Raw genomic sequence first — 71,703 nt, forward strand, 5'->3', positions numbered from 1 at the left:
AATTTATGCCCGGGCTTTAAATCGCTATTGAACATTACGGAGGCCAAGTGGTGCAAGCAATAACATGAATAATCCATTGGCAGTTCCTGTTGGACCGAGAGAGATCTCAATCACCATTATGCTCAGGGGGGAGTGAAACCAGGCAGTGCAGCATTAGCCTTCCACCCAAAAAAAAACTGGATATGCTTTGCAAATTGAAGTTGAAAACATCCATCTTACTAAAGGCTGTACTTGAAGGTGTTCAATAATATCATTGAGCATTTCTCTGCAAATGTATAATCACTTCACAGGAGTCTCAACCCCTTAAAGACAGTAGGAAAAAGTTGTACCACAAGCTTCTATCGCGGAAGTTTTTGATGAAAATATGAGCCAGCTTAATAGACTTTCTTATAGCCTTACTTGAATTGCCAATATGCAAATCTTTTAGTATTACTCCTGGGTTTCTACTGGCTTCACATTTTAAATCAAGCTTCAGATGTAATTTGTAATACTCGTGATGGGGAATTTCCATGGAAATGTTTTCCACACACACTGCACACTTTTCTTGACACAGAAAAATGTATACAACAGCATCTTAGAACAGAGGCCATTTTAAATTCACCATGCAGATCGAATGCCTATTCCAGGCACGTCTGTCAATCTGACTGTGAAATGAAGAGCCAAAGGCCATTGACCAAGACACATGACACACAGCTCCTTCTGGGCCAACCAACAATACTTCCTGACGTGTTCACACTTGCACATAATGGGTTCTTTTTAGCATGATGCTGCCTTCTAGGACATGGCTGATGCTTGGTCTTTGGAAAGAGTTGGCAACAAGTACAGTTTATGCAAAGTGGTCATGGTGGTTGGGGCAAAAGATTGAAGAATACAAAAAAATGTAAATGCAAAAGAGAACAGAGCTTGGCAAATTGAACCTGAATTAATTTCAATCAAATAACTTAATTACACCAGAATTAATTTGGCTTTTTACAAAAACTCTACTATTGCAATACTTAAGGATTCTTACATCCATATTCATTCCAACCCTCACCTTTGGGCATGAGCTTTGTGTAGTGACCAAATGAATGAGATCATGGATACAAGCATCCAAAATGAGCTTCCTTCTTAGGGTGGATGCCTTAGAGATAGGGCGGGGAGCTCACACATCCATAAATCTTGGAGTACAGCCATTGCTCATTTGCGTTGAAAGGGGCCAGATGATGTGATTTGGGCATTTGATCAGGATGCCTCTTGGAAGCCTCCCTTTAGAGGTTTTCCTGGCACGTCTAACTGGTAAGAGGCCCCCGGGTGCACCCAGATGATACTGGAAGGATTATATATCCCGTCTGGCCTGGGAACATCTCTGGGTTCCTCAGGAGGCGCTGGAAAGCATTGATGGGGATTTGGGGATGTTTGGAAAGCCCTCCTCAGCATGGAGATACACAGATCAAAACGGTCGAGTGGATACAAATATTTATTTCCCATTCATTTGATATACACTTGAATGTATATGCTGGTTTTTCAGTAAAACATTAAAATCACAGGTATGATACTGTATTACTACAATCCGAAATTTCCCAACCTAAAAGTGCACATTTTTGCAGATATTACGTGGCTTGATTGAAAACAAACGGCTCTTTATGACATTGTTATGTGATAGGAAAACATGCATAGCATGTATTGGTAAAGTTACTGAAATCACTAACGCTAACACAATGTACAGTAAACAATCCTTTGACAAACATCAATATGGGAGTATTTGAAATGATAGCCTCATGTTAAAGTCACAGATGTCCAACAATAATAAATAAAACTTCTAAATGTTTTGTTCAATGCAAAAAGGAAGAAATGTACCTAACCATGATGCCAACACTTTCCCATGATATACTACTAGGGATGCAAACATAAATACAAAACCTGTAAACCTGTCAAAATTATATTAAACAGCTCGAATAACATATTCTTGATAAGAATACATATTTAAGTACCCAGTTGTCTTTCTTTCCCCCACAAAGACCTCAGACAATTGTACAAAGTGATTAAAGTGTAAGTGCATTTTCCAACATGGTGAGAAGGTATTTGTGACTTGATGGTGTTCACTGGATAGTTATGTACCGACATCAGCTTCACTTAAAGGCAGTGTAGGTAAAGTCTACTTATAGGTAAGTAGACTTAAAAAAAAAGAAGTCCCGTCCCCTTCGTTTCAGACCTCTGTCCAAAGCCGCAAAGAGCGCTCGAAATCAGCGGAGTGCGCACAATCAGGAAGTAAGTAAAATAATCGGACAGGCAAGCCGTCCAGTTATTTTCCTCCGGCCCGACTTTTTGGATTGGACAGGGTTTTTACAGTCCTGCCATGGCCACAGATTACATTTAAAAAAAAAATGTATGTCAGAGGATTTCAAGTAATATGACAGAAAGTGTTTCTGAATAGAATCACCTTCTCAACCTTCAAGAATAAAACAATTTAACCTGTTACACAGATTACCGTTCTCCGTTTCCTGAGTCTTCTTCCAGTCATCCAGCTAATTTTCTTTACAGGAGTCTTATAATACCAGACGATTGGAGATCTCTGCCCGCCAAAGTCAGAATTTCTCAATGTAAAGTTGTTGCTAGAACAGTGGCAAAAACGGCCTCCAATGAATCATCTATCTATCTAAACAGTCCTGTGCGTTTGTTTCTGCGAAGATCCAGGATATACAAACAAGACTTCCACATTTCACTGCCCCCAATATGGAAAGTCACCCTAAAGACTTTGGATTGGTTCTGCTATGCAGGTTTAACCCCCCCACAACCACAAAAAAAAAACCCGGGAGGTTGTCTTCAGACTCTAGTTGAATGAAGTGTTTGGAGACCGACTTGTGAGGCTTCCACAGGGAGGTCTTACATCCGAGTCTCTCCTCTCAGAGAGAAATTACACACTAGCCAGTGCAGTCCTCATCATCTTCCCTTTGTGACATCTTGTTGAACCGACATGATGCTCTGTTTTAACTTCTTCGTGAACAGGTGACTGGCTCTTCCACAGTAGGTGTTTGTGGTGGTCTTCAGCGATGCTTCCAGCGGCTGAAGCAGTGAGATCTCCATGTTCTCACCAAATGGGTGCTGTGATGAAGAGAAAGAGTGCAGGAATTATATTTCCAGAAGAAAGATCTGATTTTATTACAGCTTTGGACATCAATGGTTACGCTCTTCTCCTGTTCCTGACGTTAGTCAAGAAAGATTCAAAACTCACCTCAAGACTTATTTTACCCCTGTTGCCTGCTGTGACTGCCATGATAGGACAATAAGAACTGCATTCAAAATCACAAGACTTAAGTGCCACATTTATCACTGTCACTTCAAGACAATAACATTCTGCATTTGATTCATAAATGTCAATTCAGTGTGTGTTTGAATGATGAATATCTGTTCCTGCTGCTAATAGTATACAGGAATGGGCTCAGTAAGGCGTAACAGCATAGGTGAAAGCTACAGCTGCAGCATTCCAAATATGCTTCATTATTAAACGATCCAAGTGAACAGGAAAGATAAAACTTCCGCCCCTTCAGCCAGTTAATATAAGCAGCCATGGCTTTTGTCACGTACCGTATGTAAATAGGGATGCAGGTTTTTCTTTTTATGTTAAGGTACACCGCTCTTTTACTGCTCTAGCAAATAAGAGGAATTCACCATTTTACAGCATCTCATTTGACTCTGGTTTGGCCAAGCATTAGGTAACTCAAAGCACACTTTCTTTATTATCTTTCATATACTGCAACAGGCAATAAAGCACCATTAACAGCCTCCTATCGATTTTTATGTGGATGCTGCTGGTGCATTGTCCACACAGCCATCATGATGTCTCAAACTAACCTCAGCACTAAAAATGTTTACAACTCTTCTGTGGGCTTGGCTGCGTAATGGTAGCGCCCTTTATTGCAAGCTCCTCTGCTGGCTGGGAGAGCCGGCTGACTAAGGAGCTCTTGGTGGGGTGGAAATGAGAGCTTCCACTAGAATTGCCTGCTCTGGGCTTTAGGCTGCCGTCCTCAAAGGACCGAGTGGGAACAAAGTGGGAGGGGGCCTAAGGAGCTGGAGGAACAGGAATCACTGATAAAAGCTTCAACAAAATATAGCATATAACAACAAAGGATGGTATGCTCTTCAGTTGCACCAGGCTCTTTTCTAATAAGTTAATTGTACTACAATGCCCTGTGTCTTATGGGCTATATATCTCTTCACAGGACACGAATTATGATTACTAATGACAGACCACAGCACTCCTCGGCCTTCTAAAATCAGGTGGAGTCTGGTCTGAGCTGTCTTGGATGCTGCATGCATGCTTGTGCTGTCGGAGAGACTGATGGAAGCGCGAAGGCCGAGTGCCCCATAATGAAGCCTGCTCGTTTACTTAATGGCTGAGAACATTGCTCGCACTGATAGTGGCCAGGCTGGGCCCTGTGGCGGTAATGGATGGAGACCAGCTAATGAGGCTTCCCTTACTCTGGCGATTGCTGCCTGCATGTTGACCGGGGTGCTGAAATCAACAAGAGCAGATCGAAGGCGAGCCGCCAGCCCAGCAGAGCGCACACGGCTGACTTGCTCGGCCATCAGTGACGGATGTGCAGTGGACTTTTAAACTATGAAAACTGAGAGTCATAAATAATGCATGGTGAATTTGACAGACGTCATACTTATTAAGTCCTAGTTCTGTCTTCATTTTCAGCAATGCACTGGCTTTATAGGGCCTCAAATTAACTTAGGAATGCTAGCATTTGGATAATGTTTAGAGTTTGCAGAAGGCGTAAACAGGCAGCCAGACATCGCCACCTGTTCCGAGTGAAATCAGGCTTATGTACAAACCCAAGTGAAGGATATTAAAAGATGAGGGTGGTGATTCATGTCAACAAATCCAATGAAAAGACCAAAAATAACAATTGCTCCTACTAACAATCATTGGCTGTGTCCCAAATCTCAAAGCGTTTATCCCTGTGTGCCATAGACCTCCTTTGTTGTCCAAAAACTTTTAAGAGTAAGTCACTGAGCAACACAGTCAAACAGTCACTGGCTGACATGCTTTTCACTTCTTCCTTTAGCCCTTTAGTTGACCAAATCTAAAGCAACCATTTGAGTAGCAGTGGTCAAAGCAGGGTGAGGCTGACGTGCCTGGTTTGGGAGAGCAAAGACAGGATGAGGAAAACAGGCTATTGATTAAGCACTGGTGGATGGAAGCATCTATGAGAGAAATGCAATGGCCTGCAGTGCCTATTGATAATTTAATGACACGAAAATGCCTCTCCAAATAGTCTGGTCTACCTAGAAAATTGCCCTGGGAAGAAATGGAGGCACCAGAATGAAAGTGCATAAAAATGGCTGTTCCTCACTTAAATAAACAACGTTGGTGATTGTTAACAAATAAGAAGCCTTGAGTTTTTTTTATTTGGCTGTAGGAGGCTCAAGGAAACATTTCTAGTTTGATCTCTACCTTTTGGATGGCCTCATAGACAGCTCGAAATGCAGGCTGCTTGTCATCATGGTAAACTCCCCTGTTACCATGGAGAATGAAGACACCTTCTAGATCAGCCTGTTGACAGTTGCTGCCATAGATACAATGGTCTGGACGGTAGTTCCACTGGCAGGGGAACACATAGAGGCTTTCTGTAACACAGCAAGATACACAATTGGGTTCATTAAGATTGTTAATAACAGAGTTTATTCAATAACAAACCCTTCTTTTGTCAGGGTTTCTGCAAGTTTCAACTAGTTTCATTTATGACTTTTAATATTCTTTTTAAGACCACTTAGAATTAAATTTGATACCCATTTGTATTTGCAGTCACACTGACAGGCGTATTAAGGAAAATCAATCCTAGAGTTACTTGATATACATGAATTTGACATGTTGAAACAATGAACAGAAAACAGCACTATACATCATATTTATATAGGCTTACCACAATTACATGCATGTTTTTACTTTTTTTTTTAATGTGCTAAATATACAACAATGCGGTGAAACAGAGAGAATGCAAGAGAAAAAGAAAAGAGACTAAATGTAGCACAAAATTGCAACAGGCGTTTCATAATTGAACATCATTCTATTAACGTGGATAGGTGAGGACCATAAATGGTGGCCAACCAATATTGTGTTGAACTATAATCATGTGAAATTGCAGGAGCCCCACTCTAGTTGAATTTGCACTCTCCAGTTTTAGACCTTTAACACAATTACATGTTTTACTTTTAAAAAGGGCCAGTGGAAACCCTGTAAGTGAAGCCTTGTTTGTGTCCTGAACTAATGCAACATTCATGACTAAAAATACTGCTCTGTGTGATCGCACAAACCTGGGTTATGGTGAAATATGATATTGAGAAGGTCCTGGTCACCCCAGGTGATATTGAGTTTATACTTCTGCAGAAGGGGCATAAGAATTTCCTCCCACTTCAGTGTAATGGTTGTCATGTCATTCTAGAAAAAAATACATCAAGAGACCATTAATATCACTCTGCATCAGGAAATCATAAACCTGCAATCTGCAAAATCAGTCTCTTTGTCCACACGTCACATCAACTTCAAGAAATGGTTTTGTATTTCACTTGAAGGTGCTCATTGTGATGGTTTAGAAAGGTATTACAAGAGTGACCTCAACTGGTCAATCGTGGTGGTACAGCTACCGCTGAAGCCTCCTTTAATAGTCTCAACTCATTTTCAGTATCTGAAGTTCACACATACATAGATATTTCATCCCAAATTAAATGTGTTGTTGTGTTTGTATCAACACTGAGCCTTTTCACAAAAATATTCCTGTGAACTTTGACACAATACAACTAACATGTTCACACCTGCTTAGCCATCCCTTCATGGGGGAACACTTGTCCACAGTCTGCATTTTTATGTCACAACGGCCATCACGATCAGTGGGCCAGTATTCACCCATATACAAGACTGGCATTTACATTTTACTCTTTGGCATACCGTGACTTCTTCTGGCGAACCAGCAGTTCTCGACAGTAAGTATTTTTTACCCTCTCTATATCCAATTTTGACACCAATGTTTTTGCACTGCGCCTAACAATCAGTATGAACATGAAAACAATGTGGAGAGCATCTGTATGAGCCGACACACGACACAGGGTGATGAGAATGATGGTGCAGTGATTTACGGATACAATGTTTATGCCCTAAAATAATAAGTGAACTGTTCATCTTAAATGTTCTAATTCAAGAATCAGGACACTTAATGAAACATTACTTAAACCTTTTTTGAATCGGCTCTTTGGATTGATAGAATAAGATTTCACAAACTTTTTCAGATGAATGAAATATAAAAATCACAAACTTTTTCAGATGAATGAAATATAAAAATAAAGGATGTGATGTGTAAATAATAACATAATTTACCAGAGCAAGTTTTCTGTTTTTTGGGGTCTTACCTATGGTAATAACGTTAAAAACCGATCCAATACCGATACCCGGTATCAGAATCGGTCCGATACTGGCTAAAATGATATCGGATATCAAAAACATTTTTTTTTCAAATAAATCCGATCCGATGTATCACCTAAACATGTAAAACTTTGAGCGACATCGAAAGAAATGTGTCACGTGAGCAGCCGATGTCACCTGTTAAGAGTGTCAATCAAAAGTGCTGCCAAAAGTTCAATTCTATGTTTGAAAAAAATTATCCAGTGGTATTGTGCCATCCCTAGTTAGCATGCTGCAAAAAAAAACACCAAAAAAACACAAGAAACAAAAAAATGTATACCTGCAAATTACCTTAAAAGATTTCTCCCTGAGTCGCGTCATGTTCATGAGCATGACCCCTGAGTTGATGCCCGTCTTGCCATAGTAAGGGTGGCGGGCAAAGCGGTTATACCAGCCGATGCGTGGCTCCTCGTGCTCTGGAGCCATGGCAGCTATGTGGCTTGAATTAAACTGAGAAAGAAGGGCCCAGATGTCCTCTACTGGCTGTAGAAAAATGATATCTGTGTCCACATAGAGCAAAGAATCCACCTCCTTCAGAATCAGCTGGAACACAGACCACAAAAACACTCATGAGCAAATTTTTTTTTTTTTTTGCAAATGAGCAATTGTTTCAAGACAAGCACATGAAGGATGAATCTAGACCTACTGGCAGGAAGAGCCTCTGAGAGGCACAAGGTTTGAAGAGCTTCTTCCACTCATTCGCATTCTCCTTGGGAAAAGATATGGGGTAGATCGTGAAGTTAAACTTGGTCTGAACTATCCTGGGCCAGGAGTGCAGCTATAAGAAAAGAAAGTACAAAGACAAATTATACCTCAACAATATCCACATGCAGATTTTCACTCAAGTTGTTCTTTCAAAATTTATGCATCTCCGCCTTTGGTCCAAAAAATGACGACAACTGTGTAAAAAGAGGCTTTACTATAAAAACATTCATCCGTGCACAATTTGCATAATGATTACAACTAAACCTTCTTAATGTTATTCTGTATATGCCAGTTGACATTGACACAAGTCATTGTGACACAGATTTAGTCATAACTAGTAGTCATAACTGGCCTATTACTAAAAACTATATAAAACCAACAAACTAATACACAGACATACATAAGTATGTGTGTACTGGTGGTGTTGTACTTACAGCATTTCTGAAGCGATTGTGCAGATCATCCTCAGTAAAGATGTAAAAGTGCAGAGGCTTTTTGCTGAGGAGAACAGCAGACTTCAACATGATGAGAGTCTCCTCCAGCCGGGGGCCACAGGCCACCACAGCCAGGTGACTTCTCGCATCACTTTGTTTCTTGACCGCAAAGCTTGACCTCTCTCTAAGAGCCAAGACAAAGTAACATGAATCAGTAATCAGCTTTTATTCATACAACAGCATTGACACTGACGTTATTACGAGAGAATAAAGCAATGAAGATATCAGCAGGGTCAGCTGACTGCTGCTTAGCCCTGCAGGGTTAGAACTGTCATTGGTTTAATTAAAAGGTACAACAGGACTACGGTATATCTTGTGCTTTGTGCTGACTCCAAGAGCTCCCACTACTTTCCAGTTTAGAAATCAAGAATGTAACTTGTTACACATTTCAAAGACCACTCAATCATATCTCTGTACACATGTGATAGTGTGTCAGGCCTACATACATACACAATTATAATTGACACAATTGTGGTCATTTTGTACAAGGCTCTAGTTATCCAGCCACATTTGACTGATGATGTAAGCATAGGTGAAACTGTAGCAAGACTAGCACGTTTGGTGGTGGTGTGTGCGTATTTGAATGTCAATCTATGATAAGTAAAATACATTTTTCAGACCTTAGTTACTTGTGATCATGATAAGGCTTTACTCAAACAACTCAGGGTTTTGGTTGTCAGCATGTTTGGTTTCTGAGAACTGCTTGGATTTATGATTTCAAGCTCAAGAGTGGTTTCAAGGTACAAGGTGAGTGCAACAACAGACCAAGGATTTACTTTGAACTGTGGACATAGCAAGAAGGTAAACGTTGTAGGTTAAAGTCTACAGATTATAAAGAACATCGGTGTCTATTTGTAGAGATGTACAAAATTAGTCATACCTAAGAGGTGATTCCAATAAGCAGTTCACTCCACAAACATCAGCAGGCAGTCTCCAATATGGGTTCCAGTAAGAGACTGACAGTGAATTACACCTGACAGAATAAAAACATGATCTTTTGGATCCTCAACGTTAAATTAATCTCTTCGACATCAGACATGTTTTGGGATTCGATCTTCCCTGAAAATCTCCCGATGGTTAACGTTAGTTGTTAAACAGGTGGCAATCCCAAATGCTAATGAGGTACAGGGTTAGTTAGCAAGCAGCAAGCTTAGTGGTTAATCAATGATCTAGCTTGTTAACAGTTAGGGGATGGATGTATACAAGATAGCATTCGACATGTTTAAAACAACGTTATAGACCCTGGATGTAAAACAGTGTAATTAAAAGTGTATGACTACATTTTCAATTTAAACAGCTAAAATTAAATTATAAGCCCAGGTAACTAACGTTTAACAGGTTTTATGATTTAACGTTTCAATGGCAACATTATGTATTATTTTGGTCCAACCTAACAGTCATGCTATTACATGCTTTACAGCACCTACAGTACACATGAAGGTAAAGCTAACCGCTAGCTAAAGTCATTAATGTACTCAGTAATGAATATAGATTAGCTAGCTAGCCAAGCTACCTGTCAAGCCCCTCTTCGCGGTCCCGAAGGCCTGCCAGTCCTGGCCTTTTCCTGAGAAGGTGTCCGGTGTCATGACCGTGCCTGCCGGGCATCCCCCATTCTTTCAGACTCCAGTCGTCTCTGTCCTCCAAGGTAGAGGCTAGTTGATTGAACACATACAACAGTGAAAAGAAGGTGAAGACCGTGCACAGGAAAAATACCTGAAGATAGCATCGCATTTTGCGTTTCGAGTTTTATGCGCTAACGGAACATTTTTCTTGATTTTAGCTACCATCTGACGTGCTAACGTCGCAAGCTAGCTAACTAATCCAGCTCATAAATCAAGTCAGAAGCTAAACCGAAGATCACAGTCGGTGTTTACAGTTTCCGCCCCACCCACAGCTGTTACACGTGTGTTTCGTTTATCAACTATCTGTCAGTAATGTTACAGTGTAGACAGCCAGGTATCTACCAACGACCCTAAGGTCGGTGTACATAAAAGTTAATAATAGTTGTAATGTCATACAGGATAAGAACACGGGTCAAACATTAAGGTAAATGATTGAGAAAGTGACTCGTAACCCAAATCCCACCTTCTTGGCATGTGGTATAGTCAGCTATACGTGAACACTGAATAACGTTACAGCAACCAGATCCTTGCTGGGAAAATGAGTATCAGCCAGCTATACTTAAAGCATCACAAGTAAAAGTATCACTAAAGTGCAATTACTGATATGTAAACAGCAGTGTAATGATGTAGCTGTAGGGCTGTTTAATCTATACAAGGCGTATTTAATAAGTGATCACACATTTTGTTTGTAAAATCTTAATATGCAAGGAAAAGAAAGTACAATATCTCTCTCTGAAATGCTGTGAGGTAGAAGTATTTAAGAGGTGGAAATACTCATTGTTGTACTGTAAGGGATTAAAGGTAAAAACACAACTACAACAAGTGTAAGGGATATGGCAGAAGGTAACAATAAGGCCCACATAGAGTACGATTAAGTAGGTCACAAAGTGAAACAATGTTAACAAATTCAAAAACACAATTCATTGACTGTGGAGATGCTGAAGCAAATCATGGCATAAAGTAATTTTTCAAAGAAATCCACGTCTTACAAACACTTCCTGTTTATAATGAAACATTTAAAATAGAAACATATGCCAAGTATCTACAACTTATTTTATTTAACAATATTTTACAATATAAACCATTCTATAGATTAAATCATGCTTAACTCTACCAAGTGAATGAGAAGCATAATTAGAATAATTATTCAATATTTTTACTCAAATGTTAGACAGTAAAAAAAAAAGAATGAAAAAAAAAATGCATCCAATGGCATAAAATGAGAGCTGGATAAGGCCAGTAACCAAGTGTTATGATTTACTGAAAATGACAAAAGTGGAAATTATCCTAAAAAAACAAAACAACATGTTATCAGGAACATAGGATGTCATTAAGTGCAAATAATGATAACAAAATTCAAGGATGAACTACAATTCTGAGATGACTTCTTCATTTTCTTTCATAGTGCATTGTATATTCTGTGCAGCGATGACCAACGCATTGTGATGCTGACGTTAACACTGAGGTGTTTAAACACGTGTGGTACAGTTCCACACAGGATTTAATGCTACGGTTCCTTTTTTCAGTTCGGATAAGAGTTTGCTGCAAAAGTTCTTTGAGTTGAGCATACAGCATAAGTCCTGACTCCTGAATTCTTTATCATCACGGGAAGGCAGTGAAAAATCCAGCCCCAAAGGAAGTGAGTGCTATCATATTGGCAGTTTATAGTATTATTAATGCAAGATGAAGTTTAATCTCTGGTTGAGGCTGTTGAGAGTGCAGAAGAACGGGTTGTGCTGACCAAGAGTGTAAAAGTTAGTGAGTCTCTCCATTCACGGGCGAGCCTTCCACGTGGGGCGAAGAGCATCTGGAGACTCCTCGTTCAGTGTTATCAGAGCTCGAGCCACTTTGGCTGTGTTGGTCTGCTGAGGCGGCACTTGTTGAAGTGGACGTGGGTTTGGCTTTCTCCTTAAAGTCTGTGATTATTACAGTCAAATCTCCAACTGTGACCTCTAGATGCTGGGCACTGCTCCTGTCTATGTTTTTTAACCTGGGCCTGGTGGGGAGACAAACAAACAGAAACAAATATTTGAAAACTATTTGGAGAACACGAAATATTCCAGCAACAAGCTCAAAGACCACTGAGTATGGTGAGCTATTCTGCCAATTCCTTTGAAAACACGATTGAATACCTCATCTTTTTATGGTTTTTCTTTTTCAGTGTTGGTTCTTTATCACTCTTGTCTTTCTCTGATTTTTCTTTTTTCTCCTTTTTGGGGAGTGTGGGTGGTGCAAACTGCTGATTTGCTTGCTGTGCAACCAGCTGGGAAACAGGCCGTGGTTTTCTGAAAGAGAAACAAACAAAACAGTTATTATTATTGACAGGTCTGATTGGTTTAAGAAATTGACACAAACAAATTAAACTTCATTTTATTGTTTTTTTTTTTATAATGCATGCATGTCATGTGACAATCATTATGGCAAGCCCAACATGTAACTTCACAGCCCTAAAGTAGTTGCAGGAATGAGTCAAAGTCAGTGGGCTACTTTGAATGGGCTTTTGGTTAGATGCCTGAAATAAGGCCAGTGGTTAACCTTTTGTCGGTAAATACTCCTTTCCTGAAATACAAGCTCATACATGTCTTTTAAAAGGTAGTTTCTAACCATCGGCTTAATGAGATGTGTATTCTACGACTCATGCGACTGGTATAGTTTGTTTACTTCAGCTTCAAAAATCATAAAATGGGGTGACGATTTGTGAAGATTCTCTTGCTGAACAAAAAGTGTAAGTATCTTAACCTTCACCTTACAACTATGATGCTTTCTTCCTGGTTGGCTGAAAAAAATTACCACCATGGTAAGGCAGTCAATGACATGAAACCAATATTTGTTTTTTATCTGGCAAGACTTGTGGCATGAATTACACATATGATGTCTGTCAATTTAAAAGTGTATGTGTGTGCGTGTGTGTGTATATATATATATATATATATATATATATATATATGAATATGAATATATATATGAATGTTTTTGTGTTAGGTTTTGTTTATTAGAGAGGTGCGGACTGACCTCTATGGTCATTTTGGAGGCTGTGGATTGTCATGCTGTATTTTGTATTGTGTTAAACTGAGCTGTGTTTCTAATCTCATCTACTGTCAGTGATATAAGTGGGACACCAAACAAATGAACTGCACAACAAACGGGGTGAAATACTAAATCTAAAAGTCCCTGTGACAACCGTCAATTATGATAAGACACCCAAAATAAACACAGTTAAAGTTATCAAATTTGATAAATCCCAAGAAAGCAATTCTGAGGACATAACCTCAGTCGTACTGTAGCTATGAACCTGACATACATCCACACAAAGATATCCATGAAGTTAAAAATCAACAATCATTTAAAAACATCTGAACGTTAAAACCTTCAAGGAGATTAATTGCTGGGCTGTTGTAACAGATGGGTGAACCTATTAAACCTACAGCTGTGTGTTTTTAAATATTTAAATAGTTCTGCAATGTTTCGATCGTTAAAGAAAAAAAATCAGCTACAGTTACTCTTACCGTGTTGACGTCCCCTTCCTGACATCACACATCATGCACTTGAACGCCTCAGCGGTGTTCCTGAACGTGCAGACGCTACAGTCCCAGTACCCATCGTCGGCGGAGGGCTTCGATTGCCGCTTTGGCCTTCAGACAAAAACAAAACAACACTGTGATAACGCCACATGTTCAATGGGCGCAATTTTTCAAAGAAACCCCGTCAGGGAAAGATTTCCGGAACAGGAAACACACGACTCCAAAGTTCTTTTCTGCCCCAGAAGTCAGTCATTGAGGAAAGGGAGCGTTCACACGGGCAGTTACCCCATATTACACCGACAGCCAGCCGCCATGAACACTTCAGCAAAACAGCTCCATCCATTGACCGAGCGCTCTGTTCTCAAACGGCCCGATAAAGTCTACAGTCGAAGATACCGGCGACAGTTTTACCTTGTGGGGCTCTTCTTGTCTCCCATTTTGCGAAACTTCGACTCAGTGGAGTTCAAAATGATCTATGTTACAGGTGAAAAAACGCATTTAGCTGCTACTCAGCTGTCGTGGAAACTCCTGCCGAAGGACGGTCACGTGACACGGGTTCATCCAATTACATTTAATGTAATCACAACAGACAGAGGCCGCAATAAATGTGACACAGCACTGATGAAAAGCTCTTTGAAAATGTGTTTGTAAATGTATCGTAGCCTGAGAAGAAGCTGTTACTGACGAATGGAGAAGTAACATGATGTACATGTACTCTTTAGCAGTCCTAACTTCAACACAACCTACACGAACACAAAGTGACGATAAGTGAATTGCTCCAAAATAATTGCAAACAATTTGAAGAAGTGATTAAGTTACAATAACTACTTAAACATAAAAACATATAATTGAAGTAATGGTATTGGTATATATTTACTTCATACCTCTGCTCTTCTACATGTAATAGGAACATGTTTTACTTTTGATTCATTCTACTTCATTATTTGACATCCATATAGTTATACATCTCTGATAAATAGCATACGTAGACAACCTGATGACTTTAGATACTATTATACATTGTAACTGCATTATAATGCATTGGTCAAAATTCGCTCCACATTGACACACTGCAACATTTAAAATTCTGCTATTAAACATTGAAAATCACACGTTTTCTGTGTAATTATTACATTTGATACCTCAATTTCAAATATTTTTTGTACAAGTGTGGCATACAGGGCCATCAGTGAGTTGATATACCTACATTATTATTATTTACAGGTTTAATATGATTTGCATTTAGTACAGCTCATGTTCAGAGTGCGGTGAAAAAAGTCTGTGTGTTTTTCTGATAAGGAAAAGTTGATTTATTGTTTGAAAACTGTAGTTATTTAGTAGTTATGCAGTGTCTAACTCTGACCAGCAGAGGGCGGGTTCGCTACACTGTGTGTCAAGGGACAAGGGAAGTCTCGCGTGAATACGTCAGAGAACGAGAACACACACTTGAGTAAGAAGTTATTGCGTCTGTGTGTGGCGAACGGTGATGATAAATATATATATTTTTTGTAGTGATGGTGAGATAAAGCCTCATGAGGCACTGAACCACTTGAGCCAATTGGTTCGAGAAAGGGTTCATTTCTCGAAGCTTCATGTGCACACGAAACCACCTACTGGCCAAGTGTATAATCACAGGCAGCTGTATCTGAACCACATACTGTAATGTGTGATGCATTGAATTTGTGTGTTATGTCTGGAATGACTATGAATAACAAAAACTGTATGACCAAATCATTTCTGTACATAAATGATCACATATGTGTATAATATATATATATATATATATATATATATATATATATATTATGTATTATGTGTGTGTAAATTTCCCCCAAATGGTAATATCATCACTCTCCTAAATCTCTCTCTCTCTCTAACTAAAATGTTATGTAGTAGTTTATATTTGTAGTAGTTAGTAGTTTGTATTGTTTATTAACGTTACGTCTTCAGCCAAAGTAACGTACTGGAAACGGCTAGCTAGCCAGCAGTTAGTACCGGTTGCTTAGTTACCTCGAGCGAACGGGAGGCTGGGGAGTAAAACTATAGCCCGGACTGCTCGTGTATCGTTCGTAGATGAATAAATAAATACACAAGTTAAAATAGAGCTAATAAAAGACTACAAATTAAATGTGTAGTGGAGGGCAACTTCACTCTGTTTCACGCTACACATACGCCTATTCTACTTTTACTTCCACTACTGACCATCATGAGTCATTTTGTAAATTATCACCTGTCGCCTCCAGGGGGAGGCAGTGCATTGCTTTCCGGAAGTGTGTTGTTCAGCGAAGAAGAGCAAACAGGAAACTGCAGGTTCTCTTCATGTATCTGCGCCCTAGTAGGGCTGTAGTCAGGATTTCCTTGGTTTTCCTTGCACAGGCACACGAATAGAAAAGCCTGGACTGATGGTTAACATAGATATAAGTATAGTTGTCCTTTAGTGATACGAGGAAATTGTAAAACGCACTTTGTGACCAGGAGTATTAAAGCAGTTATTTGGTGAGTGCGTTTCTTACGACTTCCTCTCGCGCTGTGATGCTAATTAGCTAGGTTTGCTAAAAAACAAATAGTCTCTATCGAATCAGCTAAACCAGGCTATACCTCTTTCCCATTTCCAGGTTCATCAGACTCCACTGAAACATTTTGCGCAGACCAAACAGGGAACCAACATTCATTTTCCAACAGTAAGTGAAAACAGTATTTTGCATGTTTTACAAGCACAACAGTGTAATAAATGTGTAGATACTTCAAACTCTGAGGAGACTGTTATGGCTGTCTACACATCTATGTGAACCTGCACAACCTTGCAATACGATTCCCCGTGTACATTTTCCAATGTTTAAGATCACAATGTTTGGGAGCTTGGACTCATTATCATCTTGCTCTGCAGGCTCCCGTTATTACTGTGGCTAGGCAGCTCATCTCAGGAGACCTGTTTCCATTGTAGGCTTTTAGTCTGGAAAAACGTCCATTGAAAATAACTTGATCTGGCCAGCTGGAAGCTCAACCAGACCTTCGCTGATTACATGTGTAATCGGTGTGTAAAACCTGCTGAATGTGCATTTGAGTAACTATTTTCATTATGCATATAGATAATAAAACATGATTCTGAAGAAGAAATAGTAAGTCAAAGTTACATAGCTGAAATTTGAACTTATAGTCTGACCAATACATGAGCACACTCCTATTTTCCTTTGCAGTGGCATATCGACGTGATCAACAATCAATCAGAGAGGCATATGAAGAGCGCTTCACAGCAGTGAATTCAAGAGAGGTAAGGGAAGATGTTGTTTTGCGTGGCAAAATCCACTGCTCAAAAAAAGAAATGTCCTTTTAGGCAGCACAAGTGATTGTGAATCAATTTCACCCGTTTTGGTGCATAGTAAAGTGAAAATGTGCAAAAAAGGAATTGTCTCTCTCCTACTCCGTCTCGTTTGTCTCTCCTTCTCCTGCCTTCCTCATTCTTCTCTAGTTTTGTGTTCTGCTATAGTTCTTGTCACTTCTTGTAGCATGAGGCGTTACCTGCAGCCCAATCAGATTGCACAGATATTCCAGCTCCTCCATGATGGCACATGTTTGCGTTGTCTCCCAGCACTCAAGAGCAAGGAGGAGATACTAGGATACTAAAGATACTCGGCCCTGTACTGCTCACTGTACTGAGCAGTACAGGGCCGTAGAAGGGCATCAACCCTGTAGCAGTAGGACCAGTATATGCTTCTTTGTGCATGGAGGAACAGGAGAAGCACTTCCAGAGCCCTACTTCTCTTCACAGATGAGAGAAGGTTCACACTTAGCACATGTGACAGGCTTGAAAGAGTCTGGAGACACCATGGTGAATATTATGCTGCCTGTATCATCATCCACCATGACCGGTTCGGCGATGGGTACTGTTGGTCTCTTAAGGCAGCCAGACCTCCATGTCATAGCCAATGGTACCCTGACTGCTGTTAGGTACCTGGATGAATCCTGAGACCCCAGATCTTACGCTGGTGCAGTGGGCCCATGGTTCCTCCTGGTGCAGGACAATGCCCGGCCTCATGTGGCCAGAGTGTGTAGGCGATCCTGGTTGACAAAGACATTGATGCCATTGACCGGCCCTCCAGTCCCCTGACCTAAATCCAATTGAGCACCTGTGGGACGTTATGTATCAGTGTATCTGACGCAGCCAAGTATCACCTGTCCAGGAGCACACTGATGCCCTGACCCTGGTCTGGACGGAAATCCCCCAGGACACCATCTGCCAACTCAGGGCATGCACAGATGTTGTCTGAAGTGCATACAGGCGAGTGGGGTCCATACACACTACTGAGTCACGTGATGAAATTCATGCAAGTTGGATCAGCCATCATTTACATTTTTTTACTTTGATTTTTGATGTGATTTTGAATCCAGCCCTAAATGGTTGATGAGTTTGGTTTCTACTGACTGTTGTTACATCATTTTGTTCTCAACAAATGATACAATTTACATCAGTAAATATTGAATAATTCTTTCATCAAGATCAGATGCGTGATTTGAGTGTTCCCGTAATATTTTATGAGCAGTGTATATTAGTAGTGCTAGCCTCCCAGGCAATCGGTGGGACGAACTTGGTCTTTGATATCATGCTACGGTTTTAAGTTGAAGTCTTGTAACTAGCCTTTTATGACCGTGGTAGGTCTTTATGGTGATTTTGAGTAGTCATTCCCTTTTTCTTCTTTTTATAAGTCACACTTTAGGCGGATATTGATGTTGCATCCATTTCTTCTCATTCCATTTCACACTTTTTTTCATCTCAGTTTGTATCATAATGCTGTGCATGATGTTTTTCATTCAGCCCTTGGATTGCATAGACATATCTAAGGACATCTTATTGGAGTTTGGCCGTATGAAATGATCACGGTCTTACAGAGAAATCTCTCTCCACATCACATTGATTCATATCATTATTTTCATAATAATTTTGGACAATGCCGATTTATATATGGGGATAATTGACACTGTGCCTAAAAAAATCATGTGTAAAGAGAAGCTATATTATATGTTAAATATTATATTGTGTCATTTCAGGTGACGGTCCATCGAGTGGTCAATATTGTTGAAAAGAAGAGCTCTGTGCCTCGGCCACTTGTGGATTTTGAAAGAGGATTTAATGGTGACCAGTGGTATGATGGTCCTCGAAATTATCTGGATGCAAGAGACTCTCATGACGAAGACAATTTCCCATCCAGTGATCAGCGATACTTTCATGACAGTGGCAATTATCGCCGAAATACCCTACAAAATGTAAGACAAGTCTGATATGCATAATTTTGAGTGTTGTTTAAGATGATTCAAAAAAGAAACATTAAGAAATGCATACCGATGTGTGTGCCTCCAACCTAAGTTGGACCTACATATATCAGAAAGTTAATAACAAAATGGCAAATTACATAAGTTTAACTGGGTTCTTTTAGGCCTTTTTGTAGTTCCCAACAACGTCATCAACATTAATTTGCAGACGTTTCCAATTAAAGATCCCTTTGGGAGTTTTCTTGTAAAAAACAAAGTTATATTGACTTTCGGTATTACTCACCAGAAGTCATTGTGTAACCTACGTCCTTGAGGTCTAACAAATGTTTTACCTCCTTGTAAAACATTTGCAACGTTTTTTTTATATTTTGTTTTATCCTGCATTGTTTCAATCCATTTCCACAAGCAAATCTCACTGTCTATTCATGCATGTTGCAGCATGTTTTTGCGCACTGCTGCCACTTGCTGGTCAGTGTAAATGTGTCTTCAAAAAAATCTGTGGCATGCTAACATGCATGTGTCTTCTCATGTGTAAGCACACGGTAAAACAAAGCGCCTCCATAGGCTGCCAGAGGTGAAAAACTTCACAGGGAACCTTTAAGGTTGATGTAATTGTGATTTTGTTTTCAGGAGGGCCCATACTCCTCTTATGGCAGAGATGATTTGAGGCATCAGTTAGGCTCAAGGTAATTAATATTGCTATATTTTTTTTAATGAATTGATACATGTTTCGTTTGCCACATCCTGATTATGTCTGATTGTCAAGTATTTGTGTAATGCATCAAATTTACCACAAGGTGGAGGCAGAGTTCATTCTTTGAAAAGGTGAATAATATTAATTTGCTAGATATTTATTGGCCAACATGGTGTGCGACTTTCTTTCCATTTAATATAATTGAGGAAAACATGGCAAACTCATGAGTTTAAAATCACTTTTTAAATATATACATATTATTTCAAATTGTTGCTTTGGAAATTGCCTTAGAAGGAAAGTATACCTTCGGAAAATATATATCTTTTGGAAGCATTGTATGTGTATATATGTGTATATATATTTATAATATATCAGTTATGTGAGACCACACTGCTCTTGAGATAAGCTGAAGAACCCCTAACCCCACAAGGAGCGGCTAAGTCCAGCAGTTATTACGTATAACTACATCTACAGACACTCTTCTCGCCCCAGCCACTTTAACATACCAACAGTTTACAGGCCCAAGCTCCCCTTTCCAGGAGTCACACCAGGCGAGAGAGGGGACAAAGGGCACTAGTGTCTACTCACTCGGCCAAGCAACCCCACCCACACCCCCTTTACTCCACCCTGAGAGGAAAAACAGCTGGAACACTCCCTCTTTAGACACCCACACACTTCTCAGATATTCTGAGCAGCATGTCTTGTGTCTCTTTTTGGTAATTTCTTCATACAATTTGAAATGACATTGCAGTAATAGATTATTTATTCAAGTTCCAAATTGCCTCAAAATCAACCGGTTGAATGTAGTTTTAACTCACAGTGGACTTGAACTCCTATCACTTACATTGGAGGCACATTTGGAAGTGATGATTTAAAATATCCAGTAAGAATAGGAGGGATCATTATAACAACCGTTCTGAACATAGGGGCACCTGACCATTGTTTTAAGACGGACTTGAAAAACTGTCACAAACATAACCCATGCGTTAATGGCAGTCAAGTAATAATGCTGCATTTCTATCAGAATGGTACTACAGCAGTGTTTTGGTTTAGTTTGGTGGAGTTTATGCTACAGCTTCTCCTGTCAAGAGGCAGCTGGTTGCTTCTGATCTCATCCAATCTCCCAGACAACAAGGCAGTCTATAGGATGCTTTCTTGCACAAGGTGCTACAGTGGGCACGTTGACAGCGGGACAACTCCAGGCTCTGTAAGCCGAAGCAAGTTTCACAGTCATGGGGTGTAACGGTGTAGCTTCTGTGGCTACGTGTGTTGATGCTGGAGCTACACTGCTACCGTTTACCGCACAACTAAATCAAGCTTAAGGGGTATGGGATGACGATGAGTCGTGTATGAACGTCATAATGTTCTGCATCATGGTGACACACACTTGAATAGTTTCTCCTTTGTTGAGGTTGTACCTGCAGATTCTGAAAGGAATCAATCCAGGTGTGTTTTTGCTTTGTGGAGTTATTAAATAAATCAAATGGAATAAAGATTCAGGTATTGCCAGTATTACCATGAGTATATATCATAAAGTATATTTAATGTTTTTTTGTTATTTTCTTCCAAAATAAAGTACACGACTTTTGCTTTTGATGTTAGTTTTGTAACTGCACGGCAAATGGCAGGCCGAGTCTTGGCTACTTCAAACAGACCACGAGTCGTAAAAGTTTGAGGTCTTGTTAGACCTGCTCTTTGTTAGAGATGTGGCTCGAGTTCAGGCAGAGTTCATGACAACCAGGTGCCTTTGGGTCATTTCTGCCTCCGGGCCAACAGGTTGTTGTTAGGACACAAGCTTTGAGCCTGGAGAAATATAAAAACGAGGCGCAAGGAACAGTGACGTTTCTGTACGTCTGCTCTCACACGTACATTAAACTGCATCGTTACGTTACATGGTTGAATAACAAGTTTGGTAACAGTGTGTTGTGACTTCAGCTCCATATTTAGGCTTAATCATGGCTCTGGCTACAATTGAAGACGGAAAGGAGTAAAAGAAGACCAAAATTGGTCCAAGTCTCTGCCAACTGTTGCAAGTGGAAGATTGCCTCAATTCCACAAATTGATCAGCGCCTCACTGAGATTGGATTTAAGTCTTTGTGGTTTAGCCTTCTATTTATTCTGTTTCCATTACCCATCCGAAGAGTTCACTGACTAACACTTATTTTGCTTGGACCTTTCTTTACCAAGCAGTTGTTGCCAGCTTGCAGAGGAGCTTTGTCAGTAATTGATTTGTCTGTACTTTTTGAGTCTGTATTTAAAATTGTTATTATTTTGTTTAGGAAAAGTGGCAGGAATCCCCATTTCCGCAGCAGAGGTCGAGGCGCTCCTCGAAGGTCAGTCGTCAAATAATATCCCAGTCAATGTGCAAGTTTTCATATAATATAAAAGAGCCGTATATTTATCAGCAGGTTTGTTTTTCTGACTACAGGAGCTCTCCGCCTGTAGTAAACAAACGGGACCGCTCTCCTGGAAGGAGGGAGGCCCAGCCACATGTATCTTTCCACTCTGGATCAAACAGCAGCAGCAGCAGGAGCTTCTCCCCCGACAGGGAGGTAGACTTCATCTACCAGAAGGTCCAGCAAAGACGTAAGTATTACGTCTTCTGTGGATCTTGGAACGGCTCTAGTTTACAGATTTAAAAAAAGCCTCACTTACAATCTTGCGTTGTGAAGAGCTGAAATGAACGACATAAAGTGACACGCAGGAAAAGTTGTAACCACATTTTATTAATCATGTATGACACCGACTTATTTCATGGATTTATTTTCTTTTTGTTGAGTCTAATCAAGCTTTCGAACAAAACATGTTTGTGTCATCAATACTATCGTGTAATTATGGTCATAGAGAGGCAGAGAAAACACTATCCTGCCCTGTTTTCCCATCTTGGCTTTCTGACCTGCTGCACAAGTGGATAGTATGACATTCAACAACACAGCCCTGCTCCAAACTACCTGGCACCTGGCCACGTTATGCAAATTCTGAAGGAGCATAGATACAGTTGAGTTGTCAATTTACCCACGTCTAGTACAATGTTTATCTTTGCAGCTGTTTATAGACTCTGCAATGGCAGCAACAGATTTCCCATTTCACCGGGGCATACGTATAATTACAATGTCTAAAGGTCTTAAGCCATTCCAGGTGAAGCATCTGTTTTCAGAGGTGGTGTGTGATGTGAAGGGTCAGGGTGTGCTGAAACACGTTAAGATGTTAATTACACTAACACCACACACACTTTCAGAGGCTGGGAAAAAGGATACCCGTGGTTTATTGGGGTGGTTTGGTTTTTGATTCAGAATCTGACCATTTCGTCAGTTTGCTGGCTTAACAATTTCTTCAAAATCACTTTGGCGCCGTGATTTAACATGTTTTTTTTGTTTGTTTTGTGACTTCTGCAGACTTAAGAACTTTAATTAGCCATGCTGAGCTAATGAAATTTATGGATTCACATTTTGCAAAAATCGTGTTTAAAGTAATCTAGCATAAAGCAATATTATTAGTCTGAGTCAAAGGCAGTAATTTAGCCAGTGCTTTGATTTCTAAGACCCATAAACATATTAATGTGTTGAAAGCTCAGCTCCATGTCGTACCACCCTTTGAAGATGCAATAAAACTGTGAGAAAACAGTTGTACCTCCCGACTCAACTCCCATCTGGGATACTAATTAGGCCAGCAGCGCAAAGTACACAAAAATAGGGTTGTAATGATCGGGTATGTATACTAGGCTTTGTCATGCACACAGAAGCACTGTGCAATGTCTTTTTACAAACTCTTAAATGATGATGACTATTATTGGCAAGTAACACAGGGGCCGCTGCCACGTGGGCCCACCACCTGCAAGGCTTGGTTTAAGGTCCTGCAGAACTGGCAGTAAGGGAGCAGTTGAAGGCATTTAGGGCCTTGGTAGACTGAAGTCCATTTAGAAACACAGGGTCTTATAATGGGAAATGTCACTTGGACACCAAGTCTCTAATCCTGGACCCCAATTATGGAAACCAGGTTCCATCGTTCGGCTTACTTGAACGAACTGAGCTTGTGAGGTGCCGGGCAGGTGGGGATACTCATGAGCCCCCCAGCTCAGCTCTTCTATGGTGCCGTTTTCCTCAGAGAATGGGAATGTCACCCCCTGAAAAAATCTCAACATCATAATGAGAGTGGCTGTGTCCAATGATTTTTTTTTATAACTTTCCAACACCGACAATCTTGGAAACATGCCGGAGTTATACAGCAGTTGGCCAAGTATCCAGAGGCAGAGAAACACAAACTGCCTTTGCTCTGTTAAACACTTGCATCAAGTATTTTGCCCCTTCGAGCGTGACCTTCCGGCGGCACATACACAGCTTTTAGACGTGTCATATTACACATACACCTGCCATAACACCTTTGTATGTCTGCATGTATCCGAGTAGTCTTTGTGGGGTCCCAGAGAGAGAGCCACGTGAGGACTCTGTAGTACTCAAATTAAGATGGAGGTTATAGCTTGGCTCACTCTGATCACTGTGGGAGATTCCTTCAGTTAAAACAAACAGCTTGCTCATATTAGTTTTTATCTAGAAACCTTGGAGCCAGCAAAGGACAATATTTCAATTTAGGCAGAGCTGAACTCCTCAACCTCTATTGTGTGGGAGGGTCCAACAAGGGAGTATTAAAAAGACACTGATTTATACTTTTAAGCTGCCTCATAATGCCTTGGCTTCACATTTGTTCACAATGACAAGCGAGTGACTGTTTCCTGTCTCACAGTAGAAAGTAATTGTCCTCCAGAGTATTTAAAAAAAATATGTTTGTTATTCGAGAGTACAGTGGAGATAGCTAAGAATCGAATGGACCCGGGTCCTATCCAGTTCCGAACCAGGGATGTTGCAGTTAACGTGGCATCCTTCCCAGTCCACTGACCCCCCCCCCCCCCCCCCGGTTTATTTTAATACAGAGCAAAATTAAATAAAAGAACACTGTGTTTCGCTCTTATGTTTTCTTTAGATCAGCCTCTATTTGTAGTCCGAACTATTTATTTGCCTTAATTATTTGAGGAAGATAACCTGCTTATTTTCTCACAGTTCTTTCCATTTAATTTCCATCTCTCATGATGCTTCGTCCATAGATAAGCCCAGCGTGTTGACGAGCCACACTCCCAGCAGCTCTGTGGAGGAGCCTCCTCACAACTCCGGATCTGCAAAGGTAAAACAAATCAAGCAGTCGAGTCTGAACCAGTATTGCTCTTACAAGAAACACGTTGCTAAATGAAGAGTAAAATACAGCAGCATCTACTGTATTTGCACCATTGCACTAATGTTACAGCTTGAAACAATCTCAGTTCATGTGAGCTGTGCGGCGGGTAGTGGTGGGACAATATCGGAATATCGATATATCGTGTTACTCCCTGCTGCGATACGTTGTCAATACACTGGAACCAATTATCGATATCACAATTTTTTTTAAATCAATAATTTTTCTTCAATGTATTTTAAATTATGCAGGTGCTGTTTACTACAGTATTTACCATTTTGCCTCACCAGAGTCACTACTTCATGACTCCTCTTGGCCTTTTGTCAGTTTATGGCTATATTGGAATCATGGCTCATGTAGACATGTCAGTTTATCATATTGTGAGTTACTGTTACGGCCACCAAGTCAAAATGCCACAAAGGCCAATAACACAAGGACAAAACCAGGTTCAAATGCAAACAATTATTAATTGTTTCCTAACAAAAATAACTAAACCTGGACCAAAATAACAAAAGGGTCAGATGGGCTGGTGAAAATAAGAACAACAGGTGCTCTGACCAACCACACAATGGGCCGTCGGTCTGGAGACTCTGAACTACCTAAATGATGAACTAAACTTGAAACAAAGACACGAAAACAGTGATGCCAGCCCATCCTCCCCAAACAAAGTAAATGTAAATGAAAACTACATAAAGAAAATTATGTAATGAATCAAACCAAACCAAAACACCAGGCTGCTGCCACCAGTCTGAGAGGGAAGAGAGAGAGAGAGAGTGAACCTGACTGTGAGGGCACAGCTCTCTTTATAAGCTGAGGCCTCATTAGGCCAACATGGTGCAGCTTGGGCCAGGAGCCTTCAATCAGCCAATCAGGGTTCAGCAACAGCCAGGCAGCCTGAGATACTAATGGAGCAGAGAGACCGGTTAGTACAATATTAACACAAGAAGAGGGAGCGCATTACAGTTACTCTGTGATTCCCACCCTTAACGGAGGGTGTGTGTGTATGTGTTTGTGTGTATATGTATGTATATATATATGTGTGTGTGTGTGTGTGTTTGTGTGTATATCTATGTATATATATGTATGTGTGTGTGTGTGTGTGTGTGTGTGTATGTGTATGTGTTTGTGTACATATATACATACATATACACACACACACACACACACACTGCAATTACACAAAATGATCATCTTTACATTTGGTAGAACACATTTACTTCCCAGCAAGCTAAATGGAGTTTGTTGCTTAAGTCTTGTGGTTTGTATTCTCCTCTCTTTGGTTGCTGTGACAATGTAAATGTTAAGTAACAGGACAATATATAAATACACAGTGTATGTGTAGTTAATTGGAAAAAAACAAGCAAAACCAACAGTATGTTACTGGAAAGACTAAAATAAGATAAAAAAAAAAAAAGAATATGTTCTTTGATTTAGACGTTTAGGTTAAGTTTCCTTTACCTCTAAGTATAACTGACTGATGTATTTGTGTCAGCAGGCCTATACTTTGAACTTCGCTGTAAGGATCCTTTAATCAGAGAGATGCACTGTATACGGTACCTCTTTTCTGTTTACTGTTGACATGCAGCGTGCATAATGAGATATGTACCAAAACAAGAACTCAACACTCGGAAGAGTGCGGAGTTGTCTCTATTTGAAACACTTTGAAATCAGAACCAGCTTCCAAACCTGGTGACCTCAGTTCTAACCCTTAACCTTTGGCCCGCCAGGAAAAACCTCCTGCATCCGTAGCGGAGACGGAGGAGGTGGTGGCTGCCAGCATGGAGCCAAAGCCGACACCAGAGGAGGACTTCAAGGCTCGCCGGTCAGAGGCCATTAAGGCTAAGGCTCTGGAAATTGAGAAGGTACTAAGATTTTGTCCATGAAACAACCTAACTAATTCTCTTGGCTTACCATAATATAACTTGTCTCCAGTGTCTTTGTTAGATCTGAGCCATTCCCCATTGTATCTTATTGTAAACATATAGCTTTAGCTTAATAATAAAGGAGCAATCGGTTTTATTCCTGTTTCAAGATACTGAACGTCATTAGAAACAGCGAGGGGGGGCCTGCAGACTTGTCTCACCTCATTGGCATGGCTTTTTATTATAACCTGACCCATGTCTCCTATACAACACACCTGACAACACTTAATATGCATCGTCAAAGTTGTTGAGAATCATATCAAGACATGGAAAAATTGTCCACTGTACAGCTGGGACTTCTGGGTTCACCTTGCCCCAGTGTTACACATGTGGGCTCTAACGGGATCTTGAGGTATGTTGTGTATTTTACACCAGCTTTACGATTTGGCTGTGAGTCGAGGTTTATGATGTAGAAGGTGTATAAATGATTTAAGAAGATTTAAGAAATTGAGAAACATTAGTTCAAGAGAAGGAGAAGTCAGCAGAAAAGTCCTTAGCACCCCGGGTTGTGATGCCGCTTGTGACCTGCTATTTGGAGTTGCGCTTTCTTCCCTCCCCTTCATCGCTCTGCGCTACAGTACCACTTATCTGTTCCCGTTAAAGCAGGGCAGGAATTGCCCTGCAGGATGCAGGTGGCCCACCCACAGTGTGGTACGTCTCTTGGCATTAGCACACACATGCTTACCCTGCCATTTCCAACTGCTGCTACAGACGTGGTGAGAGGCAGAAACCTCTACTGTGTCTTTACTGTAACATCTGCCCCGGGCTCAGTTAAACATACACCAATCCATGGCTGCTGCGGATTGCCAAACTGAGCAGATCAGGCATGAGTCGTATCTTGGGACGCCAGGTTTGAAGGAATGGCTCCAATCCACGGCAGTTAGTGTAAAACAAGCACATAACATAAACCAATGTGAACTACTCCATAATTTATTGTTTGTCCTAAAATGGGCTATTCGTCTGATCAGCAAGGTCTTATTAATCTGTTAGCACCGGATCATTCGGAAATGGATTTGTCACACCAGCGTAGCTCATTGTTTTTCTTGTTGTAATGCTTATTTTGTGTGGGTATTTCATACATAAATAGAATAAGAAAGCACAGAAAAATCGATCCCTGCTTATGACACTGCTTGACATAAAATGTTTAAAAAATATTGCAGGCGTGATGACCAGCTAGCAGTTGTTTTGAAACTTTGTGATGCAAGAGATCACCAATGGAGCAATTTACCATTATTGGGACAAACCACATAACAAATCTAGCCATGTGAAATAAAAACAACAGCAACATAGAATCTATCCAGTCAAAACTTGGCTAAGTACCTGGGAGTGATTTTCAGAGAAATCCATTCATCATCTCAATCAGTGCAAATGAAACATATCCATTTCAACTATTAGCCCCTCCGTCGAGAGGTCCGGTTTGCAGCTTGAGTGATTAAAATGGCTCTTTTAATATCCCCTAATGTGTACCAGCCCTCAAGTCATTACCCCACTTCCTTCATTATGCAGAACCCCTGCCTGCATCAGCGCTCATTTGAACAGAGCCTCACTAAATGTCCATGTGAGTGCCTTATGTATAATCTCACTCAAACCCCCGACATCCCAACCCCCCACCCGTTACCCCAGCACACTCCTGTCAGTATGTTCCACAAACATCCGATTTGGGCAGAAGCCTATTTAAGGCTGCTCCTTTAGGCCCCTAGTGTTGCCGTTTCTCTCAGGGCTCCAACTCGTCCTGTGTGGCCCCTATCAGACTTAAAGATCAGTTCATGGCTCCCACTCCGGGTCGGACAGAACCTCCCAGCAAACTTTTCTCACAACATGCAAAGCATGCTCAGGTCAAAACCCTTCCTGTTTGTTCAAGTAACATGGGAGCAGTTCTTACAAAAAATAACAGGTTGAAGTCACTAGGATACAGGGATGCTCTTAATTTTGCAGATTGTTATTCAATGTCAAAATGTCCAAAATGGTCCAGTAAAATAAGGCAAATCTTAATTTGATTCCATAGTTCATTATAGGGATGCACCGATCCAACTTATTCAGTCCCGATGCTGATGCCTGGGCTTCGTCTATCGGTCGATACCCGATAACGATCCGATACCATTGTTGAATTAATAATAAACTGTATACCTAACATCAATTTTGAAACTGGATAGACCCGTGGAACTGTTAATTTTTCCGATCCAGCTATTTTGTCAATAATAGCTGGTTATAATAGCCGATTTCCGATCTTAAAATTGAATTGCCGCACCCCTAGTTCATTACAGGGTCACTTTTTCCAACCCTTTCCTCAAGGCTTTTAAGTGTGTAAAACTGTGTATATGAGACATAATGAAGTGAAAATGTAATCACTGTCAACAAAGGCCATAGCTTGGGAAAAGCTTTGGATGGTTATGGTTTGAAAGATGGCAAACATAATCAGCCATAAGTGATTAGAGGGGTGATGGTTTGTGGGACATATACCACATGTTAGTGTCTTATTTAGCCCATGTTTCCTCTCGCATCTTCAAACCTGGAAGCAATCTTTGCCTCTCCTAAATAAGGCTCACTTTATTTAAAAATGTCTAACAAAGGGGAAATCTGCACTCAAGACTTAGTGGTGTGGAAATCCACCTGTTTAATGTTAAATTATGATCACATGAAAAAACAAAATCCTGGGAAGGGATTTGTACGTGTGCAGCATGAAGCCAGAAGGAAACCTTTGTTGTTGAGCGAAGTTGACCCTGAACTTAGCTGGCCACACGTGTCGTGAGTCTTTCACATCCTTGCGGTCGGGGCTGAGGACTATCATTATGTGGGGCCGCCAATTCGCTTGACATAATCTGCAGACATTAAATCATCAGCATGAGTCCAAACATCTCCCACAGTCCGGGATATTTCGGTCGGAGTTTACCCCAACTTGCCTGCCTCTGTGTTCACAATACATGTTGTGATATGGTGTCGATACCCTGTATTGCTGCAATACTCAATCATAACAGTTATTTTCCCATACAATAACATGTGATACATTTTTCACTGTAACGGTAGCAAACCTTGTTCCAGTTTTATGTCTCGTACCAAAAAATGTGGGTTAGGGATGTGGGAATGAACCGATAGGAGAGCATCAACTGTCTGAACATGCTGCGGCTAGTTCAGTGGGAAAGGAGAAATTACATTTTCAAAAAGACCTGGATGTGAAGTGATCTAGAGGCTGGGGGCATTCAAAATCGTTGTAATTTGCAGGTAGAGCAGAAAATGGAGACCCTTAATTTTCTCCCACAAAGTTATGTGTGTGTAATTTTATAATTTCATGTACCGTAACCTTGTTTAGCCTTTGAACCACACAATGAATAGTGCGTCTGGGATTTTGGGCCCCCCAACAGGTATGCTAGTCTCTCTTTTAGCATTGTGCTTTGAGGCCACACAGTGAGTGGCTCCCATGTGGCACATTGTTTCTATCCTTATTGTTCCAAGCTGAATGTAATATTATTTTTGTTTCTTTGACCTTTCCTGTGTGTTCAAAGCACCACGCGGTCAAGCTCCCGCCCAGGTTTTGATGGAAAAGATCATCTTGATACGGACTGTGGCACATTTCATGTTCCTTTAGATAGGAAAGACTCACAGTCCTGCATCGGATTTTCTTTCGTTATGACAGCCATACCCTTCAATAAATCATTTATTACAGACACGTTTCTTGCTCCAAACCTTCATGAAATGATCATCATGTGGAGTTAAGTCATGTGACATTAATATAACGGATTTACAAAAGCTCTCGTGATCGCTGTGCAAATTGATGGATACACGATCATGAGTCAGCCTAGATCCACATTATGCAATGTGGATCTAGGCAAAGAAACGGCAGCTGTGGTTTCACATTTCCCCATAACTGACAGAACCCTGGAATATAGCCGCTTAAACGGTTAACCTCACATTCTGCTCAAGACTGGACTCTGATTTTAGTTGACAGGCAGCATTTTTCTTTTCAAAGTTAGCATAGCTGATGTTTTTTTTTTTTTATTGCATTTAATAGACAATTTATGTTTGACAAGGTACTGTCAACTGATGTTCGTTCTACAACTAGTACCCACACAGCCCACATTCCTAAAATGGTTCTGCAGTGAACGTTACACAGATATACAGTTCCCCTAAGGAAGCTGCAGTGGTTAAGTAAGTCATATTTCCTGTCACTTTCCATTGGTGGAAGTCAGGTTTTAGAATGCCTACATGAATTATAAAATGCAAAGCATTATCTGTTAAAAATAGATACTTTATAAAGAAAAAAGTAATTGGATTTGATTTCTTCCTTGTACTGCCCAAGAGAGCGGTTGTTTCTAAGCCACAGAGAAGACTTCTGTCTGTGCCAGTGACTCTAATTTCAAGGGGGAGGTGATCTGGGCTGCATTAACTCAACCCTGGAGGACCCCGATGTCCCAGACTGCTCTTTGACAGGCTGGTGGAGCCCTAAACATCTAGGGTGGCTTAAGTGCAGGGCCCGACATTTAGCCTTTTCTCTCCAGGTGATAAAGATGTTGTGAGCTTGCACCTGGGACTCTAATAAAGGACTTAACAGCCGTTTTGGGTCACCAGTAAAATCTGAGATGTGTGTGAGAGCTTGTTACATTGTGGTGTGAAAGAATGCTGCAGCACCAGTAACATACTCTGACACCTCACGTCCCTTTTGTTATGCTTGGACATGCACTTAAATAGGCTCGCATTTACACACCTGCTTCATGGAATACAGCAACTAACCAGAACTGGGTTCATTAAGTTCACAGTTAGGTGTTGTTAGATGAGCCGGTCTATAATATTCAAAGAGCTCTCAGATAGAGGGGCTATTTGTTTGGTCAGTCAAAACATCCTTTTGTATACTGTTTATTCTCTATGTAAGTATTCAGTGTGCATAAAATACCAGCAAATTCATTCATTATAAGGTGCTCGGTTGGCCAAAGATTGTGAAGAATACCAGAGACACTTCCAGATTTGGTGTTCAGCCTTTGAAAATTAACTTGAAGTTGCACTCTTTGGTCCAGCTTACAACTAAAGAGAAGCCACACCACCAAAATTCAAAAGATTGTGCATCATTCTCAGGTTGATTAAGAAAATGTTTGTAATTATCATCACTTTTTTCAAATTAAATATATGAAGAACCATTCATGTTGTCAAAATGACATTCAGTATGCCTCAAGGACAGAGCATTCGATTAGTGTCCTACAAAAGCATTTGTTTTTCTACACTGCTTCAATGTTATCATTACGAATATTAACATCCATTACATTTTATGTGCAGCATTACAGGAATGACTGTGAGACGTTTCGCACGGTGGTGAAGATGTTGGTGGCCAAGGAGCCCAGTTTGGATAATCTGCTGCAGGCTCCACTGGATGAGAACCTGTCGGAGATTAAACAGCGCTGTCTAGATGCCCTCAGACACTTTGTGAAGGAGCTGGATGAGGTATTAAAGCAGCCGGACACCTTGGCGTAAGCCACAGGTCACTTTTATTAAGAAAAGACAATATCTGACAGTGGCACTTTTACATTAGCTGAAACAAAATTTAAGACGAAATGCTGGATTATATAATTGTTCAAATGGTTAAAGTGAAATACCTCGAGTCGATTACAGATGAGATTTTATATATATTTAATCAATATTTGTTTGGCCTTGCTTTGTTGTCGAATCCAACTTATAACTTAGATAATTCCTATCACATTTAATTTGAAATCTTCTGTGATTCCAGTATTTCTTACAGCTCAGGCAGCAATTAGCTGCTAATACTATTAGTAACTGAAAGTATTGTCAAACAAGTATTGAATGGTCCAACCTGATGTGAACATGCAGTTTGTCAGTGCAGCGCTGTTCTTTTTATATATATATGTATAAAATTCTGACTTTCTATACTGTATGTAGATTTTTTTTTGTCTTTTGAGTTCTTAAACATCTTGTGAATATCATCTTTTAGATTTTTACTTTTGTAAATAAAATCTGTGGGTTTGAATTAAGTGATTTTTCCTCTCGTTTTTTATATCCTTGAAGTACTTCTGCACAGGAAAGAACAACACAAATCATGATATATAGATATTTTTATTACAATTATCATCTATCTTAGCCTTATATTCCAGTTTGTACATTTATACAGATTGCAATGATTTGTTTAAAATACAGTGACCCATAAATACACCACTCAACCAGGCTTTTTAATACACACAGTGTTTCTCTTATGTTAACGCAGCACAAGGAAGAAAACACATTTGAAGAGCTTAGGTCAGAGTCAACTTGTGAATTTCTGACACCCTCATGGAAAACAATGGCTCTGTATCAATTGCCAATAGTTAAATGTTAATGCCATTTTGGTACAAAGCATGTCATGAACTCAAGGATATAAAAATAGCCATTATTTAAAAATTCTACAATATATACATTAGTATATTCACTGTTAAATGAACAACGTTTAGATGGTGGTTTATAAATATGTATTACTCTAAAATACTGTTACTTTACTGGCAATATTTGCGATGCTATGCGTACCTATGAAGACAAAGACTAAGGACTTGTGTCTTACAGAAACACCTTGGTAAACTGAGTGTTGTTAAGCATTTAAAAGCAAGCAACGTGTTATTGCATTCTAAACAGTGGACATGAGAGGCAGAAGTGAGTGGCAGACCATTACCCAAAGCGAAGGATAAGAGTAATGGAAATCTATGAAATGATACAGTTTTTTCCCTTGTGCCCTTTCTTCTTTTTGGACTTAGTCCGTAGGCCATAAGGAGCAGAGGACATGCCTGCCACAGGGCTGGGCAAGTCCTCGGTGTAGTAGTGTCTATGGGGCCTGGGCTGAGGGATAGGCTGACCCAGGAAAAAGCCTTCTTCCTCAGAATCAGAGGAGGAAGAAGAGCATGTGGAGCACCAGTCGTCATCATCCCCACACAGCTCCAAGAACCTCCCCATGGCTTGGCCTTGTAGCCCGTAGTCTGACATGGCAGCAGGATTAGGATGGCCGTGGAAGGCTTGGTGTCCCTTGGGGCCGAGGGCGTTCCCTCTGTGGTCTACTTTGCAGAACATTTGTGCCCTCTCCTTGGGCAGGAGGTTTAGAGCGTTGTCGGAGCGGGACTTGCGACTGCGATGCCTCCTGTGGTGGTGATGGTGGCGACCGGAGTCAAGTTCCTGGCCCTGCTCCTCAAAGTGGTACACTCTCCGGCGAGTCCGTTCACTCATAGGTGGTTGGCGTGGTGGGGGGTCACAATAATCGCCCTTGTCCACCACGTCGTCAGAGAACTTGACTTGCTGCGGCCTAGATTGCGAACGTGTCCTCCTGAGGGCTGGGAGGTAAGGTTTAGGTCTGCCTTCTGGGAGAGGCTCTTCTTCTTCTGGGACATTTTCCTCCACCTCATCCTGCTCAGACACAAGGCTCTTCAGGGAATTGGCACTCCTGTGTAGCATAGAGGAGTTGAGGGTTCCCATGTTGCTGCTTTTCTCACAGTCTTCTGTCTCCAGTTCATGGAAGCCTTGCAGGGAATAAACCAAAGGTCTATCTTTACTATCACCATCTACTGAGGCCCCTGGAGAAGAGGGAGAGAAACAATTATAACACATGGATTCAAAACATCAATCATTGCCTTCCCATAAAATATGATTTTCTAAGATGTGATGCTTCATGTCACATCTACTCACCGGTAATATTGGAGAGTGCCAGTGAGTCCATAGAGTCTCGAACACTCTGACCTGTTTTCTTGAACTCGTCTGTGATGCACTCCAAAGAGTCATTATACCATTGTGGCTCCCCTCCCTGGAAGCCTCCTTCAGCCCCGTGATCCAGCTCCAACTCCTGGATCTTTCTGCTGCTTGCTGGACCAGGATGGCTACCATAGGCCGAGTCCCCTAGCCCATCCTGTGACTGGGCCCAGTACATGTCAGCTTGGTACTTCTTACTGGCCAGGCTGCCCCTCCCTCCGCCGCCACCACTGCCAGCCTTTGATGACTCCTGTTTCGACTTTGCGTCCTTTTCAGCTATCCAGAAATCTGTGGGTCTGGAGTCATTGGCTTGCTGGAAGACCCCATGTTCCCCAAACTTTAACAGCAGTTGTGTCATGTAGTCTTCGTGCTCGGCCCACTCCTCCTCTTGGTCCTCAGGTGCCTCGGTCTCCTCGCCTTGTCCCCGCCAGAAATGCTCATCGGATAAGTTAATGTGGGCGAGCTTGTTGATCAGTGTGTCGTCTGCGTTTCCACTGAAGCCGGGGAACTTATAGTTGACGGAAGGGGAGAAGAGGAGCGACTGTCGGCATTGGTCGGCTGAGCGACTGCTTTTGCCCATGCGCACGCTGCGGCGGGATTCGCGAGAGCGCGCTGACTGGAAGGCAGAGTCGGAGGAGTCGGAGGCGTGTACGTCTTCCCCGAGACTGCAGGCCTTGGAGCAGTAAATGCGGCCCTGGTGTGGTAAGAAGGGGCAGCCAAGGAGAGAGCCCTTACACTGGGCACAGCTGAAGCAGCTCTCAGTGGCATGCCAATGGAGGCCATCATAGGTCATCTGAGCATGATCGACACCTGTAAAACAGGATACGTTGAGATGGTTAGTCTAGGCAACCATGACAGGTTTTTTTTAATTTTAACTCCAGAAAAAAATCTTCTTACCAATGTGTTCCCCGCAGGCCTCGCAATACTCTGCATAGAGAGACTCAAAACAGCCACAGCAATATGGTCTGCCGTCCTTCATGATATAGCGCTGCCCTCCCAGGATCGTCTCACATTCAAAGCAGGCGAAATGCTTCATGTGCCAATGGCGCCCCTCTGCCTCTGTGCACTCATCAGCAAAGATAATCTGTAGACATAGATGTACACTGGATTAAACAGAACTGCCAGCCTTCGCCTCTCTAGTTGTACTCGTTTGTTGAAGACCGTGGAGATATAAATTCATTGTTATTGCTATCCCAGCTCAATGCCAAACTCTGGATGCTTTCCTTCACTACAATGTTTTTCTCTCCGTATTTGGGTCTCGTGGTTTTACCTCTTCGCAGGCTGAGCAGCGTGGTTTGAGGAGCTCAGCATGGTGCCTTCCACAGTGGATCTTTCCATCATGGTAGAAGTAGATCAAATCCACAAGCAGTTCACTGCATGTGGAGCAAGCAAAACATGCGGGGTGCCAGCACAGCCCGGGGCCCGCCCTTGAGGAGAACACTGCCATTTCTCCACCGTTGATGTTTTCACCACACTGCAATGGGCGGACACAATCACATGGTTGATTCTAACATCCTGTAATGACTATAGTTCCGAAATTTGACTTCAAACCTCTATGACACACAAAGCCTAGCCCATAGGAACATCATATTAAGGGTGTAAAACACAAATGGCCCATCCTGTTCCTGTGATCTGTTCAGTTCAGTGCCTGACAAGTGCATGATATGAGAAGATATTTTCAAAATAAAACAGTGGTTTTGATAGGATGGTTAGTTAAAGAGGAAAACCAGAGAACGCATGGATTTCTAGTGGAGAACTACATCAATGGAACTATGTTTTGACAAGGTTTATGGGATCCCTCTGGCTGCTCAATGATCATTGTAAATACTGAGAGAAACACTTGTCATCGGCCACTCCAAGCCACTCAGCAATGAGATCTGAATGGCTGCAAATTCAGCTTGTGTTTGGGGCTCTCTTAAATAGCATAGCAGCTACTGAGATGTTTATTTCAGCATTTCCCCTTTAGCTAAAACAGGATTTAGATTAGCAAAATAATGTTGACAGGCAGCATTTTCTCAGTATTATAGATGAAAAAAAAACATGTTTGGGATTTGGAAGAATATGGGCTGTATCCTCCGCTGCAGGGAAGACGGGGAACGTACATGCTCACAAATGCTGTTCTGAAGATTGCGGGGCAGCATTTTCACTGTGCCTCTCCCCAGTGCTTCCTTCTTCCTCTGGACGCTGAACATGAGTAGCTCCTTCTTCTCCTCCTCACTGAGAGACTGGCAGTATCGCACCTGGGAATGAAAGTGAAAAGATAAGGATTCGGAGGCCAATTTCACGATCGTACACTATTACATCATTGAATGGGATTCCTTCTTTGAATGGTCTAATACTGAAAATATCACATTACACCCCTTGAAGGACCAGATTGCACAACTAATAAAGGTTATAGACTTAGGTAAGTATGAGAGAGGGCAGAGAGCATACCAGAGCATGCTGAACAAAGGCAACTCCTGACCCCAACTTGCCCTTACTACACCCCCGACATATCTCCACCCACTGTCCCGATTGAGAACTTCATTTTTTACAACAGGCTTTTTTTTTTTTGCAAAGCAGACGTTTACACAAACAAGGCCTGTGTTTAGAGTGAAATCAAGAGGACGGGCAACAAAAGAAAGAGAGACGGCCAAGTGGAACTGTGGTGCCACTGTGGTGGTGGCATCACATAAAGCCTCTTTCAACCAGCAGCCCTCTCTCCTGCTGAGCGGTCCTCGTAAAAACCACTGCTATGACAGGAATCCTGCTGGTGGGGGCTCCTGGCAAACATCATAAAATCATCAAGTCAAAAGTCACATTGTGCCCACAATGTCTACAAGATTGTGGAACAAAAAAATCCCCCAGCGTGATGTCAACGTGAGTGCCAAGGGCTCACGTTAGTGGGGGGGGTGGCATGGAGATGGTGTGGCTGTTAACACGGTGGGTTCAGCGGGCAGAAACCGATATGGCTACTCAACCAAAATGGAAAATTAATCTATTCTGCAGCTGTGGCGTAAATGAGAGGACCTGCTGGAGTGAAGTTTATGATACTTGCATTTATGCCCATGCAGAAAAAATATTCTCACCTCATTATCATGCGGTGGAAGTTGGTAGAGGAGCTGCTTGATTCTAAACTTCTCTCCCGGACTGTTCACATAGGGGATCTTATCCTCAGGCAGACAGGAGAAATACAACTGGACCTGGAAAAAAAATCATGGCATGGAGTAAGGATGTTGCATATGTGGCATAGAAGCACAGAAGAAAATATATCACGGATGATAAGGAAAACAAAATGTAAAGGTTCAATGGATCCCCACACGAGACAAATGAAACCCATTCCAAGTGATATTTTTTCAAGAATGTGTGGTCATCAATCTGAACATATAGCTGTTTCTTTGGTTCCCCAACAAGCTTTTTTTAAAACCCAAATTTTCATCCACGGAATTGCAGCAATGTTATGATCCTGGACAGGACAGCCCATATTTATGAACATAAATTGTCTCCCAAGGCACCAGAGAGCCGACACATTAATTTGTGACGAGACACATTCTGGGACGCTCTGTGTCAAATCTATGGAACACTGACTTTGTGGAATCAAAGTGTTTGCTTGAGTTTTTCCTAACCCGAAAATCAGCACAAGCACAATTGATGCTCTTTGGTCACTGGAGGAATCATTTTCTTCATAAATATCTACTAAGCAAGTCAAACCAGGTCAACAGGTCAAATCAGTTTAAAAGTTGTATTTCTCCAGTTATATGCTTGTCTCTTTAGGGACAGGACAAAGCAGGCTGCCACCGTGGCACTTTGACCCTTGAGGCTGACCACTGAAAACTAAACTTTATGAGGGAGGGGCTATTACAGCTAGATAAAGAGGTGGGATGTGCTCGTCTTGTGTGTTAGAGGGCTTCCTGCAGCTTTGGCCGTCTAGAGGGGGGGTAACAGCAATTTACCCTGACAATCAACCTAGCGTTTGCTCCCTGCCATAAATTATGCACATCTTCATGCTGCTATTACCCCTCATCCAGCTCCCTAGGGGCTGGGCAACAGTCAGCTATCACCCAGGCCCTATGTGTGTCTTCACTGTAATGATGACCCATAATACACGGCCCATTCAGGGCAATGGCTGCACTAAAAGCATTACAGTTGACCCATGCTTTTCTAAGAACAAAAGGCCCCGCACGTTTAGCGTTTAAGGTTCTCTGTCAATGCAAAGCCATCTCTTCTTGACCTCTCTCCTCCTCATTGCTTCCATGTGTGTTGTTTAACAAGGGGAGTGGGATGGAGCGAGATGGAAAGAAAATGGAGAAAGAAAATAGGAGAGAAGAAGGGGAAAACGCAGCCAGTTTGGGAAAAGTGCCACATCACACTGGTTGCCCTGCGGACACGACTAACAGCCCCTGCATGTGTTTGTGGAGAGGAAAGGCTTGTTAAAGACGGCCCCTTGATTCCTGATCCTGCCAGCCGCAGTCGGCGCGACCCACCAAGTCCTCCTCTTAACAGATCTCTGATAATCACAAGCAGACTTTGCCATACCACAGTTTGTAAATAAAAGTACGGTACACACATCCTGCCTGTAAGTGGCTGTCTGGTGGAGCCTCAAAGAAAGGGACCGAGAAAGAGTTTCATGAAATATGTGGTTGGTGCCATTGTCCAGACACTGTAGTTGGTATGTTGCTCGCTAATGTTCTAAATAGCATTATTCTGGGCCAGGCAAATGGGCTAAAAGAGAGTTTAAATTAGGTCAGAGCTGTTTTTAACTCTCCATCAGCAGCATATGCCATTATTCACTGTGGTAAGGTTTTGTGGACCAATGAAATAGGTACCAGAATTAAAGAGCACAATATTGGGCTACAAACTTCCTTCTTAGCACAAGACAATAGCAATAAAAAAGCAGTGAAGTCGATATATTTGCTCACCTGTTCGGGCCTAACGCCAGGTGGTACCCAGGCGTACTCCTCCAGGGCACAGCCAGAGTCGTCGTCAGAAGTCGAGCTTCGTTGGAAGCCAGACGTCAGCTTACTGACTTTGTGCTCCATCATCAAATCTCGCTGGCGCGCCCCGCCCTGGAAGCCAGCCGCCGACGCTGCCGCACTCGCCAGGCTCATTAGACTCTCTTTTTACTAGACAGCCGAGTGACAAAAATGGAAGGATGGGGGAGGAGGGAAAGGAAGAGGAATCGGGGGTGAGAGGATAGGAAGAGGGAGGATTGAAGGAGACAAGAAAATGAAATGTTGGTTAACAAGCTATTACATCAACCGATCCCCGCATAATGCTATCCTCACCCTAATCTAATCCACCTCTGTAATGGCAGTGCTGTTCCACTGAACGTTAACCACCGGTTGAATCACTCCATCGCTGTCTCTTTCATGAGGACCACAGGCCTCCTCAAAACCCCATTATGGTATCTACACAAGCTTTTCTTGGTTCACTTCTGATCATGAGTCTACTTCATAAAAACACTCATAAAGGGAACTATACCCTTTCACTGCTATTGTGGTGGCAGTTAAACATGTGCCCTCCTCATGTGGCTTTTGAGGATACAGAGACCATTAGGAAATTCCCAAACCTTCATGAGGTGACATCTGATCTCATTATAGTGACAATAACAAGCAGTCAGCTGTTCATAAATACACGGCAAATTCGGAGAGGCTGATATGCACTGCCCAGCTTTGGGCAATGTTGCGCAGACCTCACATTCCTTTCCTATACTGTAACTCAGTTTGCCCTCAACTCGAAAGCAAGAACAACACCAGACACCGGCTGTAAAATCTTTAGGTTTCGCCTTATCTGTGGAGCTTGGGTCTGCATGAGTCATCGCTTCAGCCTGTTGAGGTGCTACGTCATACTTTGTCCCAAGAGGAGGCCACCACATGGGATCTGATGCAGACTTGATCAGTTGAGCCCGGGGTCTGTATAAACACAGGCCTGGCCTTAAGGCAGGGCCACCATATGGGGAATGTCCACAAACCTGGTCTCTCCCTTCATCTCCCCCTTTTCTTTGGACTGTTTGTTTTCCAACCTGCTGCAGTGAGCGTCTGATCGTCCTTTCATCTCTTAGATGGACGGAACAATGCGAGACAGGTGAAGCAGTGGAGAGATGGATAGAGGGGGGGAATTGGATGGATGGGCTCGACTGATACTCGGTTGGACACGAACAATGCAACAGAGGGGGAAAAACAGAGCGAGGAGATCAAAGACTGTCACAGTGTTGATCCATGTGTGTGGTGGCTACAGTCACTCATGCTTTTCTTTACATCCGCACATGACTGTACTTCTCTGTCGCAAAGATAGGAACTAAATAAAGCAGTGAATATCTGGATAAAATACAGTTTGAGTAATATCTGTTTAACAGCAATATTGGCCTTCAGTTTGCAAATTATGGCCGCAATGCTACTGGTCAGGCTCAACCAAGTTAAGCTTTAGCAGCAAAACTCCTTTGTCTACTGAATTGAGCAAGAATGCAAGTTATGAAGTGGATTTGTAAGACATTTGTTCTTTTTTGTGACAAAAGCAAAGAATACAAGTTTGTGAGCCTCATCTCCTAATCTCCTGTACTGCCGTTAGCTTTGCAGGACCATGATGAATGCGTGTCCAGTTGGGGTCATCTCTCACAGGCCAAGGGCTCTAGCTGAGATCAAATGGGAGCCCAGCCAGTGTCCAACAGCCTGGCCCTTACACCCCCTCTCCCCCCCCCCATGACTCTCCCCCCTACGGCCGGTAAGGGCACCAAGGGCCGCAGAGAGACAGCTGAGAAAACCAGACACACTCGAGTGCGGCCTTTGAAAACCGGTGTGACAGTAAAAGGGACCTGAAAATCTGCGCTCTCTCGTGGAATGATATATATGCCTGGCTGCCACTGGGAGTGTGCAGCTCCTATGCACACATGAAGAGGGGAATGCACGCGTTTATGCTGGGGCCAACACTGGTGCAGCGTGCGGACATGTAAACACAGGCTACTATAGGCTACACTGGTCCACACACACACATAAACACCCTGTCGGAGTCCACTGTGTAAGAAATCTTTCTGAGATAGTGGCACACCAGAACCCTCCAGATGATTAACTGCCTCACACACGGCATGCCAGGCAAGCCAGGCTACCGGCTATTCATATCAACTCATCTTCCTCAAGGACAAGTCAGCCCTGAGGCCTCGCCGCCAGCGACTGGCATGCGCTCCTCTCGCCCGCACAAAGCCTCTCAAACATGATGCATAGCAGGGGCAGTGGATTAATGTGATTTTTTTCTTGTGCCTGCATTACACCATAAAGTGTAAAGTCAGGCTTATTGGCTTATGACACATCCCATTAAAATGCGTCTTATGTCCTGAACAATGGCATCTTTGTGGAGGAATCCACTGAAGGCTTGTTCCATCAAGAGACTGTTTATCTCCCTTCTTCTTCTGAAGATGTGGTGTGTTATCTCCTTATACATGACAGTTAAAGCCCTCAAACCCAGATAACCTGTCTTCAGATGAGAGAAGGGTGTGTGAGGAAGAAGGCACTCTCTTGTTCTATTCACATCTATTGACTTGCAAATGAGACCAAAATAACCGGCAAAAATGTGGCCTTGTTTGAGAGCAGCTTGGGTTTCACACGGGAGATAGCTAACTATAGGCAGGTTGAGTCAGGAGCCCAGGGACTCCGACTTCACAGCCTCACATATTATCAGGCCCAGACTCACTCATGCTCCACATTTGTTAGAAAGATGTTTCCTTTCACATGTTAGCCAAGTCTCCAAGTGAGGATGCCTCACACGGGCCAAACCTGACTCACAGGAATGTCAGGCTTGAACTTAAGCCAGGCTTGCGAAGACGCATAAAGGATGTCAGGCAAAGTGCCTTTCTCATAGAACCACATCTGCTTGCATGCTAATTTTTCCTTTAGATGTCAGGCAGTTCATTTCCTCCGACGTTGCCTTGAACGCTTCCTTAACTTTGTGAGTGACAGAAGCAGTGAGCCAACTAACTTCACCATGCTTATACCGACTTGCCAACTCACTAAGTCATCACTTGTGCTGGCTTTTTAAGTTTTTCTCCCAACAAGGGATCTAGTTTTACATCTCCCCCCTTCTCAGCGCTCCACTCCCCCCATGCCCTGCCCTTCTCCCACACTAGCCAGACCCCTGCAGTCCTGAATGTTTAACAGCCCCTCACTCTTTTGTAAAGGTGCTTGTTAACATGGCTTTGGGAACTGCAGGCCTGCATATCTGACTGATCTGCCCACAGAAGGCTGGAGGGGGAGGGGGGGAGGGTGCTATCAAACTGAAATGGGGGGAACTGGCATGTATGAAAATGTGAATGTGTCCACAAAAAGAGACGGAATGGAAGTCAAGGCAGGTGAAAGGGGAAAGCTGGGACTCACGTTGAATGGTTTTCAGTGAATGGACACATTAAAACATCCCAAAAGATATTTAGAATGAATGAAGTTGACTGTGTTCTGGGGGGGGAAAGTACACAATGAACCGATAGTCTTGTTGCACAAGTTTATAATCCAACAAGCTCTATACAACAGCAGCTCAATGAACAAGTGGGTGCAAACTGGATTTATTAGGGAACAAAATAACGACAGATTTGTAAGTACTGCAGAGACCCTGCATCATGTGTTAACTACAGTGTAATATTATTTATCACTTTGTGGAATACTCACAGGATCCCATACTGAGTGACCAATAAATATAGCCGTGGGTGACATTTTTAAAGAGTATACAACAACACTTAAACCAGAGTCCCCCTCAAATCCAGACACTGGAGCATTGGATTAACAACCCTTGTAAGAGTGCACAGGGAACATAAGCAGCTTCTGGTCTGAATTACTGTCTATATTCCTCTAGGAAGTGGATGATGGACATGCACACAAGCCAACACAGTGCTCTCTGTCAGCTTCGCCGGCCCAACATGTTTGACTTGGCTCCTGAGAGCTCAGCAATGCAGGATAGGCTCTACTTAGAGAGAAAACAAGATTCTCTGTTCAAAATGCCTGCTTACTTGAGCTTGGACACGGACAAATCTGTTTTTATGTCAGAAGAGATATGTCTTAACTTGCCTGTCCCCGTAAACAGAAATATCCTCATATGACAGCCTGTCAACTGTTGGCACTTAATATGCTGTATCCCATTCGATTCGATTTCTATTAGACCTTTTTGTGCATAGTTTGGCAAACAGCAATTGAGATTCAACCTGTAACTGAATGATCCAATAAACCAATTGGCCATCATTGAATCAAGGACTGAAATGTAATACTGGGGATGTTCATTCATAGCATTTTTTTGTCTAAAGAATGTTTGAATCAGCTTGAAAATGCTGACAAGCGACCCAGAGCTTAGTTTATGCAGCGTTGAGGTGCTACATTGCTAGAGTTAAGTCAGCTCACTGAGGCCTCCCTTCATGGCCGGGGGAGTGTTTTTCCAAGACCAAATGGATGGGAGTGACATCCCCACAGAGATCCACACTATGGAGACCACCTGCATGTGCAGGCCAGGCTGAACTAAGAACCCGACAGACACGTGCTGCTGTCACATAGCAGACATCAAACGCCCAGTAAATTCTGTTTGCTTTATAAGCGAAGTGAAATCAACTCTTTGAACATTGGCGCCCACCTGAAAGCAGACTTTGACAAAGATCAGAAGTTGCACAAAGCTCCATCTATACATGTATGTCACGTGAATTATGCAAAACAGATTAATAATTAAACCATCCAACCTCCATCAGCAAAGTAAACTGAACTGCATCAGAGTCAAAGAAGCTTCCAGTACCAAAAGACAGTTCAAGTACTTAGTTTTCTTTCAGCCTCACAACAAACAACGCATATTCCTCTAAAAGAACAAAACAAATCACATCTTAAGTAATTCCCCTTCCATTCTTACCTCACTGTCCTCAGGCGAGCAGGAAAAGGGATGTTATCACCACTATATCCAGACCTAGATTCTTCTTCAGCCTCTGGGCTCCATATCTACATGCACGATCCCTCAGAGCTCTAATTCCAGGACAGAAGCAGTCGACTTTCTCCACCAGAGCTGTCAGCACAGTAACAGCCCATATCAAAGCTAAGACTGTAAAAAGTCAGTGAGCTGTCTGTCTGAGTGCGTGGGAGAGAGTGTCTGAGAGGGGTGTGTGCATGTGCGTGTACATGGAGGAGCTCAACCAGATGGTCATCCCTCCCTTGTCTCTCTCACCCACCACTCCTCCTCCTCCTCCTCCTCCTCCCTCCCCCAACCCAACCCTCCCAACCTCAGCCCAGCCAGTTACGGTCGGGTATAGAAGAGCGAGGCGTCTCTCCTCCGCCGACCCTCCCCTCGCACTTCAAACACATACGCTTCCAAATGAGAACCACCGCTCACAGGAACCGGGGCTTTTAAGTAGCACATCAGTGATGGCAGAGCTCAATTCACCACACTGACCGCCGCCATCTCCACCCAGGCTTTCACATGGCATTCTTCGCTCTCCTTCCCTATCAACAGCTCAAAGATGTGGTGAAGGTGGTGAACATTAGAGTCAGGCTTTTGGCTCAACTGGTGGTTCGCCTCGCTTCTCTTGCGTGCTAAAAACGCGTTGCAGAGTGCCGTTGATCCAACAGAGTGATTGTTGGATCGAGGGGAACAAAAGATGCTTCATTTATCCCGCTATGAAAAATGACTTCCTGCCATCTACAACATCCCATAGGCCTCCATCTACGACATGATGTCAACAAGTCTGGATGCGTCCAGCTATCAGGCCTTTAATGTATAGAAGGCAAAGAAATGAGTTGAACCACAAAGCTGTTATTATCTGTTTAACATTGTCTCAGTGTGGGTTATAATGTCCAACATTATTCAGCTCAACTTTGTCAAGTCATGCAATATGGACAGTGTAAAAGTATCATGGGTATGTGTGAAGTCATACGATAGTGAAAGGTTGAACAAAATGGTTACAAAAAAGTCATGATATACAATTCAGAGCTTAAACTATTCATCTATCATTGATTAGCCGGTCAGCTGAAAAAAATCGACTTGATAATTTTGATAATCGATTCATTATAATTAAGGCAGAAATGCACTTTTTGTGTATGTTAACTCAATATATTTTCAACACAAGCAAAAAAAAGTCGCAGCCCCCAATTAATTTGTATTTTCATCGGAAGCATGAAAACTAGAATCAGAAATGAAACAAACCTTACATAAACATCAGAAGAGTTTGTTTCTATTTCGCTTTCATCATACTCAGATAGGACAGAATCTAAAGTTATATCATGTTTTATAAACCCCACAATTACACATCAGCCTGTCCGGTTAACTCCCCAGGATGCAGTTGACCTCTGCCTCTCCTTCACCTCTGCAGGAATGTCAGAACGCAAATTCTCTTCCTGTTGCCTTAAAAAAAAAAAAAAAGTGAGCAGTTCAGGTCAAACTCTAAGCAGTTGCACCTTTTGCATCCTTTCATGGTTGTTTGGTTTCAAAGTGTTACTCTTTCCGCAAAAAAACATGCTTCCTATTGTTTCTGAAGAGAACTAAAAGTTCTTCCATCCTTTTCAACACAAGGGTTAAACTTCTTTAAGACTTTAAAACAAAGCAATAGAACATTTAACTAGGAAGCAAGGAATCTATTAAACGGCTAGAATTGCTTTCTTTATTAACATTTTAGAAGCTGTTTAATTTTGTGGGGATGACGTCAGGATGTAATGCGGTAAACTCGAACACATGCGTGAAGGGTTTATACTGTGGGACGTTTAAGTGGGGCTGATGTAACATGGTTCACAAGGGTCAATGATAGAAACGTGCATCTTTAGCATTGAAATGGAGCAATCACACATAATAATTGATTCACAAGCAGAATAATGCCAATGATATGATCATTTAAGACAAATCCACACTATTCAAAGCTAGTTTGCTGCAAAGTCCATGCTCTCCTTTAATCAGATCACAACTCATGGCTGCTATGTTGAACTTAGTACAGCAGAACATCATTGTCTTCATGTTAACTGGACAGAAGACCATTTTAGTCGCCACCAAAATAAAAAAGGATGGGCACTGATTCCTTGATAAACACACCTTTGCTTAACTGACAGCATGTAGCTCTGCTTCGCCCACACGTCTCACATTCACACCATTATGTGTTAGAATATCACAGCGTGGGTGGGGAATGATGGCCGTCACTTCCCCTTCATTTAAATAAAAATAATAATGCAGCTTAGACAGTGTTGATGAAAGTGAGTAAAGATGTATCAAAACCAGAAAGAACATGATCGAAAAAAACTGATGATTCTGGGGCTAATATTTGGCCACCTGCATGGTGCATGTACTGTAGGTGTGTGTGCACGAGTGTGTGTGTGTGTGTGTGTGTGTGTGTGTGTGTGTGTGTGTGTGTGTGTGTGTGTGTGTGTGTGTGTGTGTGTGTGTGTGTGTGTGTGGACAAAGCCATTGTAGCAGCCAAGGCCAGGGAGGAGAGGCGCCCTTTAACAGCAAACCTCGGGCCTTTGTGCTGGTTCAAATGACTCTACACCCCGCTCCATTTGCAATTCTTAGAGGGGCGGGACAACACAGCATCCTGCCTTCGGGAGGGCATTCATGAAATGCAAAACTAAGATGGTAAAGTAATCTGGACCAAACGTTGTAGAGCCCATTCAGCAACGGCAATATGAGTTAACAGATTTTGCCGGACTTCCTCAAACCATACTGTTGGACTTGAGGGAAACTCAGATTTTGAAGAACATCCAGTAAAGTTTAAAAGTTCAAAGAGGCAATCCCAGATATGTTAAGAGTTCAAATATGGGGACACATCTTACGCGGAAATGAAAAGGGAATCAGTGGCATTTGACAATGAATTTAGGTAACTATGTAAAGGCATCTGTGGATTCTCAAACGGGAACCTATATCTGAATAACAACAACCTGAGTGTCATTCTAAGATCCCATAGTTAGAGGTAGCTGGCCACAGAGTTCAAGGTCCGCCTCAGATGGCTGAATAATATGAAGTTGGACAAGTCATGCATCCCTGACCTTTGACCTCAGAGAGCACCAGATGACCGATAAATCTATGGCCCTGGGGCTTTACAGCCTATTCCCCTGTCATAGTCACAACGACCTGAACAGCACCTCACACCTGGTCTGCACCTTCTCACTGTTGTAAAACGGAAGAAGAAAAAAAATCTGCCTTGTGCCAGCGGCTAGGTAGTCCATGACCAGCATGCCCTGACAATGACAGGACAGAGAAGATCACCATCAGAACCAACGCCCGACGATGGAGCTGCATTCTTCTCCGGTCCAAACACGTCCTTGAAAAAGGGCACCCGTAAAACCAAAGAGCTGAATGCTGCATCTATCAGACTTGTAAGCATGCGCTGCCCATGTTATAGGTTGTGTAGAGATGGACACTAGCATGAAAGTAACCTTAAAGCAACCTGTCGAGACGAGACTAATTTGAGTCCCATAAATTGAGGATTCAAAGGGGGCAAAGGGAAGGTCAGTGTCTAACTTACCATCATTGGTGACCATTGTTAAGAATAGCTCTCACGGGTGTGTGAGCTACCTTATAAAAAGTAGGGCATTCTCAAGGTTTAAATGACTTGCCAATGGTTATTAGCAGGACATAGGCCAAACAAAAGCCTCAGTTATAAAGGCCAATAAAACCCTATCACTCTACTGTAACAACAATCCCATTTTACGCCTTGAAAGAAGGAGGAAAAGGTCAACTGGTGGAGCAGTCAGCGCATTGATATTGACTTAGCTAGATTGGCGCTGACAAACTCAGGTCAGACCGTGGGCTTGTTAGCCCTATAACCCTCACATAACCCCTTTTACTGTTTCACTCTGACACATTAGAGACAGCTGAGGGCAAAGCTGAGATCTAAGCTTAGTTTCTAACAAGAGAAGATTTGTTAAAAACAAAAATTAAAGACCAATATCTACTCACTTGACACTTGACCTCACTAAAGATTGTGTTTCACAAGAGCGTTGAATAGGAGACCTTTTTTTTTTTTTTTTAAAGGATAGGAATTAAGATTTCTAGACTAAATTACTTTGGAACTTTTTTTATCACTATGAAAAATACAATTTTCTGACTTTAAAAAAGAAATTCAAAAAAGATCACAATACTTAAATCCTGAGTCCGTAACCGAGCTGTCTGTGTTCAATTATTAAATAACGGTATGTAATGCTATTGTAAAAAAAACAACAACAACATAATGCTTGGTAAGTAGATGATGTCAGTTTGGCCCTGATTTGATGGACGTATTCTACATATATCTTATCTACCCATTCATTTCTACATTAATTTCATTTGCTGTAATCCTGTTGTGGCATGTGTGATGTAATGTGAATGTAAGCCTCCATGGGGTAACCTGTAATACATGGCATAACGCATCTCTGCTGAAAAAGCCCGGTGTCGGCACACTGGTTGTTTCCTCTCTTTAGCAAAAGTACGCCACAGTCTCACTGCTTTGCCAAACATTGCAGAGATGTCTGATTGGGACAGCTCATATTTCACCCTCAGTTTGACACCCTCTCACCTAGCTGTAAAAGCCGGACCTCATTGGGAACAATGGGAAGTGGAGCGACAGAGCTCCTGGGGCTGTTAAAGGGAGGAAGCCCCTTTATTTGAGGACACTATAACTCAACAAAAGCCTGTGGCTGTCTACACACAGAGTGAGCCAAGGATGAATGGGCTGCTCTTACACTACTCACTTGCGCCGACAAAAGCACTGGATCAGGAGAGGGCAAAACCTATCTATGTGTGGTCTTCATGGAAAAACTGAGAATATAGACATAAAATGACAAAACAACCCTTTAAACCGATGTGTTCGACCAACAGGTCTCTTTTTTCACGATCATTTTACTGTTTCTTTAAAGAAACTTTAACATTTTCCACATGACACTGTCAGGTTTTCCATGTGAAAAGTTCCTGTTGAAACAGCACCGCGTCAACGTCCGGATTCAACACTTGCGACCTTTAAGACTTCACTAAAGTTTTGGTTTATGACCTCACACTTCCAGATAGTCGAACTCACACAACACATACACCTCACACATCTGGGCTCTTTTTTTTTTTTTTCCCTTTTCCCTCACCTTTCCTCGAAGTTCAACAGTATATCCTTCATATGGCAAGAAAACTATTTCCTGTGTGTAACCAGCCCCGGGCTCGAACGGACACATGAATGAGACCGCCGTAACAAAACAGGCAATACTCGGGCATGAGTTCTATGAGCAAGTCGCTGGAGAAAAAGAGAAGGATGCAGGTTTTTTTTTTTCTTCTTAAAGGAAGAGAAAGTTGGCAATTCCCACACGTGGAAGCATTTTCATGAGGCGCACGGCTTCAAAAGGCAAACCGTGGAATCCAACAATACTCTGTAACAGTTAAGAGCTGCTCAGTCAGGATCCCACTAATGATTAACATTCCTGGCGAAACACTCTGTTACAGTCTTTTTAGAGTGTTCTAATTAAACACATGCTCCAGTGCCACAGCACAGAGGGAACTCTGACGACCGAAAGCGGGGATGCTTCTTTCCAGCTCTGCTTAATTGGACACAATTTAAGTCATTAAGGTGGTAGTTAAAACGGCAGAAAGAGCAGAGGAGAGGCCCAATGATCTCCCATGCAAGGCACCCTGTTGCTCTGATGTTGTTGACCCTTTCACCTCCTCATGTGACTCATATTCAAATGTACAGGAAAACACTAGACCTATACTCTCTCATTACGAGATATCCGACCTGGAGATTGTATGCGTGTCTAATGTATTCATATTTCTGAAGAGGACAAAGAGGTCATACATATGTGGGCCTCTTGAGAAGAAAATCTGATTATCTATGCATCTTTTTGCCAGATTGAATGTCTCTGTTATTTGTTGCTTTGACGTCTATTTTCTGACACTTGTGAGATATTGTCTACCAGAATGATAGCATGTACTGGGAAAGAAGAAATGTATGTTACTACTTAGATTGTACTTGGACAGAGAATAGTCTTTCTTCACTTGTATTATCTAAGGTTCCTTTAAAGGAACAGTGTGTAGCATTTAGGGGGATATACAAATAATCCTCATATTAACAGTTTGAGTTTTAGCTACAATTTCCTGAAAATAAGAGTTGTTGCATTTCGTTTTTGTTACTGTTGAATGAGCAGTTTTTATCTACAAAGTGAACGATTCTTCTGAGTCTGCCTTTTTGCATCGCCATGTTTCTACAGTAGCTCAGAACACATAAACCAAACACTAACTCTACATAGGGCCATCCGCTGGCCACCATAGTTCTCTTACAGGTTTGGTACACAGGAGAAGTTTCAGTTGTTGAAAAGTGTCACCATCTCATGTCGCCAAATCCTACACACTGCACCTTTAAGAAAGTACAGTATGTGCTGAAGGGCATCCTGGTGGCGGTGGCGATGTTGCATTTCATCTCACACATTTCTCACCCCTCATTTCCTTTCTGCAGACTGACAAAAGCATTAAAATGAATTGAAAGAATGTGGATTATATTCTAGTTTTATTCTTTATTTTTATCCTGGTTTTCTCTCTTTTACTCCATGCTTTATTGCCTCATTTTACTGCTGTGTTACCCTTTTAGCCTTACTATTTATTATTTAAATCTTATATTATTATATTAATATTTGAGTTGTATTTATTTGCATTTCTAATCCCCTTTTATTATATTTTTACTATTGATCTTAACTGTGAGGCTTTTGAGTCTTTGTATTTTTGTTCCACCAGAATTCTTTTATGCTGGGAAGCACTTTGGGTCAACTGCTGTTGTTTGCTAAGTGTGCTATATACATAAAAGTGACATGACTTGACTCGTCCAATCAGAGGCCCTCGGGATATACAGGGCAGGCCAGACATGTGGTCATTAGTGCCTGGGGTCTGTGTGTGAATGTGTGTGTGTGTGTGTGTGTGCGTGTGTGTGTGTGAGTGTGAATGTGTGTGTGTGTGTGTGTGTGTGTTGACACAATGTATGTGTATGGGAAAAAAAGGACACAACTGACTGCCTTATCTCCAGCTTATTACGGATACCAGTCATCCTGTGCAGAATGTATTCTTAGAAACCTCACGTGTAATACGCCTGTTCCGTCAGTATCAGCGTGTTCTTTTTGGAGCTGCTAATGCTGAGGTCACTAATGCCACTGAACCATTAGCAGTCAGCATAAAGGAACATATGAAAGAGTGGGCATGCACACTATGAGTGTTGAAAAAGTAACTCTCCATAAAATCTGAGATTCCTTTTTCTTCAAGTTTTTATTCCTTCCCGACATCATGCAACATTCACACTGAATGGTCAAGTGTGTGTGTGTGTGTGTGTGTGTGTGTGTGTGTCGCACAGACATACAGTACACATCTGGTGAGCCACCGCTCTTGTTTTCTTAGGGAGCCCAGCCCCTAACAGGAAGACAGCGCGAGCATAGCAAACAAAACGGCCGACTCTTTGAACCGGTCTCTCACTAGGAGCCGCCGTCAGGTTGCTGTGGCCAAACGAACTGTTTCTGTGTCAGCTCAGTGGGCCCATTGTGGGCCCCAGGCTGCTGCTCTGCAAGACATGTCCTCAGTTGGCCTTTGTCAATATTGACCCATCTGCATGTCGTCCTACAACATCGACCTACACTGTGATGTGTTTCCAACTGATAATACATTCCGTCTGCATGAAGAGAAGCGGATGATAAAATCGAGACTCTTCATTTAATGATAGCAATCAAAACTCAAAGCAAATACAGCATCTGAATACAATGTGTGATGAATAATGATTGTACAAGTAGCGCTGCTCGTAAAAGCCTGATAGAAGACATTTGAAATGAGGTTTTACAAATTTACAGATAGAACATAATTAATTGATTATAATGTTCCTTATATCATAACCGTCTTAAAGACGAGAGGTATGCATAATGTAGATGGACCCACAGTAGGTCCAGATTTAGTTTGGAGGAATTGATAAGCCTAATGCAAACACACATGCCAGTTGTTTGTGGTTTCTAGGCAGCTTCACCTCCTGTTCTTGATATCCAAGCCTGTCACTTTTGAAAAACACTGGAACAAAACTCATGTAATGCTTCAGATGAAAAGGGAATGGGTCCAGTGTTTCATTAAAAAATGTAAAACATGTGCTAGTATCTGGCGGTTTGCAGAGCAGTCACTAACCTTGGATGTAATCCCATTAAGGAATTATCTTTGAATAAACTCACATGGAAAACTCCTCCATCGAAAAAACTGAAAAATAACAAGCAACAAGCAAGCAAGTTTGAATCTTTTTCCCCGAGTGAGCCAGATAGGGGCAAGGTATTAATGTACTGCTTTGTGTTCCTTTTAATCTTCTCATTACGTATTTTAGGAGATGTTTCATACTGTTAGTTATTATGATTAAATCTGGCACTGTGAGAACATGTCCAAACTCTTGTATGCAAACTTGTTTCCAGACCTAATTAACAAAGTAGTAAAATATCAAATTTTAATGAGGAAATGTCCTTGCAGACACCCAGCACTGTCTGTACTGTAACCTTTCTGAAAAATATCAAGACACACCTTTGTTGTCAGTCCAAAAATCCCTGCAGAGTCCATTTTTAAATCCTGTTGACCTTTTCCATATCATCTACGCTCAGTGACTCCACCCCAGTGACAATGCCAACAGGGGAGGAGGAACAAGAGCCACAGGAAGAAGGAGAGGGGGGTGGTGGATATTTTGCATATTTCCAGCCGTAGGTCCGGAAAGCTTTGACTGAATCCCCTGTTGTGTGCCGGGGAAATGAGCTGGGCTTTTTTTTAATGACTATCTCAGGGTAATATGTTGTCTTTTTGCTTCTAGCCCTTGATGCTGTGATTGCTTGGATGGATCCCTGTAGATGTGAAGGACGGAGGAGAACAACAGGCCTCCCTGCAGGCGGCCGTGTCTGCGTCGGGTTCGGGCGAGCTGAACTTTCCAAAAATCTCCATCTGATTCGGCACCTCTACAACTATTATCCCCCTTTATTAAAGACAGACAAGTCGATAATAACCACTTTCGTAGCGCTGCAACGTGGTTATTGTGCAGTCTTCATCCAGAGCCGAGCATCATGCCTATACATGGTGGTGATAATGAAACATGTGTGTCAAGTATGACTTTCATCATCGCGGTGGTCTGATGGTTAGACCCGCAATTATGCCGTGCGGTTACAAGAGATCTGCCGGGGCATTCAACCTCGTTGCGAGAGCCAAACCCGTTTTCCTCTAACATCATCCTGCAACTCCTAATAAACACAGTTGTGCCTGGAAGCGCTAAATCGCTAGCTACCTTTAATGGCTTTATGCTTAGCATGTGGATCCAATGTGTGCTACTGCCGCGGGCGCTGCCTCGCTTACATGATGCCGTTTGAAATTTACAGGAGGGGGGGGGGGGGGGGGGGGGACTTTTACGGCGTGGTGCAGACAGCAGCATCCACAGTGGTTGTCCCGATCTCTGCGACCGCAGTGTAACAGTGCCCAGTGGAACAGTGGCCTGAATCTGACAATCCGGGCCATCGTCCATTCAGCGGGTGACCACAGATTCAGGGACCACCGGCGTTTAAACAAACCATATTTCATCCAGCCTCCTGCCAACCTACCACAAACAGTTTACAGTCAAATGCGCTCAGCTCTCTGGAGTTTGTCTATGGCAACCCGACTCCGTGCCACATCTCCCCGGTCCAGAGTCGGGAAAGACTGGCCTCCTCTGACAGCTCCTCACAACACATGGCCCTGTCCTGCTCTGCTTTTAGCCCCACTGTGGTGAGCTGGACCACGTCTGGGGATAAAAGGCTGCCAGAGTGTTTGGCTTGCAGGCGATTTACACGGACGCGATGGGTGATTCATTCTAGCTTTGCACAAACAGGCCTCTGTGTACATTTCACTGGTGCTGGGCTTTTAAATCACCAGGGGGAAACGTATACACACGGGCACCCGGACTTACATTCTGCTCATTCACACTCAGCTGTAGGAGGCTGTCTGTAGGTGTCGGACAGTGTATGCATGCGTGGCAGTCACACACACACACACACACACACATATAGGTGGCCACTTTGTCTGCGTCCATCTGCTTCTCTCGGACAGACACATACACACCACGCCATGCCCCACTGTTTATGTCTGAGACTGGCTTCATGTCTGTGATTTGTCTCCACCTCCACTGCTCTCGCTGTGCACTAACGCAATGGCACAGTGTGCTAATGTTATAGCTAGCTTCTTTAGCTGAAATGTCCATTATGAGGTGCTGCTACAAAAAAAAAACGTTTTGGTTGCCAAATTAGGTGCTCAAATTAACCATCAACATATTCCATGTATTAAGCGAACGCTCGAGTCAGCAGAGGAGGCCAGCTATTTTATTTCCCTCTTGTGTTCACACAGAAATCTAGAGCTGGACATCTTTTGATTCTAATAGTGGATACCTTTGATTCACGGGGCTTTGGAAATGAGATGTGAACGAGCATTATGCGACATGAGGAGCTGCTCTAAAAACTACTTTGCAAATCATTTACTCTATAAATAACTTCATAGTCAAAATTAACTCCCCCCCCTTACACAAACCTCACCTGCCTGATGATCTAAACATCAAATAACTGCAGCTGAGATGAAACATGAGACACAGGCTTCAGCGAATGAACAGCATGTTGATACATCTACTAATGTGTAAGAGTCCACTTATTGATCAGAATTTGTATGACGAATTTCTATATTAGATGCTGGGTCTCAGGTGTGGGCCATCATTTTTAGATAAAAGAACACAAAAGAGCTTGTGTTGAACAGCCATCCTGAACAGTATTTATTTAGTTTCCTCTCATTTTGATAAAAAGGTGAATGAGGTCAGATTGTAAAGGAAGTGTTACTGGTGAGTTTCTGTGGTTCCAAGGCAGCGAAGACGTCAACCTCTTTAGCAGCCACTAGGTGACACCACCCCCTTGGTTCTGTGTCCTTGTATCTCTGTCCTGGACGCTCACCCTCAGTGTTTCTTCCTTTACCCTCTTCCTTCACTGGCCAATGTCCAAAAGGAAAAAGAAATATATCAGTGGATGGCTAAAAATGGTTTCAAAACACCTTTCTGGTGCAATTACAGTGAGATTTTGACCTTGTACGTTACACTTTGAAGTGGAACCGCTGACATTGTGCAGAACCTGCACTTCCCTCTTTGTACTGTCAAAGAGCCCCGAGGTATAATTGAATTTATTTAAACCTATTTCCACTTGCATTGTCCTGCACAGACTCAAATCACTTCCACGATGTCCAAATAAAGAGCGCGGCATCTCCTGAGTCCGTCCTCTCACTTAGCTGTCAGGCTTCGAGTTGAACTATGCCGGGATAAGCAGAGCTCTGTTTTTGTCAGCTGTGGCCATAGTGACAGATTTCAGGCCAGTCTGACTCTGCGTTCTTTTGCGCTCCGTCTGAGCCAAGTGGGTCTGTCATTCTGTCAGCCCCCAAGAGGGCATGCAAAGGACTTAATGGCTTACGGTGATGTTTACCGTGGTCCAACGACAGCAAAATGTTATCTTAGACAGCCCTGGTTAAATATAACAGTAATTGCTCTCCTGTGTCGTGTAGGTTAAGCACTTTCTATCACAGCTGAGAATGGAAATGTTTGGAACTCGAGGGTGTGTCATTGTTCTCCAAAGGAAACACTTTATGGCATGTTTAGCTCCGTGAGAGGTCCACGAGGGGTGATGAATTCACTCAGACAGCGTGCAGAGTTATTTTATTTAAAGAGGTGACTGCCCTGCAAAAAATGTCCACACTTTTAGGCTCATGCTCTCCAAATCAGTTTCATGTTGTTTTCTTTCACCTGATTTAAGAGTTTACCCTACAAGTTGATTTTCAAGATGAAATCTAATCAGAATGTTTTTGACTTTCTTCACTTTCTTCATCATGTTTGAAAGTGAAGAAAGTGAGAGTGACTTCTCATATTGTATGTGGCCGGGGTGTGTGACCACATTCTCCCTCACTCAACAGCACTCTTGACAGCTATGGAGCCCTGCAGTGGCGGACAAGCAGCGGTCACGGAGCGCCGACCAGTTGTCACCAAAGTGACAGGCGACAGCTGAGTCCATACATCTGGAGGCCGGGGGGACTCCACACTTTTACAAGTCCCAAGTCCCCGACCCACGTTTTTTTTTTTTTTTTTTTTTTTCGGCGTTGAGAGAAATGAGGTTACACGCAGGCGAAGTGAAATGTTGCTGCATAAAAGCAGCCTTGGAGAATCAGGGTATTAAAGCCATTTGATGACTCTCTGGGGGCTTCATTACAATTGAAGTTCAACTGATGGTTTTGTTAAAATATATATTGTTGATGAAACCTAAACAACAAAACCAAACTAACCCATTTCCGTTACCACTGCATAATTTACTATTGGTGTTACTGTATGTAGCGAAAGGACTTAAAAACTACCCGGACTGCTGAACTTCAAATTCCCCCCCTCTCCAAATAAAAAAACCAACAACTGTTTAATCACACCAACATGACTTGGTCCACTCACCCACAAAGCGTCGAGTCGCAGTAAACCGAGTATCCAGAACCAGTATTCCCGAAGTGAGAAAAGCGACTCACGCTGCGTCTCATTGGCATTGGATGAAAAGTCCAGAGAGGTTGCACCACCGAGCCACAAAGCTGAACCCAGAGCTGTGCAAAGCGATAAGCTTAGACTCCAGATAGTGGCTGCTGAGAGAGAGAGAGAGAGAGAGAGAGAGAGAGAGAGAGAGAGAGAGAGAGAGAGAGAGAGAGAGCGAGTCTGGTCTGACTTCACCCGCTGTCACCACATCTTAGTCGTTACAGGGGCGCACGGTGCGCTATGGTGCTCCTCTCCGCGGTCACAGTGAAATGACATTAGCGCTGCTCCTTGCCTCTTGGCTTAAACAAGCAGCGTCCCCACCAGTCCTGCAGAGACGAACCTGTCCCGCAGAGACGGACCGGGTCCGCAGCACAGTGGACAAATGCCCCCGTGAGTTAGTTTACCTCCTGCGAGGCGTTTAAGAAGTGTTTGCGTAATTTAAGTGCTTGAAAACTACTACGTGAGTTAATCTCCCTCTGTTGCCTTTGCCTACAGGCTGCACTTACCTCTATATGAACCTTTGCCTTTAGGCTAACCAACAAAAACCTCCTGAACTTTAAATGTCATATTTTTTTTTCTTTTCTTCAAATATTAACAACTCCACTAATTCAGTAAGACAGGCTCTGGTGCACCTCCATCCCTGCATTGTCACCAGGGCAAGAAATGTGATTTTCCTTTTTTTTAGTAAACATATTTGTCCTTCTGGCTCTTCCTCAATGTGAAATGTTTAGGTTTTCTGTGTAATACTCCTCCTACTTACAGTGCACAATCCAAGGCTATTGCATAGGAGTTAGACACAATGTTATGGGATGATCAAAGACTTGAAGATAATTGCCACCCCCATTAATCAATATATGAGCCTAAAATCGTAAAGAATCAGGTTTGTCATCCTTTGAATAATTGTCCTTGCAGAATCAGCCCACAGTTTCCGTTAATTTAATGGCATCATCCGGTCATGTGTGTCATGTTCCGACAACCTACTGTAAATACAACTAATTTAGATTTTTTTTGGACTGTTGGACTTTTAAAAAGAGTTCTCTGACCTCCTTCATCCCAGATGAGGCCTTTCCATGACATCAAGAGTGACACTGTGGCCCCAAACAACTCACCCGAATCTTGGATAATTTGTTGTATTTGAAATCGGGATCTGAAGGTGTCTTTGGAATTCCACCGTCTCTAAAACATGACGGCTGAAACACGAAACATTAATGTGACAAATGCATCCATTTAATTGCACGCCCTTTGCCCTCCGAAGCTCTCTCCCTCGCTGGAACAGACGCTACATCTCCGACTGACCTCGGTTACGACCCAGTGACCGTCACATAGATCTGAGTACACCAATGCATCTTAAGTAAGAACAGGTTTTCACAAGCTCAAACCTGTCAGTCATTCTCTACGCAGCCCTGGCATAAAGCAAGGTAACATATTGCAGACCAGATGGATATAATCTACTGTTTGGTTTCCCATTTCACTGCAACCACTCACTGGGTGTCTTCTTTATCAGAGCTGCATCTACGAAGATAATTCATGGAATTGAAGTGAATCTGAATGCGGTATCACATAAGAGGTATCAAATGAGTGGTATGGACTCATACATTCACTTCATGAAGGCCACAAATAACTATATTTAATTCACTTTAAAATATTTTTCTTTGTTGTCTCATCTTAACATCAAAGATATTTGACCTAAATATATGTTATATTGCTGCCAATGCTTCATATTTCAAAACTACGTGGACAGTAAGTCTAAACAGGATCAAATAGGCCAAAAAATGCAACCCTGCTATTAGTGTCTTGAGGTGAGGAGCATGAGTTACATCACAACATCTTAAGGGAGGACAGTTATAAACAGATGAGGTGTGTATGTCAGGTTTTGCACAGCCCCAAAGCAGATAGATATCTTTTCAAACCACTGATTATTTTAAACCAGAATGTTGGACTTGCTCGACCAGAATGTCAAAACCTCTCTCAGTCACTTATCTCGCCTCTTTTCAGGGCTCATCTACAGTTTATCTAATGAGATATTTGTGGCAGGCGCTGAAAAAACAACAAAAACAAAACTACCGAGCAGCATCACTTACACGAATTAGGATTGCAAAAATGCTTGGCCTACTTCCCAGCGTACCTCTCGCTTATCTGGCATGTGACTTCCCCCCATGATTTTAATAACATAGAACTTGATTCTGATTGCTGTGTATCAGATGTAATCCTGTCAAGTTGTTGAGCATCAAGGCCTCTATTGGTCAACAAACCAAGTTTTCCCCATCCCAGCTGTTTGGTATTTGTTTCTTGTGACGGAGCAACAGTGAATGTGTTAGTTGCAGAGCCCTCTAACAAGATTAGGAGCTTAAGGCTCTGCAACCCCTGAAACAGGAGCTCACCAACAAATCTGCTATAATTACAGAAGATGATGGATTCTTCTTGCTGTCTGCAGACAGACCCATGAAAGGGTGCGATGACTTCACACTTTTTCTTTGTCACTTTTACGCATTCTTCTGTCCTCGTCTCGCAGAATGTTTGTCCTTCAATAGAAGAGCCCTATTAATTATTAAAAGAAAATCCAGAATGTGAACCTATGTGCTTCTGCTGACTTGGAGTTTTACAAGCTTCCAAGCTGCATTCATCTTTAGTGAATCCCATCTGCATCTCTATGTTATTCTCATAAGGAATAAATACATCCGTGTGAGTGATAAGCAGTAGCAGATATTCAAGAACACATGTTTTTTTTTTTATCTAAAGAGTTGTTTGATATTTGGCCTGAAATGATAATGAGTAAAGTTTAAGAGACATCTCTATTTAATTCAATTCAATTCAATTCAATTCAATTTTATTTATAGTGTCATATCACAACAGAAGTCATCTCAGGACACTTAACACATTGAGCAGGACTAGAATACGCTCAAAATTTCCAGAGTCAATACAATTTCAAAGTCCCAACATCACAAAACAACATCAGTAATGTAGTAACATTGGTTACATGTGAGTGTGGTCTGTTTGTTATATGTGGCTGCATGTTTTGCTTCAGTACAGAGTAAAACTAATTTGCTGAGGTAGTTAGATTTTTCTACTAGGCAAGTTATGACTTCCTCTAACCTACTGGGGTATTAACATATTGGAATAGATGAGATAAAAGAAGACTGAAACTGTGTCTGCCACCAGGAACATATTCCATACACACATGTCCTTATTATTCCACTTGAGATATACAGTGATTGCTTTTTGCCGGTACATAATTCCTACAAAGAGAGAAAAATAAATCCCCATTGAATCTCATTCAAACAATTTGGGAGTGGATTATTTTGCTTAAGAGATCGTGTTTTTTCGAGTTTACACAGGAAATCTCTCAACCAAACAAAGGCAGGAAAACAAACAAACAAGTGACTGGGCCTGAGCCTGATGGCTAAAGGCAAAGGCGGGACCAGTCGACCCAGTGGCTAGACCTCTTGACCAGTCACCCGGCTGCTGTCCAAAAACACCAGTGACCAATTAGGGGCCGCTGGTCACCCCAAAGCCCCAACTTTACTCAGTCTGTTGCTTTGTTTTGTTGTTGGACAGCTTATACAGATTGACAAATGGGATCACATGACTAAGGGCGCACTCACACCAGGGCCATTTCTCCGTACCGTGCCTCGGCACGATTGCCCTCCCCCTCAGGGGGTCCCCCACCAGTTTGCAATCAAACTGCTCCAGCCCAAACGGGCCTAGGCCCGATTGCTGGTTGTATATACGTCATCACGTCGTAATACGACAGTGTATGGCTCGATGTTGACATCTCAAGTCATCACAATAGAGAACAACACAGAGAACATGACTGACAGGTCACGTCTGCACATAATTGCAAGTAAACACTTGACCTGCATCAGCGCATGTGAGCGTGAGCGAGCCAGCGTGAGCGAGCCGGCGTGAGCCGATCTGAGCGAGCAGGCACCGGATTTTGGACGGAGACACACAGCGGCATTTTCATTATAAAAGTACCGGTCCGGTTCCACTCCGGTACCAATGACACCACAAGTCTAAAGACCAAGCCCAACCCAGAATCCCGCTGTGACCTACACATTCATCAACAGTATTTTCAGTCATAAATTGGCTCGATAGCGGGGGGAAATCCGAGTTGAACACCGAGCGATAATGAGTGGGACGGCCTATCGATTAAAGCCTACATCATGTCCACATTACGTACCTGTGCATGTGCTCGTGCATGAATTGTACGGTACTCAAATCCACCTCTTCCAAGCGTGCCGGGGCCGAGGAAGCATACCGTTCTTAGGTACAGAAAGGAGCACTCACACTGGCCAAACAATCTGGATTTGAGGCACAATCGAGAAAAAAAAACAACAAGTTAATGCATGAGTCAGTAAGGTCCTGATTGGTTTCCACTGTTCCTGTAGAATAAAGAAAGGCAATTATAGACTCAAGGGTCTACATTGGCTGCTATAATAACAATAGGCTATTGACATTCTTGGTGTGATTCTGTGAATACCAGAAGATTGTAATTGACATGCTACACTTAAGCTTTTGTAGCCTGTAATTGGCTCTTACTCAATCTCTCCTAAAATAACTACAAACAGCCCCTGAAACAAGAGAAGGCTCGTTTGCTGACAGCATGCTAATTATGGAATTGTTACATGGTAGAAGTAGCAACCGACCGCTTGTGGTAGTGTCATAATATTTGCTGGCCTCCATCCCTGTATCTCCATAGGGGTTTGCCAAAAAAGACTGCCCTGTGACACTTTTCTTTCTTATACAGGATGACCTATGTGTGAACCAAACATAAGTGGTCATGTGACTTATACCAGTTCTATCCTTGTTACAGACCTTGTGATTACCTTTGCTATTAAAGGCCACTGCTTCCTGTGTTCTTCATCAGGCCTTCAGACCACTCTGTGCTGATCTGATCCTTTTTTTTTGGAGAAATCTTAATAAATAAGCATGAAGACAACTTTGATATTCTTGAAGACTTTGTTCTCAGATTTCCACTCACTCCCAGTCACTCAGATTTGTGGGATTTGAGCAGGTAATGTGCACATGCAGGTGGAGAGTATGAGTGATTGCCCAAGGTGACTTATGCTCTCCCAGTCTGAGGCACGCTGACTGAGGAAGCTTTGTGGGCCTCTGGGCAGGAAAACCAGTGGGTTTGACTGAGCCATGCCGCCAAATAGATCTGACTTCAACGCATTATCTACCCCTCTCCAACAATTCGGTCTGCGTCTGTCTTCGTGTGGGCGGGCTTCACTGCTGAATTTTTCACGCCCCTCTAAATGTTATGCCTCAAACAGAAATTGCCAGAGGATCGGACCCTGATGTTTCCGTTGGGTCCCCCCCCCTCTCTTTGTGTCCTCCCTCAGCCTTTCATTCTTATCCCAGACACTGCAATGTTTCTGCTATTAATCCCCCAGCTGTGGATTGAAGCTCCTTTAGGCATGCTGCATTCCCCAGGCCGGTCTTCTGTCGCCTGTGAGATAGTGCAGAGCACACAACCTGCACAACTAATAAGATTCCTTATGTTATCCAGATAAGGCACCTCTGCTATTCCTCTGCAGCTACTTTCTTTTTTGTCTCTATAATGTCTTCCTTCCTTCCTTCCTCTTCGCTGTCTTCACTAAGGACCTCTGATCCTCCTGTATTTGCTCCATCTGTGTCTCCCTGTCTGACTGTTTCAGACCTTGTCCGATCATAACTAGCACACTGACTCGGGTGTTTGGTTTCTGTATCACCGTTGGTGGCTCTTTGACACTCTGCTTTTCTGGCACTGTGGACTGTAACCAACACCTCCTGAGGGACCCTCCCCCCCCCCCCCCCCCCCCCACATGCAGTTATCCCCTTGTTAAAAGAACTTGGGAATGACTGACATTATACCCCAGGCAATATTTCATGTATAGATATACCCACAGTGTGTGATTGCAACTCCTTAGGAGAAAGTGATGAAGAAATCCACACCTTGATACACTCACCACAAGCTTGAGAATTGCTGTGGTCGAGAAATGATGCCTGGAAGCTGTTTATATAATTTCCTACCCTGCTGTACATAATCCTTTTTCAGCATTATCCCCTCTTTACTTGGCAATGGGAACCATTAGCAAAGGGCCGACCTAGTAGATAGCGTCTGTTTCGCTCATAATAGGGGCTGTGCATCTTCAACTGCTATCCTGCGCAGCTTTCAGCGGCACTAGGCTGTAATTTAATGTGTGCCTGTGGAATTTGGCGTCAGGTCATATTGCTCCAGTAAAATACCATCAACAGCTTTGTTCCGCCACGAAAAAACACATTAACGAAATGAGGTCAGCTGCATTTTTGCGAGACACTTTACATACTATACATTACTTTTTAGTAACTTGTTAAAAGTTGGAAAAAAAAGGCTAGATAACCAGATTTACAGCCCTGGTTCTAGGATCATGACTAGGGCATCGGTTTCTGCATTTGACTTCAACATGATGGTGGAATTTGCTCTGATGAAAGGTGTCTTTCCATGCACGGCTTTCCTGTGTTCTTGTAGATCGGTATCCTGCGGATCATCAACCTGGGGCCGCGCCAGTACAGCTCTGTCTGCACCTCTGCCAGACTGACAGGCTGATGGGGGACTGTTTTTTTTTTTGTTGTGTTGGGAGGGTGGGTTTGTCTCCCTCTCGGAGGAATCTGCCCCATTCCCTAAATTCCTTGCTAGGCAACCTGCTTTGGAGGAACAAGTTTCAATTAGAGATGCTTATTTGTCATTGAGTTTTTCTGCAACTCTCGAAAACTCGGGGCCCGTCTATTTCTCTGCCCCCCTTTCCTCCTTCCAACCCTCCATGCGCCATTGACAGATCTTTATCAGCGGCTCCATCCCTGCTCGGGCTCGCCGCTCGCCTTTGTTTTATTTCACCGACCAAGCTCTGAGCCAGGATGAGGGATTTGCGAGTGCTTCCCTCTGCAACTCTGCAGCCCTAATGTGAAACTGGTGTATTCGTGGTCGTGACAATCCTTTTCCACTCCACGAATGTTGCTGTGGATGATAATAACATGGGTCCGTGCCTGGGGGGGGACAACGTAGTGTGGTCAGGGTCAGCCGCATATGGTTGTGCCTGTGGAGGATATAAACAGCGGAAATGTCAAAACAACCATCGGACAAATAAAAGGAGAGGGAGCCAAACACTGAGAAAGTGAGGCGGAAAGGGGTTCGAAAATGTGCCAACGAGCGAGAGCTAAAGACAGATGGAAACGGGCATTACAAAGACGAAGTCTCTAAATATAGACAACATGTAGAAGACAAGAAGTGCCCCGCTTGTCCTTGTTGGTGTGATTATATGGCGGTGGCGAATGGAAAGAATGCCGAGCAGTATATAAAAACACAAGGCTGTGGGCAGGAGGTGTCGCCTTTCATCCCCCTGGGCAGGAGACAAACAGGCTGGAAGGGTCTCCAGAGGGGACCAATTCCACCCAGTCACTCGGGCATCGTCTGACTCCAAAACTATACTACATTACCCAGCAGGCACGGCCACCCAAGCTTCTTAGAGCTAGAGAGGACGGTGAGAACAGAAAGTGTTAATCCGTCTCGTCTCTCTCTATTGGCAGCGACTACGTGACACCATATGTGAGGCATGTGTGCTTGTGGTTTCATTTTTATCATTCAGATCGTTAATGTCTAGGCTACTTATTTCATGTCTTTTTCTCTCAAAATTGTTAAATAAGATTATCTGAACACCAAAATAGGCCCCAAAAAAACAATCTACAATCACCCTTTAGCGTCACATATCTTTGTTGTGGATGATTTTTTAAAAATAAATATCATTATTTGCTCAACCTCAGAAGGTCACTTGTTTTAGTCGTTTGAACAAACAACTGATCCTGTTTTTCTGATTCAGATTGTCTGCTCTGTTTGACATCATGTTGGAGCCATAAAGAAGTGGCTTCTGGTTCTTTCATTATGGTCAAGTGTTTTTCTCATATTAGATTGTCGTGGCGAGTGACACATGGCATCTTTCCGTCTCTGGTCGTTTCTTTGGCTCGCTCTCCGTTTCCTATGTGTTCACACACACACACACACACACACACACACACACATGCAAGGTGGCATCACTTGCATCACTGGGAATGTCTCCTCACAAAGACAGTTTGTCAGTCAAGCAACACTTTCCTAATTGGACACGCTGTATCTGTGAATGTCATCTGGTTTCATTTGAGCCTCTTTGCTTTTCAAAACGATCTGCATCTCTCACTTAGGCTCGTTGGAATTTAATGAGGTGGGGACAATGGAAGAAAGCTGGACCATGTGCACTGCTCCTGTGTGACTCTTAACGACCCTGCTATTACAATAGTCACAGCACATCATTACCATTTCCACTGTGTGATTTCTATTGTACACTGTGCTCATTAAAAGTGTCACCAGAGAGATTTCACTTCTTTAGTCTGAGAGAAGCCAACTTTGAGGGACGGATCTGTCTAATTAGCCAGAAAGAGGATTTTCCCCTGAGATCTGCTTCTAAAAACGCACACATGACCTTTTTGAAATTTGAAAAACAAGCCAACACCTGTGCCAGGCAGGGACTTACATGAATCTGATATCCAAAGAAACAATCATGATCTTTGATCCTGCACGTGTTTGTGTGTGTGTGTGTGTGTGTGTGTGTGTGTGTGTGTGTGTGTTAATGTCCCTGTGCGCGTACTCCATTTTTAAGGTGTAAATGGAAGGTCTTGTATCGCAGGTGGTACAGATACATACACACACACACACACACACAGAGAGAGACACACACACACAGAGAGTTGGGGGTCATGCTGGCCCATTAACAGCCAGTCTTCTGTGACGTTCAGAGACAAACTCTATTACAATATTTATGACTCATTTTCAAAAGCTGCCATGTGTGGGAAAATTAGATAAATGTTTTCTGGGGCAATGACACATGGGTGATTGTGACTGAAGAAACAGTGATGGATTGTGACTAACTGGTGAAATTAATCAATCAAAAGCTGGTTTCGGATGACTCATGAAGTGCGGCCTGGTACAAATGGAGGCTTTGCTTCGGAGAACCCGCTGATAATTTACTTTAAAATTATTCAGTTCAAAAAGAGAATTTTCTGACGTGAATCAAGTGAATTCTGGAAACCTGATCTTCACCATCATGAAGGTGACCTTATTATTTGCTGTTTCACACTGCAGAGAAATATTCTTCGGCAAGTGCTTTTCTTTTGGCAACCCTCTCTGCTTAAAGGTGCAGTGTGTAGGATTTGATGATTAGTTTGCACAAAATGATGTTGAATGTTTTTCACAAATAAGATTTCAATTAAAGAATGTGTTCAGATTCTCTCTTTTATTATTTAAAATAGCAACTACATGCAAAAAAAAAAAATAGAATAGAATAGACAAATCCCCCAAATTCCTTACTGCAAATAGCTTTAAGATAATTGTATGCTGTCTATTTAACTCATAGCATAACAGGGGGCAGAGAGGTCAGTCCGGCTGTGGTTTTCCTGCATGGTCGTTATGGATGTGTAACAAAAACCCTTAAACCCCTTAGCGTCTGCAGTGGACTTTCAAATAACTACAATGTAAACCCATCAACGTCATTATTAGACCTCCAGGAGTGTGATCACTGAGTATAAAGACAGAAAAAGCCACACAGGGTGAAAAGGAGTCAAGGTGGGTCGGTCAAACAAACACAGGACTTTCAACCAGGAGGCCAGTGTTTGAGATATATTGTTGTTTTCCTTACTTGTGTTGTTTCATGTTGTTTACATATTACTTACTGTACATACTTATTTTAAGCCCAACCATGATGTTTTTCCTAAACCTGAGTGGTTTTGTTTGTTCTCAACGTTAACCACGTCTTTCATGCGTTTCCTGGGCTACCCAGTGCGTTAAGGTTTGGTTATGCTTCCGCGTAGTGATCACGCAATGGCCACGCAGTTGCTGGGAGACCGTGATGGTTCTGCATTGGGTTTACGTGTCAAAATGCAATTCAATGCCACACCGGTAAAGGGCGCTATGTTTTTTGTAAAGACTGACCGACCGACCGAGACTCTTGACGTATATCGTCGTTAGCCTCGTTATAGCCTATTTGTTTACTTTCCGGCTTTAAACATCCACAATTTTTCAGAACTTGGTGTTTTATTTCTTTGTGCAAAAGCGACAAGGTGCAAACAATAAAACGAGGTGCACACAATAAAAGTAGCCTATTAAAAGTTTAAATGGCTGTGTTTATGAGTGGAAACCGGAAAGCGGTCTCCAGCGGATGTAGTTAGCGGACCAATCACAGCCAATGCCGCTGCGTTGGTGTTGTGTTGGTGTTGCGTCGCCTCGACGCACGTCTAGGATTTTTGGGAGGTGCACGTCAGGCCCTTGCGTTGGACGTAAGGGGGGTCCGCAAGGACATAAGGGGTCCGCTTGCCCCCTTGCGTTGTGTCGACGCAAGGGGAAGCATAACTTGGGCTTTAGAATGTGACACCAAGGGGGCTGATGAAGCAATCAGTATGTGACAAGTTGGTGTAAGAAGGGCTGGATGTAGTTTAAGATAGTCTTATGAGTCCAGAATTCACATATGCTTACTAAATCTTTGCACTACATTGCATATTGCGTCATTGATAATCAACCACCAGAAATCGCTGCCCCTCAGGGTTTTATGAGCTCATCATCCAACAGAGGCAGCAGCCACTTGGAGAGCAGTTATAGCTGTGTCTGAGGAGCTGTCGTTTGAACAAAAGGTGTTGCCACTCAGATGGTGCAGCATCACGTCTTTGTATACACTTCTGTCAACTACCCTCTTTCTCTTGTTCAAGTGCTCATCCATCAGTGTAACCACTGTCTGGTGCACAATCAGCGCGGTGTCGAGTGATTCCGGCTCCCAGGTGACCGTCAGCCGCGAGCAATGGAGAGTGTCATCGCCTTCTTTTTCCGACTTCAGGCATTCGAGACAATCTACTATGGATCACGTGCACACAGACACACAGCACAGGCGCGCACAAAACTGCAGCTACACACTTTCGGGTCAGTGAGGTGACGGTTGGAGTGTCGGAGCTGTGTCCATCACTGCGGATATAGTCTGTCAACATCATAATGGGATGGGATTTTAAAATATGCCTGCAAGAGAGAAAAATATGAGCTCTCCACAGCTCAGATGGAGGAGGCTCGTTTTCTGCAGTGCTTTTTGATGAAGACAAATCCTCTTTCAGGCAACACTGAAACAGCAATTAAGTTGGACAATGGGGCCAATAAGGCCAGTATGACGATGGAAATACAGGGTAAACTAGGAGCATAATTCATTGTCAGGGCATGCATATTGTTCTTGGTTATTCCATAGAGTCAGCATGGGCCAAGAGAGGATCATGCTGCAAAAATATCCATCTTTGAAAAGACACATTTGATCATTCATTTTTTTTCACTTGCTTGAAAGGAAACACTATTTTTAGACTTGGTCCAAAATAAACTTACCTATTTGATTCCTTTTAAAGTCCTACAAAGTGAACCAAACTTCTTCTTATAAAACTGTATCAATCATTTCAAAATAGAAATGGCAATGTGCAATGTGAAGTGAGGCGCTTGTAGTGACAAATTGGTGTACACTAAATAATCAATCTGCTGTTGCAGATATTTTTGTGTCTTTGAGCTCTAGTTTCGTCCACGACTGCTGTTTTGCTGACTCACTTTAAATTACCTGCCCAGCAAAAAATGACAGACAAAATTAGGATTAGCATCTGACTGTTATAGAGAGACCATTGTCCTCGAATGAAATGTAAATTAAATGTAAATGTAAATCAAATGACAGTGTCGACCAACACATAGCTCAAAGGAAAATAAATATCTGTCCTAAATTTGTCAGGTCACCAGAAATAAGACTCCAAATATATGTTAATGTTGCTCCATGTCTGCTGAATGTCAACAGGTAAAAGTTTGCTGAGATGTTCGCCATGAGAAAGTGGAACAAAAATGCATTAATGCTGGTTTGTTGACATTGTAAGCCCAAAAGACAATTTCTTAATTTCTTCAGACCTGAGAAGAAATGGTTGCAGCTAAACTATGAGTTGTCGAGAATTATTAGTTTCATCTAATGATGATCTAACATACTCAAAGACTTAATAGTTGCTTAACTTAATAATTTAAAAAGGAGTCTCTTAAAGTTTAAGCTTACGTAAACTCTGGTGAACATTACAATAAGGCGTCAGAGGACAATGAGACTTGTTCCAGTCTGTTATTATGGTGGTACCACAGAACAATGCCAGACAGATGTCACTGTGGAAGAGACAAGCCTTGATGAGAGGATTGAAGCGGTGTCATGACATAGTTGAACAGACATGAGTCACACTGTTCTTTCTCAGACTCAGCCATATGACTGGCTCCATTGGCTGAACAACATACTTGTAGACTGGCAGTGTAGAAGAGTGTGTGTGTGTGTGTGTGTGTGTGTGTGTGTGTGTGTGTGTGTGTGTGTGTGTGTGTGTGTGTGTGTGTGTGTGTGTGTGTGTGTGCGCGTGCGTGTGTAACGGAGAACAAAACAGAAAGGGGAAAAAAAGAGGTGATTGTATCCGAGCTGAATGTTTTCACTGTCATGTGTGACAGACTGAGTGCAGACAGTTAAATAAGCAACATATTGTGGAAAAAATGACCAAATTAACTTAGCAACTGCATGTTAGCTTTTGGAAATGAGTCAGTGTATTAATATAAATTGATATGGTGTCATTTTCTGATTCTTTTGTAATTACCCTTGCTGCGCCAATCCCTCTAGGATATCTCTGGTTGTCCATCATGAAACACATATAGAGTGTACAGTGTCATGAAGCCAAACACAAGAAGGTCCGACAGTCTGTATAGATTTATGTTGGGTTCGTGCTCGGAGGATTTACACCCTTTTGCCTGAGCACAAACCACAGCTGAAATAACCTGACATGGTCCAAACCCCCAAGCAGCTGGTGCCACTTCATATGGTGCATAAAAGTAACATGAATCATAGGAAACATTCTCTTTTTATGTGCTATAACGGTATGAAGAAGAGGGGGGGTCAGCATTATCCTAACAGGATATGATAATAATCAAGCAGTATTATACCACAATGAGACACGACCAAAGGAGGGTTTCTATGTCTTGTTTAATGGAGGGAGGGATCCAGGGGCTGGACCGGTGATGCTTGATTCAATCTGATCTTTGCCGGAGCCCCGCGGCGTGTCCACCAGCTGTGTCCAAACAAACACACCCTCTGCCTGTGTCTGAGAGCTCTGGAGGTGGTGGGGGGGAAGTGAGGGTGAGGGTCATCTCAGTGAAAATCTCTCTCTCTCTCTCTCTCTCTCTCTCTCTCTCTCTCTCTCTCTCTCTCTCTCTCTCTCTCTCTCTCTCTCTCTCCGCTACAGTAACTTCTGCTTTCGACATGTGAAGGCCCGGGGCCCATCCATCCTCCTCCTGACAGCTCAGCTGCTCATACAGCCACGGCAAGGTAAACACATTCGGTGAAGGCCTGCTGCTTTAAAGTCATAATCAGAATCATATTTTTTCCTTTATAAAATTGTTTTCGCTTTGCCAGTTCCCATAACACTGTGATCCAGTAGTGATTCTCATAACCAGCCGATGAAACATTTATATTTGCTGCTGTAAACGCATCATAGTCAAATGGTGTGCAGGGATTAGACCTTGAGCAGCAGTAAAACTGAGTTTTTAAATTGCAGTGAGCTTGAGTGATGAAGAGTCAAACTAAAGACAATTAATTTGTAGGTAGAACAACTTGTTTTGGTCACTCTTTATTATCTAATATTAATCATATAAACTATGCATGTTGAGCAATAAAAGGGGAGCAATAATAAATAAAATCCTCAGCGTGGCTTGTCAAAGGTTTCTCCCTCATGAAGGAGCCATGGGAGAGACTGAAAGAAAAACCTGGATGAAATAAGAGAGACATTGCAGTGCAGATGGTGTATCTTAATAGATGTGAGCTCAGTGAGATGTAATAAGCGACCATATCTACTTTGAGGAGGGAGAACAGGCAGTCCCTGCTCAGGGGGCCGTGCAGCATCTGCAGCCAGACATTAATAGATGACTACCAGAACTAAGTTGACAAATTGAATGCCACCGATGAGAAATGGCAAGAGACTTGCAAAAAAGAGACCGTTGACTCAAATGCACTGGTGCATGTGCACAGTAATAGAGAGGGGGTGTACCTAAAATACCAAATGCATAATCTGTTATCTGCAGTTTAATTTAAATTTGAAAAAGGGAGTTGCAATTTCGGTGCTGCAGAAAAGTATTTTTATTCAAGAATAAGCAGCAAATGTGTTATGACTTTATATTTTGAGTATGTTGCTAAAAGGTAGGTATTTGTAAGTATTTTAGAAAAGTTTTTAAAATGTGTTGAAATTCTTAACATCCCAATAGCAATCAAAAAATCAAATCATCTGACAAAAAATAGAGAAAAGAATCCAGTATCTGTGTTGACCACAGGGTTATAATAAGCCCTTTCTACCAGTCTATCTGAGTGCATTATTGGGAATCTTCCATCTGAAAGGATGGGCTGTCAGTGTCGCCGACTTGGAGAACCCAGAGAACTTGCTCTCTGCTGCAGACAGAATCACATAAAAACAAAGTAATGTGTTTCCTCTGTCAGTCTATCTGCTGTGTGGTGTTTTATCAGATTTTTCGAGTCAGTGACAAAGGGGAGACCCAGATTGACAAAGAGAGAGAGAGAGAGAGAGAGAG

At 42.4% G+C, this 71,703-nt stretch overlaps 4 protein-coding genes across 5 annotated transcripts; 1 reads left to right on the plus strand and 3 right to left on the minus strand.

Moving 5' to 3' along the window:
- Positions 1–1,440: 1,440 nt before the first annotated feature.
- On the minus strand, positions 1,441–10,464 carry gxylt1a (glucoside xylosyltransferase 1a). The gene is made up of 8 exons (XM_084018306.1): positions 10,154–10,464; positions 9,521–9,613; positions 8,581–8,764; positions 8,088–8,219; positions 7,733–7,984; positions 6,301–6,424; positions 5,441–5,613; positions 1,441–3,081 (listed from the first exon to the last, which is right to left on the minus strand). Exons 1-8 carry the CDS (start codon positions 10,369–10,371, stop codon positions 2,920–2,922), a joined length of 1,338 nt encoding a protein of 445 aa, XP_083874432.1. The 5' UTR covers positions 10,372–10,464; the 3' UTR covers positions 1,441–2,919.
- An 836-nt stretch (positions 10,465–11,300) lies between these two features.
- On the minus strand, positions 11,301–14,340 carry LOC311018612 (YY1-associated factor 2-like). Its single transcript, XM_084017644.1, has 4 exons — positions 14,195–14,340; positions 13,769–13,894; positions 12,395–12,547; positions 11,301–12,258 (listed from the first exon to the last, which is right to left on the minus strand). Exons 1-4 carry the CDS (start codon positions 14,218–14,220, stop codon positions 12,018–12,020), a joined length of 546 nt encoding a protein of 181 aa, XP_083873770.1. The 5' UTR covers positions 14,221–14,340; the 3' UTR covers positions 11,301–12,017.
- A 1,762-nt stretch (positions 14,341–16,102) lies between these two features.
- LOC311018841 (uncharacterized protein) lies at positions 16,103–32,862 on the plus strand (the record flags this gene model as incomplete). Its single annotated transcript, XM_084017910.1, has 10 exons — positions 16,103–16,118; positions 16,776–16,817; positions 16,981–17,054; positions 18,830–19,045; positions 19,682–19,737; positions 22,025–22,078; positions 22,174–22,331; positions 24,844–24,920; positions 26,696–26,830; positions 32,153–32,862. The coding sequence occupies 10 exons, from the start codon at positions 16,103–16,105 to the stop codon at positions 32,345–32,347; spliced, it is 1,023 nt and encodes a 340-aa protein (XP_083874036.1). The 3' UTR covers positions 32,348–32,862.
- Positions 32,863–33,263: 401 nt separating this feature from the next.
- Positions 33,264–57,138, minus strand: prickle1a (prickle homolog 1a). 2 transcript variants are annotated; one of them, XM_084016807.1, is made up of 8 exons: positions 56,985–57,138; positions 39,490–39,693; positions 37,660–37,773; positions 36,694–36,831; positions 35,862–36,065; positions 35,489–35,675; positions 34,532–35,401; positions 33,264–34,419 (listed from the first exon to the last, which is right to left on the minus strand). In XM_084016807.1, the coding sequence occupies exons 2-8, from the start codon at positions 39,676–39,678 to the stop codon at positions 33,560–33,562; spliced, it is 2,562 nt and encodes an 853-aa protein (XP_083872933.1). In that variant the 5' UTR covers positions 39,679–39,693; positions 56,985–57,138; the 3' UTR covers positions 33,264–33,559. The 2 variants fall into 2 exon arrangements, with proteins under 2 accessions (XP_083872933.1, XP_083872934.1); XM_084016808.1 differs by lacking the exon at positions 56,985–57,138 and adding an exon at positions 44,435–44,696.
- Between the last annotated feature and the right edge of the window lie 14,565 nt (positions 57,139–71,703).

The sequence above is a fragment of the Eutrigla gurnardus genome, assembly GCF_963514095.1.
Source record: "Eutrigla gurnardus genome assembly, chromosome: 9".
In the NCBI taxonomy this organism is placed as follows: Eukaryota; Metazoa; Chordata; class Actinopteri; order Perciformes; family Triglidae; genus Eutrigla; species Eutrigla gurnardus.

Coding starts and splice junctions, on each gene's coding strand:
- prickle1a (XM_084016807.1), bottom strand. CDS start 39,678: ATGAGCCTGGCGAGTGCGGCAGCGTCGGCGGCTGGCTTCCAGGGCGGG. Junction 36,832..37,659: donor TTCCACCGCATGATAATGAG/GTGAGAATATTT, acceptor TTTCATTCCCAG/GTGCGATACTGCCAGTCTCT. Junction 35,676..35,861: donor GCTGCTCAGCCTGCGAAGAG/GTAAAACCACGA, acceptor CTATGTCTACAG/ATTATCTTTGCTGATGAGTG.
- gxylt1a (XM_084018306.1), bottom strand. CDS start 10,371: ATGCGATGCTATCTTCAGGTATTTTTCCTGTGCACGGTCTTCACCTTC. Junction 5,614..6,300: donor CATATTTCACCATAACCCAG/GTTTGTGCGATC, acceptor GCTGTGTTACAG/AAAGCCTCTATGTGTTCCCC. Junction 3,082..5,440: donor TCTATGAGGCCATCCAAAAG/GTAGAGATCAAA, acceptor TCTTCATCACAG/CACCCATTTGGTGAGAACAT.
- LOC311018612 (XM_084017644.1), bottom strand. CDS start 14,220: ATGGGAGACAAGAAGAGCCCCACAAG. Junction 12,548..13,768: donor AGGAAGGGGACGTCAACACG/GTAAGAGTAACT, acceptor TTTCTCTTTCAG/AAAACCACGGCCTGTTTCCC. Junction 12,259..12,394: donor AAAAACCATAAAAAGATGAG/GTATTCAATCGT, acceptor TCTCCCCACCAG/GCCCAGGTTAAAAAACATAG.